At 39.1% G+C, this 70,773-nt stretch overlaps 5 protein-coding genes across 9 annotated transcripts in view; 1 reads left to right on the top strand and 4 right to left on the bottom strand.

The window, feature by feature from the left end:
* Nucleotides 1-350: 350 nt before the first annotated feature.
* Nucleotides 351-6,995, bottom strand: dmc1 (DNA meiotic recombinase 1). The gene is made up of 13 exons (XM_042508321.1): nt 6,880-6,995; nt 6,190-6,234; nt 5,933-6,079; nt 5,395-5,477; nt 4,172-4,224; nt 4,020-4,061; nt 3,860-3,932; nt 3,215-3,306; nt 2,997-3,070; nt 2,678-2,792; nt 1,157-1,217; nt 919-1,035; nt 351-657 (listed from the first exon to the last, which is right to left on the bottom strand). Exons 1-13 carry the CDS (start codon nt 6,934-6,936, stop codon nt 588-590), a joined length of 1,029 nt encoding a protein of 342 aa, XP_042364255.1. The 5' UTR covers nt 6,937-6,995; the 3' UTR covers nt 351-587.
* A 1,395-nt stretch (nt 6,996-8,390) lies between these two features.
* Nucleotides 8,391-28,095, bottom strand: tomm22 (translocase of outer mitochondrial membrane 22 homolog (yeast)). Of its 2 annotated transcripts, none has more exons than XM_042507468.1 (5): nt 28,073-28,095; nt 11,844-11,962; nt 11,122-11,240; nt 10,753-10,870; nt 8,391-9,431 (listed from the first exon to the last, which is right to left on the bottom strand). In XM_042507468.1, exons 2-5 carry the CDS (start codon nt 11,931-11,933, stop codon nt 9,357-9,359), a joined length of 402 nt encoding a protein of 133 aa, XP_042363402.1. In that variant the 5' UTR covers nt 11,934-11,962; nt 28,073-28,095; the 3' UTR covers nt 8,391-9,356. The 2 variants fall into 2 exon arrangements, with proteins under 2 accessions (XP_042363402.1, XP_042363401.1); XM_042507467.1 differs by lacking the exon at nt 28,073-28,095 and adding an exon at nt 12,068-12,119.
* maff (v-maf avian musculoaponeurotic fibrosarcoma oncogene homolog F) lies at nt 25,126-32,475 on the top strand. Its single transcript, XM_042507466.1, has 3 exons — nt 25,126-25,214; nt 29,212-29,293; nt 30,201-32,475. The coding sequence occupies exons 1-3, from the start codon at nt 25,126-25,128 to the stop codon at nt 30,642-30,644; spliced, it is 615 nt and encodes a 204-aa protein (XP_042363400.1). The 3' UTR covers nt 30,645-32,475.
* Nucleotides 32,476-39,780: 7,305 nt separating this feature from the next.
* Nucleotides 39,781-56,907, bottom strand: tmem184ba (transmembrane protein 184ba). Of its 3 annotated transcripts, XM_042507828.1 has the most exons (10): nt 56,837-56,885; nt 56,582-56,749; nt 56,461-56,526; nt 50,170-50,403; nt 49,325-49,490; nt 43,506-43,596; nt 43,138-43,305; nt 42,738-42,907; nt 42,449-42,643; nt 39,781-40,352 (listed from the first exon to the last, which is right to left on the bottom strand). In XM_042507828.1, exons 2-10 carry the CDS (start codon nt 56,705-56,707, stop codon nt 40,123-40,125), a joined length of 1,446 nt encoding a protein of 481 aa, XP_042363762.1. In that variant the 5' UTR covers nt 56,708-56,749; nt 56,837-56,885; the 3' UTR covers nt 39,781-40,122. The 3 variants fall into 3 exon arrangements, with proteins under 3 accessions (XP_042363762.1, XP_042363761.1, XP_042363763.1); XM_042507827.1 differs by having other exon boundaries at nt 56,582-56,907; XM_042507829.1 differs by lacking the exon at nt 56,837-56,885 and having other exon boundaries at nt 56,461-56,506; nt 56,582-56,669.
* Nucleotides 56,908-58,112: 1,205 nt separating this feature from the next.
* Nucleotides 58,113-70,773, bottom strand: part of csnk1e (casein kinase 1, epsilon) — a 16,252-nt gene continuing 3,591 nt past the window's right edge. The window contains exons 4-11 of one of the 2 annotated variants that reach the window (XM_042507648.1): nt 68,258-68,406; nt 66,401-66,629; nt 65,618-65,788; nt 63,593-63,741; nt 62,825-63,023; nt 62,579-62,724; nt 60,334-60,390; nt 58,113-59,404 (exon numbers count right to left, since the gene is read on the bottom strand). In XM_042507648.1, the coding sequence (XP_042363582.1) occupies nt 60,358-60,390; nt 62,579-62,724; nt 62,825-63,023; nt 63,593-63,741; nt 65,618-65,788; nt 66,401-66,629; nt 68,258-68,406 (1,076 nt within the window). In that variant the 3' untranslated portion in view covers nt 58,113-59,404; nt 60,334-60,357. Of the gene's footprint in view, nt 59,405-60,322; nt 60,391-62,578; nt 62,725-62,824; nt 63,024-63,592; nt 63,742-65,617; nt 65,789-66,400; nt 66,630-68,257; nt 68,407-70,773 lie in introns of both variants that reach the window. The other variant, XM_042507647.1, reaches the window with a different exon arrangement.

Raw genomic sequence — 70,773 nt, forward strand, 5'->3', positions numbered from 1 at the left:
CAATAAATAAGTCAATGAAAAACATCTTTACCTGGACCCTATTTTCCAATTATTTTTGTGTCTCAGTGAGTGATGGGGATAATAGCTCTCAAAACTGGTCCAGTATGAGAGAAAAAGCTGCAGCTGGCAACCACGAATACGGCTGTAAGATCTTAAAGTTCCGAATGCCAAATTCAAGGACATCAATCACCTTGTAGAAACCCTGTTTCTATAAATTTAGTTTATATAAATTGGTTAAACAAATGAGATCTTACTCTTCAACAAAAAGGTGAATCTCTATACGGATCCTTTCCATAATGTTGTTATACACTTGGAATAACAATCTGAGCCTGTCAGTGACAAAAACAAACACCTCAGTGAACATAAATTGACGGCGCACAAATGCCCCAAGTGGTTACCTTGAAGCCATGAAGTGCCGGCTGCAGCGCCCTCGCTCAGTACTGGATCAGTTTCAGAAACTGTCATACTTAGATATGAATCATGGGAACGTAGAGTCTAGGCTGAAAAACACGAAAGTTACCCTTTAAATAATTTCAAATTGACACGAACAAACATGCGAACATGCGTGTCTCTCTTCATTTTATCCGTCACTCTTTGGCGTCAGTAATTCCTCCAGCAGAGATGGCAAAAGTGGCCTCATTCTCAGGCATATCGGGACTACAGGAAATGAAGGTGGAGAGATAAATGGTGAGTTCAAAATGTTTAAATTGTTCAAATAAAGTTGTTATTACTGAAGTCATGTCTGAAGTCCTTGCTTAAGGACTCTAAGCAACCACTGTTAATTTACTCAAACACCCATGAGGCCGCCTATCACTGGTCTCATGTCATTATTTTAGGCAGTAAATTGTGTACTATGATTTACTGAATAAAAAAAAAAACCCTGACATATAAATATTATAAACAAAAACAGCCAACTACCTGTCAAATATTTTGGCAATCCTCATCTCCCCACGGCCCTTCCTCAAACTGATCCGTGTGGTGGAGGCGTGTGCCAGGATGTGCCCACCAATAGGCTTCTTGGGATCAGCTTGAAACCTTAAACAAGGGCAGACAAGAATTTAAAAAAAGCAACTCATCAACACTTCAAAAAAAAAACAACAAACAGAATTTCAAGCACAAAACTTCATTTAGAATAAAGGAATTTATCATCTCTTACGTCATTCCTGCACCGGGATCGGCTGTCATTTGGTTGGTAACAAACACCGCTACGTTGTACTCTGAGAAAAAACAGAAATTAAAGTAGTTTTGTCACAACAGTGAAATTTATAACTTATTTAAATTCCTTGAAAAGCATCAATATACAATACTAGTCATTAAACAATTAAACTGAGGGCATGTATTTTAATTTTTTTATCAAAAGACAAATAAACAACCTGACAATGAAGACTTTTCTGTAGTTCATTGGTAAAAAATAACAGCAGAATGATCACAGCAAACATTAGAAAAAAGAAAGAGCAAGAAAGCCCAGCTGGCACCAACGTATCAGTACTGCAGAAAATGAGAGTTGAAACAGTTTTAAATATTTAGAATCAATATGTGTAGATAAATCAATATTTTTGACATCACCATATACAAATCAATAAAATACACAGCCAAAACCTTTAAATAATTGTTATTATTTGGAACATAATTCCTTTACATATGTATAGTTGGAGCCATCATGTGAGAGACACAAAAACTGAATTAGTGGACAGACAACAACATTCATATCTGTAGACATTTCCAGGGTTCGTACAGATAGGAGGAGGTCAAATTCAAGGACTCTCAAGTACTTTTTCAAGCCCTTGTATTTATTTTTAAGGATAAAAATGTTTCCACTGCAATCATCTGTTGCAAGAGAAACACACAAATATAAAAAGAGTGCTCATAAATGGAGCAAACACATGCTAAAATGAATGACATGTATTGTATTGTATATTATTATTCAGGCATGTAATTGGTGAAGGACGAAAAAAGCAGTAAAATATACAAACTAGAGTACGGTGCATCGATCTAGCCACTATTTGTTTCAACCCTGTCTCAAATCTTCTCAAAAGCTCTCCAGGTGTTCGTGAATCCCCTTTGTTCATATAATTTGTGCATTTCATTTGACATTTTTTTGGTACAACTACAAATATTTTCTATTCATTTACAATGTCGCATTTCTCCAGCAGAGTTTTTGTCCAGTTTAAAGGATGATTTACAAGCACACACTCACTGATCATCATTTGAAAAGCTCAAAATCTCAAACTCTGAATCCATAAATAAGTAATTTTAGAGAACAAGACGAGTCTGGTGGGTGTGTTTGCCAGCAAATCCTCCCGGTGCTGACTATTTACTGGCATTTACAAGACTAATGATGCTCCCATTTCATTTTGCTCATATGGCATTACAAAATAATTGCAAGCGTGGACGTTCTCAGCTCCCTAGTTTGAACATTTTTCCTGATATATTTCTTTTTTAGAAAATAATTAATAATTCCGTTCTCCTCTCAAGCACTTTTCAAAGACCAAGTATAAGAAATGTCTTTTTCAAACTTTTACAGTTTTTTTTTAATTCTAAACACCAAATTCAAGGACTTCAAGCACCTTAAGCATCTTGTATGAACCCTGCTTTCCCTGTATATCCCAGAAAATAAGTATTGGCCGATGTTTTTGGCTTTTACATATTTTCACACAAACACAGTCCTGGTTCAGACCTTCAGAGATCTTCTGCAGCCTGGAGAGCATCTGGGCCAGTTTCTGCTGCCGCTCAGCCAGCTCGCCTCGACCAGAGAAGTCGACTCTGAACAGAGCCATGATGGAGTCGATGATCTGTCAACAGCGAAGAGAAGACAAGAAAGAGAAAGCTGAGAAATCTTGACAGGAATCACTACTTCTAGAATATATGCCTGTTGTTTTTAATACACAGAAAAATCACAAGCTCCAAACCGCGTGACTGAAACAGACAGGGGAGGTAAAACCACAAACATGATTAATGCCTGAAAACATGTTTTTAAAGTTCATTTATCTGCTCACTAATAGTTTGAACACTCCTCCTTCTTCATGGAATTTGGCTGCTACAAAGTCCAACAGCTCCATCTGATGTTCACCTGAGGAACATGCAAGACAACAGTTAAATACACCATAAATGTTAAAAGCTCACCCAGAGGTGGTGTTTCAGAACAAACTGCTCTATGTTTGTACACCACAAACATGTCAAAGTGTTTTGTTCTCAATGCAGAGTGTGTTCGCACTGGTGTAGGCCCGGGCGTAAAGCACGTTGTCCAGCACAGCAGCATGGTCCACATTAAACCTGTCAGCGATGTCTCTCAGTCTGTCCGGACGACTGGAATCACACAGGTACAGGTCAAGGATAACCAAAATAAGAGAGAAAAAAAGGCATGAACCGACATCACGTACATACAGTAAGAAACAATTTCATCCAAATGTTGTGTGGCAAAGATGAGGGAGGAACAGAACTGGGAAATACCTGGTATTTGTTGGTGGGTTTTTTAAGTCAATTTTGTGTTTCTAACTTGCCTGCATCTGGGATTCATCTGCTTTGATTCCCAAAATTTAAAAAACTTTTTGCGTAAACTACACAAGCCTTGTATGCATTGTCTTGTCTTGTGCTATTGCCAGTTTCAGTTAAATTTGCACTTCTCCATGTTGTCCAGGCTACAGGGACAGCCAAGGATGTCGGTTTCATTTCAACGTTGGGAGGGACACATACAAAAACGAAGGAGTTTTGAGGTACTCCGACAAAAACACGTTCTAATTATTCACAGATCTGTCAGTTGTTAATGCCAGACGCATTGGGTAAATTTCATGTGGACTTTCAGCATTAACCAAACTGCATGTTAAACTGTGTACGGTTTATCCCGTCATTGTGAGGATACAAGGTGTTTTCTGTGTCAATGAAGACGACTTTCCCTCCTGAGTAGCCGTCTTCGCCTGGCAGCTGAGCGGTGACTGGACAAAAACAACACAGAACCCGTTTTATTTGACTTGTACAATGTTATTTTATCAGCAACCACTTTCAAAAGTTTCTCTACTCACCGCAGAATGTGTGAGACAGCTGGGTTTTCCCTGTGCGGAACTCTGTGGGATGAAATAATGTTGGCAGTTTTGAGCCAATGCTGCAAACTGCGTGATATTTAAACACAATCATTAAACACAGTATATTTAACTACAGGACGACGTCTCCTCACCTCCAAAGGCCTCCGTGATAGCCATGCTCTCAATACCTCCACCCAAAAGTTTACTGCAGAGATGAAAGATTGAGTTTTAACACAAATACAAAGAATGAGCAATCAACAAAACTAACTTCTTATTTTGATGCACCTAGCCACAGCATCTGCTCCTTAATCCCAGTGTTTGAGATACTTAATAATTCCACCAGCCAAATATATTTTACAGTAAAACTAAACTTCTAAACATAAAGTTTAAGTGCCAGTGTTTCTGGTAAAACTGAATAATTTATTCCATGATATCAATAGTGTGATGTTATTTTGGTCATGACCATTGATAGGCTGGTGAGATCATCCTAATGACATGAGCTCAACATCCTGCATCAGCCACCCCAAACACTTTCAGGGGGTTAGAGTACTCGCTTTGACAGCCAAACTCCTCCTGACATTAGCAGTAGCCTCTACTACACAAATATGTTGCTATGTTAGACAGTAACAGTAGGTCTATGAAATAAATTTGACGTGTACTTCGTTTGACAACAATCCCCATGAGGTCTCTCATTTAGCCACCAGGCGTCTGGACTGCCGAATACCAGCTGGCAGCATCCTTGTTGTATGTCTGAGGCATTATAAACACCGATCTGCCAGCTGTGATCCCCAGCTTTGCAGCGTCTCGTATCTGACCGTCCATTAACGCAATCAGTGTCCAAACAACAATGAACGTTGGATTTGTACCAGAGAACAACTTCTTCATCACCAGCAAAGCCAGCTGATAAATCAAACTTCTGCCAAATCCAGTTGGAAGAAAGTGGAAACATATTTTCCTAATAGAGGCTCTGCAAGTGCATGCCCTTGTTCTTGTCTAATTGTTGTTATTGACTCTACTACTGCAGTAACTTCACTTATTGCTCGAACTAACGTAAGGATAGCGTTTGTTGCTTCGAAAGCCGTCTGCTTTGCAAGCAGCGGCCTGTATGTTACATCATCAACTACAGTGCAGATCCCTGATTGGATTTTAATCTCTGGTGTTTGAAGCAGCAGCGAGTCCAGACTGATACAGAGACCCAAATACAATGTTGAGCTCACGTCACCAAGATGGTCTTACCAGGCTAGATAAAGGCTACTGAAAATTCACTTAATATATGTGTGTGTGTGTGTGTGTGTGTGTGTGTGTGTAATATATATAAAGAAATGTTCTGTTGTGTAAATCCTATGATCTATCAACTTTAAGAGTAAATCTTAACTCAAACTCCTGGCTCCCGGTTGTGATGTGGAACACTTGTTTCCTCTTGGCGCTGTACTCAAAGGCAGTCTGGAAACCAACATTCTACAATGTGAAGAAAATCATCCAATACATAAAATGTTCTCTACTGTTTTTAACTAATTCTGTCTTAAGCCACTGAACTCAAGCCGTATAGGTTAACCCTTTAACAAATATTAAAACCTTTGAAACTTGAGAAAATGTTTTTTTTGTTCTGCAAATTGCAAAGAAAAATGTAGACAGTAAAAGAAAAACATATTTATTAAATCTATAATTCAATATTTAAAATTATATATAACAAAAAAACATAGAAAATAACTTTTCTTTACTTTTCTTTGTTTTTGCTTATGTTTTTCACGTAGTTTTCTTGTAACATTTTTCTTGCTATTCATTTTTAACCATTTCATGTCTAGTTTCTCATTGCCTTCTTTCCATGCTTTTGAAAGACATCAAGCCCATTAGCTCAAGTTTTAGAAGGTTTAAGAATGATATGAAATATATAGTAGAATTTTTTTTTTTACCAGCATTTTTCCAGCAGCCTCCTTGATTTTCTCCACTTTCGCCTCAGACAGGCCCTTGATGTTGCTCAAAGCCTTGCGAGTTGTCATCTGGATCCCCTTCACCGTGCAGATACCCACTAACTTCAGCTTTTTGATGTCGGCCATATTCTGTGGTCACGAGAGAGAAGGGACAGATAAATGCTCACATAGACAGCTGACATTTGATCTGATGGGAAAACTCTGTTTGTTTGTTTGTTTTAGCGCTGCTGTTTACTCACAATCCCATGTTTCTGTAGGAGGTCAATGTCTTGGAAGAAGGACTCCTGATAGATTCAAAGAGAATATGTACTGTATATCTCATGATGGTATTTCACTATTCTGAGATGTTTTAAAACTACTGTAATGGTAAATATCTAGAATACAAACATGGGAATAACATAAGTAATACTACTAATTCCACCATAATAAATTTATATACAGTATGTTGGTGCACTAACATAATAAAAGCACTGCAATACTATATTGTAACAATATATGACTATACTGATGTTTTTCTTTCTGTTTTACAAATACCATGAAGGAACAGCTCTACCATTTGGTCGAGGCCTACTATATTTAAATAAACTATGGGGTCTGTTGAAAAATGAAAATATAAAAATACACAATAATTTTTTTTTATTATTGCCTCAAGGACATAAAATGCAAAGACACTTTTTTCGCTTTTTCGTCATGAGGGCATGAGAGGGTTAAAATTATTAGGTTGTCTATTGCCATACAAGGTAGTGTTTGTAAGAAACCGATAAAATATAAAACAGTATAAATTTGCGTCTGGACAGGTTGGTCATTTCAACTGCTGGACAGACTCTTAATTGGCACTAATGACATTTGCATCATAGCTTTGGGGGATTTTCTAGTCAGAAAAATCAATTAACAAAGATGAATTAAAAAGCTAAACTATGATATCTCACCTCATCATCCTGGTAACCATTAACCTCTTCGACAACCTGATCCTCGGCACATTTCATTTTTGACGCAGTTCGCGTTAAAAGCTGAAGATAAAAAGGATTTTGCCTGGCAAAGAGCTAAGTTAGCTAGCTAGCCTCTCTCAGTAAACAGCTAACTTTGCTAGCTAACTTTATACCCCTTTCTTCAACTGCTAAAAATAAGACTGTCAGTAAAACTATCAAAACTGGGAGACTCGTTTTGTTCAGTTAACTAGATAACGAAACGAAACCCACAATACTGGCGAAAATTATACAATTTTAAGTAAAAAGACAAGGTTTAAGTGCTCTTTGCTTCTAAAGCAGCTTGCGCGAGACAAGGCGACTGGCGGGAGGTCTGACTTTTGTCGCATTAAAGTGCTGTCGGAATTTATAAGTGTATTAATTGAACGTACATGAACCATGAATGATTAATTAAATTCTGAACAAATATTGCTTTTAAGTGCTGAACATGGAGAACTCCATTGTGAGTATAAAAAATATTAAAATGCTAACACTGCTCTGAGCCGCACAGAGCATGCTCGTATTACTACTCTCAGTTCTGTTTATAAATACATCCTGAGCTGAAAAAAGGACAGTGAATGTAACATGGACATGGCATTGAAAAATGTGTCAATAAATATTCATTTTATGGACTCTGTTGCATGACATTGATACATAAGTGATTTTTAAATAATGTTTTGCTTTAAAGTAAAAGTAAGAGACTGTTTTTATATATCAACTGTCAAATGTGACTTCGTTTTTGATTTTTAATTTTGACCCTCAACTACAAATAATCATTTTATATATAATCAGTAGCTAGTTAGTGCAAAGCATTCATTTTTGGCTAAATATTTCATGACAAATACAGAATTAAGTGATGCAAGGACTGCCAAAGTGTGTGTTTTTACGGTTTCTGGCTATAACGTAAAACGGTGTCATTTCCGTGATTAAATAAATGTTACTAAATTTAAACTAAAATAAAACTTAGACAGGTGTCTGCACACATTTCAGTATCACAAAATGCTTAACCTTTTGAGACCTGAGAAAATTGGTGTTTTTTAAAAACAGAGGTAGGAGGCAATGAGCAAACAAAAAAGCAAAAGAAACAAAGAAATAAAATGAAAAGAATTGGCCATAACAAGGTGTTTAAAAAAAGGTGTAAATAATAATTCTATAAAACGATTTTTAATATATAGTTGTAAATAAAATTTTTGGACAATTCCCCTAGCTTCTTTAAAAAAAAAAAAAGGCAAAATCTACTAATTTCTTAGTATGCGTAACATATCTTGTCAAGAGGCTCATTACCTTTTTTTAAATTTAGATTTAAACACTTGTGAAGGTGTCTGAACGCAGCACAAGAAAAGTGATGTCAATCCAGATTTCAAAAGATTAAAAATGATACTGCTTGTTAATTCATTCATAATTTCTTACACAATGCTCTATGACGGCTTATTTTAGCAAATACACAACTGACGTACTGAAAGTAAACACTTGGCTTTCCATTAGATTTGGTGTTTTAATTACCGCAGTCATGTTGAACACAAAACAGAGACGTGAAGTTTGCTTACTGAACAGAGGTAAGAGATTGTAGATTCACATCGGTGATAACAGATAATAGAAAATAACATTCTAATGTAAGATTGGGATATTTAGCATCAAATCTTCATCGACCATCACAAACCACATTTGTCCTAAACCGTATAATTTCTCCTGCCTTATGCGACAAAATAATTTGACTTATCACATAATGTGCTATGAATGGATAAAGACACAATCATTGAACAGCGTGGAATCTGGTGTTGTTGCATTATACAATCCACTGCTTAAAACCAAAAACTGTGAAATGAGGCATTGCACTCTGACATACACACACAGTACAACTCTGAACCGTGACGGACGTACAGACAGAAACTCAGCACATAGAAAAGACTCATTTTGCTCTAAGAGGCCGTTCTGTTGACCAACATTAATATCAGCAACATTCTGCTCCACAGGGTCCATGCAGTGTGCGGCGGACCTGCCTGTCAGATATTCTGTAGCGTAATTCTCCACACAAAAGTGGAGCCGGCGAACTCATGATCAAACTGCAAACATACTGTAAGTTTAGTGACGTTCTTCTAACTGCAAACACCGTGACATACACTAACAATTTTTTCTTTCAATTTATCCACTTGTACCTGCTTACCTCCTAAAGAAAACATTATTTATGTTTGTATTTATTAAAAAAAAAGAAAATTGAAGCAGTGCTCCTGGAAATAAGTCTCTGCATGATGTTGGAGTAAGGAGAGACAGTGAGAGAGAAACACATCCTCCATCTTCAATATGCTGGAGTGATCCTCATGCATTTGACACACAGATTCTTTTTTTTTTTTTGTCGCTCTTCTCGGTGGTCTCTCTGTCTCTCCTCGCGGCCGGACTCGCTGTATCGCTAGCAGTAGATCTCAGGTTGCCCTTTCAGTGTCTCACATCTTGCCAGGTGCAGGAGGCATCATGCCCGGCATCCCACCAGACATTCCAGTGTTGGGCCCCAACAGGATCTGGAGGAAAAAAGAGTTGATCACTCAGGTAACTCACTGATGGACTCGTCACATGTAACACTTTAACTATGAAGCAAGGAATCTGTCTGTTGTTCTGTTTGTCTTTAGTTTATCTGGAGAAGCCTTCATCCAATCTACTTTACACTGTGTGAGTGTATTGCTGGGGACCAAAAGATGTGCCTTTTCAAATTTTGGGCAATATGGATTAGCTATATGTTTAATATGAATAAATTTAAATGAAGAAGCAAACAGTCTTTGTGCTGGGGGCGGGGCTTCAGGGTTCTGCAGACAGCGCTTCTTATTCTTACTAGGATACGGCTGCTTGCCTCCAGCTTATCCAGGAATATGCGGGGATTGTCAGAAAAGCATGCTGGCTTGCAAACTGCCAAATCTGACCGGATGTAGAAGAACGTTCTGGTATTTTTGGCAAGCTGCCTCACTTTGTATATCTCCTTATGTTTCTGACAACAAGAAGCCGTGATCTTTGTTGTTGTTTTTTTGCCATATTAACCCATAACCAGCTGTGAAACGAGGCCGTTATAGTCCAATAATTATACCAATGAAAGATTCAGTACCAGGAAGAGGGGACAGCAGATGCCTGACTAAATGAAGATGTAAACATACTGACAGATTCAAACTTCCAAGATCACTAACACTAAAGCGAAACATTGCTGAAACAGAAACGACGGCAGCAATGGTAAAACAGACATAGAGCTATGTTTCATGAAAACGAGCCCTCAGTGTGCAGCCTGCTGTGAGACGAGTGCGCAGGGACCGTCTACAAAATGCAACACTGAAAAGAGATTCCACAAAATATTCAATAATTCTGCACATTACATATCAGTGGTCTCCTGCGGGTTATAATACAATATTTAGTTTGGAAAGAAAAAAAAACAGCATTATCAAAATTTTGATTATTTTTTAGCAAAGAAAAAAAAATCAGTAAATTCACTCTCATACAATGTAGTTTCTCCAAATATTTAATTCTCTCTTAAAAAATCATTTTTTATTTATGTGCCCAATGTTCTGAAAATTCATGGACAAATAATTACTTTCATTATTTTGCAACATTTAAGAGCAACACTAAGAGTAGAGTAGTTTGTATGAGCAGTTCTGGGAAAAAACTGCAAGCAGCTATATCACAAGCCAAGCAATCACCCCGTTTTTAACTGGCACTGCACTTGTCCATTTTTAATTTGCCATTTCTGCTCATACAGCATTCACTCCTTAACCCGTGTTGTTTCCCCACAACTGTAAAACTTTTGGTTTTTAGTGGCTGTCTCTCGGCTGTAAGTCGCCTTTCATGCACGTGAACACTCACCTGTCTCTGCTGTTGTAGCTGCTGCTGCTCCAGCTGTAGTCTCTCTGTCTCAAACACAACAGGCAGCACCAGGATCATGAAGGAGGTAGTACCGACCCAGAGTGCAGAGCGGGAAAAACTGAAACAAGTTAACAACCTGATTAGCTTCTTCTTTGTAAGATGTGCCAGTCCAAAGAAATGTATTTCAATAGCTTCCAATTATTTATGATGTAAAATCAGTTGGAAGAAAAGACTGGACCAACGGCTGCTGCTGGAATTAAGATTTACAAATTAACAGGTAATCTCTTAATCCACTGGGCTACCATCACGCTAACCCTAACCCACTATAAAAAATAATCTTGCATTTCTGAGGTGAGACAGGGGACAGACCTGTAAAACTTCTTAGCCAGTGAGACGGAGCACTGTGCAGACATCTCAGCAGCATTGCGAACTGTGTCAGGGAACATCTCTGTCAGGCCCCACAACCTCTCCATCAGTGTCTCATCCAGCTGTAGGAGATAAATACAAAACATCAGACATGACACCTCTGTGAAAAAAGGCTGACTGAATCTCACATGATTAAAAGCATTTAGTGTGAACTAATTAGCATTCATTTATGAATTTGGCAAATACATTTTGTGCATCCTGGAGTCTGAAACAGGTTTGGATTAGCTGTTAATGTTCAAGCAGTGATTAATTATTTACGGTATAGTCATAACACAGGAGTGAAATGAACTGCTAGATGAAATAAACCTTTTAGGGGACTGGTCATTATTCATCAGAGGAGAGGTGGCTGAACTGTGACTTTGGCTTTTTTTTATCCTCCACAAAACTACATATTTTACTTAACCCTTCCAGGGTGATTGAAAACATTATTTGACATAGCTCCCCCTTTTTACACCAACCACTGCCCGCATATAAATAACGAACAGTCCCCAACTAGGATACTTAACTGAGCATGATAGCCACAGCAGGTAGTTAGCGGGGTAGCATTAGCACAGCCGTGTTTAGCCAATAAAAAGGACAAATTTAAAACAAGACAGTGCGACTCTACGTTCATTATTTTGTTCACACTGACATTTTATGGTAGAACTCAGTGACTGGCCACTTACATCTTCATCTTCATCATCGTCTATCTCGTCCTCGGGGGGCCGGGTGGACACCGGGCCCGCTGAGGGGGAAAGCTCCTCGATTCCGGCCATGTCTGCTGCCGTCTCCCGCTGCTCTCTGTCTGAAAGAGTCGCGAAAAACTCGGTGAAGCCGACAGTTAGTTTAGAGTGTTTCTGATTATTTCATCAAAGCTAAATGCTAGAAGGCGTGCATATGTTTCACCGACAGGCTGAGGTCACGGTGGGAAAACGTGAGGCTCGTCGGGACAGATGACGACAGCAGGGCAGAGGTCAGTTTATGCAACTCACAAAAATAAACTGCGCCACCTGTCGGAGTGGCTGTGTAATAGTAGCCTGTGGTGTCAGTAAATTGATAAAACTGGATAAAAAATAATAATGTAATGTTTGGTCGTTTTGACCAGAATTAAGCTCAGGGCCTCTAGAGTAATCATTGAAAATAAATTAATAAATTATCAGAGGTTAGATTTGAACAATTTATGTAAACTGTAACTGCATTTTCTCAAAACTGTGACTTGAAAAGAGCACAAGGGACTGTTCTTTATTTATCATTATGATATAACTATAGCCAGTCACAGCAAAAATCAGCAATACTTGAAAAAAAATCAGTTGTAGCTAAATATAAAAAGGACAGCTCGGGTTCTTTATGGTAAGACATGGATCACTGTATTTACTCTTTGTTACAAATATGCACTGCCAAACAAATTCAGATAGTTGCTTTCAAAAAATATACACAGACACTACCCAGTAAATTTTGTATTTTGTAGAAAAAACAAAAAAAAGGTGGTGGAAAAAAATTAGATGGTGAAAAAAACATTCTCTCAACAAAGGCTGATTCTTCTGCGAAAGTTTCTCATTCTCCTGGGGAAATTTCTCCCTAAAAATTTGGGAGAACAAAAACCTTTCACAGGATATTTTTTCCCCTGATCAATTTCTCTCTACCATCATTTTTTTTCGACCATATTTTTTTCCACCATCATTTTTTTCACCTGCAATTTTTTCCACAATCTTTTTTTTTGAATTATTAAAAAAATGAATCCATCTTCTATTTTTTTCTCCCCCATGTCTCCTTTAGGGGCTCCACAGACAACTGCTTATTGGTGCGAATGGATTTGTGATGATGGAGGAAAGCAACTTCTGCAACAGATGTTATATATATGTTTTTTTTAAAAAAATATTTTTACATTTTATTCTGACCAGTGCATCTCTTAAATGTATCCAACATGTGGACAACATTGAGTGTAGCAATATTTGCCTTTGTTTTTATTTCTTCTTAAAATATTTATGGTAGCCTATGTTTAATGTATGCACAGAAAACTAAAGCAAAATATTTGTATGTGACAGCCTACTCAGGAATAAATGTTATTCTGATTCTGGTTAATATTTTACGATATGACTGACTATATTATTCAGGACTTGGGAAGCTTGCACTTGTCATATGAAATAATGTCTTGTGATATTGCCATCAGTAGTCTCTCCTTTAACTACTGGTCTGGTCTGGTGTTATTCTCAAATAGATGTGGATGGCAAGACCTAGAAATTTAATTTACAGAAATGAGCAGTAAGTGAACGATGTTACTCACTGGTAGGTAAATATGCCTTTCTTTAATTTGACATGTTATAGTTTTGATAGCCTATGTTATAATGTTTTCAGTGTGGTCGAAGACAAAAGCCTTCAGCAGGATGTGGAGGAGATGGAGAAAGAAGACTACTGTCCATTTTCAGAAATGCTTTTGGTGCCATGTGTCCTCAAGCATTAGATGGCATGTTAGATATGTATGGTACCTTAAATTGCACTTAGCTCTTGCACTGCACTGTTTTGGTTTTATTTTCAGAGATTAAAAAAAAGACATACACATCCCGTAGTGGGTGACTTGTTCCAAGATAAACCAAAATGTGAAAAAATAGTTCCCTGGTGTGCGGACCTACGACGGAGGATTAGGGCCACATTAAGGGATTTTTTTTAAAAAATATTTACGAGATTAAAGTCATTATTAACGAGATTAAACTCATTATTAACGAGATTAAATTCATTATTAACGAGAAAAAAGTCATTATTAACCAGATTAAACTCATTATTAACGAGAAAAAAGTCATTATTAACGAGAAAAAAGTCATTATTAACGAGATTAAACTCATTATTAACGAGAAAAAAGTCATTATTAACGAGATTAAACCCATTATTAACGAGATTAAACCCATTATTAACGAGAAAAAAGTCATTATTAACGAGAAGAAAGTCATTATTAACGAGAATAAAGTAATTATTTATGAGAATAAAGTCATAATATTCAAACATGCTGCTTTTGGAGACCATTGTCAAAATGAGGGCTACGGAGGATTTGTTTCTTGAGACACAACGAAACCCCTCTGAATAGCCCGTAGATGCATCCAACGATAACCCTGCAGTTGATCAGTTCAGCCATTTCCCCCTCCAGAAAAGCAGCAACATCCTCCAAGTCCGACTGGTTCTTTCGCCGGAAAAGATGCAATTTCTTGCATATTCTTTTTAAAGTCCTGATACTTATGATAATGTGATGCTGATGTGCCAAAAGATTAAGTATCTCCTTGTTTGTGAAACCTATCCTAAAATACAACTCAACCAAATCCTCCGTAGCCCTCATGTTAACAAGTGTCTCCAAAAGCAGCAGGTTTGAATATTATGACTTTATTCTCATAAATAATGACTTTTTTCTCGTTAATAATGAGTTTTTTTCTCGTTAATAATGACTTTTTTCTCGTTAATAATGAGTTTAATCTCGTAAATAATGACTTTTTTCTCATTAATATTGACTTTTTTCTCGTTAATAATGAGTTTAATCTCGTAAATAATGACTTTTTTCTCATTAATAATGACTTTTTTCTCGTTAATAATGAGTTTTTTTCTCGTAACTAATGACTTTAATCTCGTAAATAATATTTTTTTTCCTTAATGTGGCCCTAATCCCCCGTCGTATTATATGTAAAATATTTTGTGTGTGTTTTGTGATTTTAAGTGTACAGCACTTTGGAATGATGGTTTTGATAAATGCTATATAAATAAACTTTATTCTGATCATCTATTATTACTAATATATTTGTCGGTGGTCTACCATTATAAGTGATCAGCATGGGTAGAGAGGAGTGTACTACCCATCCCTGAGTGCACCCATTTCATTGTGAACTATGAAAGTGATATGATATGATATGATATGATATGATATGATATGATAGTAAATTATTGACTGCTTTTGGATGAAGAGGTGTTGAAAACATTATTATGAACAATAACATAACAACAGCATCAACCTAACCTGACCCCGACCTAACGCAGTGACGTCGACATAGGCCTAAAGTGCCGTCGACATCCCAATTTATGATCCATGTTCGATCAGAACGTGAATGACGTAAGAATTTATACTATGTCCAAGCAAATCCAGCTTTTTGCTCATTTCTACTGTCGACTTTAGTGTGAGAGCCATTCATTTTCTCGAGGGAAGACTGAAATAATCCGCATTACCAAGACAAAGAATATTGTTTACTACCGAGCGCATAAAGTAAGTACTCAAACAGTTAACTTATAACCCAGCTAAAAGCAAATATGGTGCTTTTAAAACACAGAAACATTTCATTCTGTTATTATGCAGATTGGGATGCTGGTGGCTCTCTAAGCAAACAGATAACATTTTTAAAAACATATTTTTCTTATGGTCTGCTAGTCCTTAACAGTGTTCGGAAGTAACGAGCGAGCCTGCATGTAATTATATAAAAAAATAAGTAATCAGTTTCTTCTTCTGGGGGGAAAAGTGTAACGAAATTACAGTTACAAGTCTAAATTGTACTAACACGAAGGGCCTGCCTCCGGATATATTATTTTCAGTGAAAAATGTTTAGTTGAAAATAAGTGATCCTGTGGCTCTGCATCTTTTTGCAGTGTAGCAATGCCTTATTGTTGCATTGCCCGTTTTAGGGCATCTTCAGCTTTATTGTCCAGTTTAAAACATTTTTTAGAAAAGAAATCAAATGTAAGATATTGTGTTATTTTGATGAAGTCATAAAAAATACCTATTACTCATTAGTGTTTGAACAGGGTAGCCTAATAATCTGTAACCAATTACATTTCAAAAGTAACCCTCCAACACTTGTTCCAAATTTAAAAGTAAAAATCTGAATCAAAATCATATTTTATATTATTTTCTTAGTATAAATAATGATACATAAAGATATAAGGTGCATTTAAATGGTGGAAGCTGTCAAGGTAAAAGCAATTCTCAAATTGATTTTATTTGGTGGTTCAGTCTTTGAAAATGCATCATATTTTATAAACATTTTAAATAAGCTGCAGAATCTAGTTTGCACCTTTATTCCTGATCTGCTCCCAAAACAAGTGTCTCTGAATCAGTCTCTTATTAATGTGTTTCACAGGAGCTCACTGAACTTCAGACAGAATCTGACACCAGTCAGTCATTCTTCTGGATAAGTTCACTGACACAGCACGCAAAATGCCTGCCAGACAGTCACCACCAACCCAATGTCCATCAGGACCAACTCTGTCTCCATCTGGACCAGTTCCATCTACACCTCCATCTCCAGCCTCATCTCAATCCCGATTGGCTGTTATGCCAACAGGGGAATTGATTGACTTCTTCCCTCATCTGGTGGAAAGTCCAGTTGATGCTGGAAATGGCAGGTGCAGCCCCCTGGATGCAACTGCAAAAATGGACGCTATAATGCGCACAGGGGAGGACTTTGACTTCCTCCTTCAGTTACTGGATAATCCAGTTGATGCTGAAAATGGTAGGTGCAGCCCCCTGGATGCAACTGCAAAAATGGACGCTATAATGCGCACAGGGGAAGACTTTGACGCCCTCCTTCAGTTTCTGGAAAATCCGGATGATGTTGGAATTGATGGATGCAGCCCCCTGGATACAACTGCAAAAATGGACGCTATAATGCGCACAGGGGAAGACTTTGACGCCCTCCTTCAGTTTCTGGAAAATACAGATGATGTTGGAATTGATGGGTGCAGCCCCCTGGATGCGACTGCAAAAATGGACGCTATAATGCGCGCAGGGGAGGACTTTGACTACCTCCTTCAGTCACTGGAAAATCTTGATGATGGTGGAATTGATGGGTGCAGCCCCCTTGGAGCATCTCCATCTCATTCTGCATCTCCATCGCCACCTTCACCTTCCAGTGCACCCGCAGAGCACGACTCTAACATCCACCCTCAGCCAGTGCAAAGTCCGGCTGATAGTGGATATGGTGAATGGAGCCCCTTTGGAGCATCTTCATCTCCGCCTCCACCTCCTGTTGTCCCTGCAGGGCAAGAATCTGACATCCACCCTCAGCCAGTGAACAGTCAGGTTACTGGAGGATATGACGGGTGCAACCCGCTGGGAGAAGCTCCACTTATAGCTGCTGCAGGAGTGAACACTGTACATGCTGCTCCTATCCAGCAAACACAAGCTGTGATGCAGCCAGGTCACCTGCACAGCCAGGGACAGGTAAGATACCAAGTATAGGTTAGGGATAGATATGAGAAGAGCTTTATCAATACCTGCATCACAAATGATCTGCATCATTGGAAGTAAAAGGATATGCACACTAATCAGTTAGTTGAATGACAGACAATTCATTGACCACCCTTTTAACAATTGATAAATGACATTTTAAAGCAAATATTGTCATAATTCACTGGTTCCAGCTTTTCAAATGTGAATATTAACAGGTTTGGTAATATTTTGAGATCTCACAGCCAAAATTGAAATTTAAAGATGTTTATTACAGGTGATGGAAAGCTGTGACTATTTTTTAAAATGTTACAGACCAAACGCTTAACAGAGAAAATATTTTGCAGATTAATAATAAAAATTGTTGTCAAGTTGAATGCTTTAGGCCAACAGAAGGACTGCAAAGGGTTAACTGTAATCTAAGCCCGCTCTGTTAATCAATGTGTTGCTGAATGTAACAAACTGTACAACAGCCCTGTAAGGCTATGCTCATCAATAATCTTAATAATTGCCTATTAGTTATTTTACAGAAGTAATAATTAAACCCTTTAGAACCTGGATCAGCATCAGTTCAGCCCTCTTTCAAAAGCTTTTAAACCTCTGGAAACTGAGGAAACTGGTTTGATTTCTTTTAAAAACATGAGATAAAGGCAATGAGCAACTTGGCAAGAAATTTATGAAAAATACTTTACAATTATTTAAAATTATTTTACAGAAAAATAATATTTTATTTTATTTCTAGCAGTTTCTTAAGGTAATTGTCTTCTTTTTTTTTTTTTTTTTTAACTTTTTTGCTTATTTTGAGGTAATTTTCTTGTAACTTTTTAGGGTTAAGTGGGCAGCAGATGGAAGCTGTTAAGTGACTGTTTTGAAAATAGAATGAGGTTTTATTTGCTTAAAGCGCGTGGTAGAATACAAACTTTTCTGTGATCAGTTATATTTTTTATTTAATTAAATTTGAGGGGAAAATGAAAATGTTCCCTAAATAATTCATTAGATGACATCTTTTCTGTATAAATGTCAAACTTTCATAATTTATTTTATTTTATTTTTTTCCGGCATATAATGGCAATAATTCAAAGTCTAAAAGCTAAAGTTTACAAGTGAATGTTATTACACCAAAGTTACTTAAAGTAAAATGGGGGGGGGGGGGGGGGGGGGGCTGCTGCGTGTGCATAATGACACCCCTGCAGCTCATCTAACCATCTGCTCTGCATATGTTTGTGTCTCCAGTATGACAATGTACCAGTAGTGACACTACCACAAGACCTGACCCAGAACCTGTGTCCTGTTGGAGTATTGTAAGTACACATGAATACAAAGAAACACACACAAGTGTACACAGATATTGAACTTCTCGGGCGTGTGTTTCAGAAAGAGGGTTTAACAAACCTTGAACTCTGATTTTTCAGGTTCAGAGCAGCTGATCAGAGTTTGTTCAATCGATTCTGAGTATGTTCACACTAAGTTAAGCTCGAGTGCTGAATGAAAGTAGCCTTCATCGAGCTCTGATAATACGATTCACCATGGCAACGGATAAATAAAAAGCCGAGCCTCTGTTTTAATCCAGCGGGTGTAGAAATATGAATAACTGAGATGGCGAATGCCACCATCAGAGCTTGGCAGGGTTATGATAGATTTGTCAAGTATTTGTAGACTGCAAACAATAATCTTTAAAAGAGTCTGACTCACAGCAGAGAAAAGTGTCAATTAGTTCATATAGAGATAATTTAAATAGTTAGGTATGAAATAAAATAAAAAATACAACCAATCATGTACATCCATTTATATATATCAGTCAGTAGATCACCTGTAAAGGTAGGTTAAAAGGCGATATATAAGTACGCGCTAAAGACATCATAAGAAGGAATTAAAAGGTAAAAACCCCCACTCTGCAAAACTAGAGTTTCACTCATTTCTACGTCACTTACTCATAGTTTTCACAGTACCCGCTTTCTGAAACAGGGCCCTGTTGCATCTTTAAGCACAATATTTCAATGATCTAAAGTATGTCTGTCTCTTTTTGTGTATAGTAATGGAGAGATGGTCTATGGGATTCCAGCAGGCTCTTCAAACTCTGCTTCTCCTCTACCGCCACTAAACACCTCCATTTCAAAGTAAGCCAACAGTGGCCTATTTCACTCAGAATGTCCTTTTTTTGTGTGTGACTGGCTCATAATTTATGGCCATGGTCACAAACCCTCAACAAACTAAATCATCACTTTCACATTTAATTTTTTGTACTTGTTACTTGATTGCAGGTGTTATTTATCTATAAAGATGTCAGCATGAATATGATTTAAAAATCAGTGCAACAGAGCACACGGAGGGATGCACTTTGTCCATGTCTTGTATTTTTCTGCTTACTTTACTGCGTATTTCTGAAATTCTTCTGTTTGCCCGTAGCAAGAGAAAGCGTGACGACTCACAGGACGACCGTCCATATATCAAGAAGCCACTGAACGCCTTCATGTTGTACATGAAGGAGCAGAGCCTGAAAGTATTCGGCTGAAATGCACAGGAGTGGAACTGCGACAGTGAATGCTTTCCTTGGAGAGAAGGTATGTGCGTTAGCTCTGTGTGACACGCAATGTTACACAACCTTCATGACTGTTTGGTCAAATTTTCTGCAGGCGTGCTCGTTCATTATTTCTGTAATTCTATATCTTCACATCTTGACAGTAATTTTTGAATATTTTTATTCTAATGTCACATTACCAAAAACACACCTACATTTAAACTGAAGATTTTCAGAATTTTACAACACATATCCACTGTAGTTGTGTGTTGGTATGGATGTGCTGACAGTGTGTTGTCGTCTGTCCACAGTGGAACGCACTGTCCACAGAGGAGAAGGAAAAATACTTTGAAGAGGCTCACAGAGAGAAGAAGCTCCATGAGGAGAGATACCCAGAATGGTCAAGCCTTGATAACTACGTATGTACACTCTGCTGACAAACAATACATTCATATGAACGTCTCTACACTAGAGCTTATAAAACAAACACACTGAAAAGATTCTTTTTTATGCCTCCATGCTGGCGACGGCAGTAGGCGGAAGCATTATGTTTTTGGGTTGTCCCAAAAATGTCTGTCTGGTCCATTCTTTGTAAACACAAAATCTCAAGAACTCCTTGAAGGAATTACTTCAGATTTGGCAAAAACATTAACTTGGACTAAAATGATGACCTGATTTAAAATTTGATGTTTAAAGGTCAAAGTCACTTTTGACCTGTATTCCACAAATGCAATATTTGAAAATGGCTTTGATGGAGTTTCCTCAAATTTGGCACCAGTGTCCACTTGGACTCAAGAATGAACTGATTAGAATCTGCTGGTCAAAGGTCAAAGTCACAGTGACCCCATGCAACATGTTTTTGGCTATAACTCAAGAACCACCTTGAAACTGTGCTGATTATATAGATCTTCTGAGTGTAAAGCATACATGTTGTCACAGAAATGGATGTAAGTTGTCAGTGCAACTTGACCGAGTGTGGAGGCATACAACCGAGTGGCAGTATATGTAATTTATAAGCTGATGTCAGACAGGAAATCTAAAGTGTTTGTTTTTGTGTATAGGGGAAAAAAAGAAGGAATAACAGGAGAAAGGCAGCCAAAACTGAAGTGCCTGCACCTTTCATGCAGCATGTCTCACCTGCCACAGGTAAATGAGTTGTACTGGCTGAACACACCAGCAACAGCCGGGTCCAATTCACTGCCAGCAGGGACCCTTCCCCTCGGGCCACAGCCACAGTACTGGACTCAGACGCAGCCACAGCACTGGACTCAGCCAGAGACACAGCAATGGTCTCAGCCACAGCAATGGGCTCAGCCACAGCAATGGGCTCAGCCACAGACCCCACAATGGTCTCAGCCACAGCAGTGGGCTCAGCCACAGCAATGGGCTCAGCCACAGACCCCACAATGGTCTCAGCCACAGCAGTGGGCTCAGCCACAGACCCCACAATGGTCTCAGCCACAGCAGTGGGCTCAGCCACAGACCCCACAATGGTCTCAGCCACAGCAGTGGGCTCAGCCACAGCCACAGCAGTGGGCTCAGCCACAGACACAGCAATGGCCTCAGCCTCAGCCACAGCCTCAGCCACAGCCACAGCAGCAGCCTCAGCCTCAGCCTCAGCCTCAGCCTCAGCCTCAGCCTCAGCCTCTACCTCTACCTCAACCTCATCCTCAGCCACAGCCTCATCTGTAGCAGCAGTCTCAGCCTCAGCCAAAACCTCAGCCTCAGCCAAAACCACAGCCTCAGCCAAAACCACAACCTCAGCCACAGCAATGGTCTCAGACACAGACAAATCCATGGTCTCAGCCTCAGCCACAGCAGCAGCCTTAGCCTCAACTTCAGCCCCAGCCTCAGCCAAAACCACAGCCTCAGCCACAGCCTCTACCTCAACCTCATCCTCAGCCACAGCCACGGCCCCATCCTCATCCGTAGCCTCAGCCTGAGCCGCAGCCTCAGCCTCAGCCTCAGCCTCAGCCAAAACCACAGCCTCAGCTTTAGCCATAGCAATGATCTCAGACACAGACAAATCCATGGTCTCAGCCGCAGCCACAGCACCAGTCTCAGCCTCAGCCTCAGCCTCAGCCAAAACCACAGCCTCAGCCACAGGCTCTGCCTCAACCTCATCCACAGCCACAGCCACGGCCCCATCCTCATCCGTAGCCTCAACCTCAGCCTCAGCCAAAACCACAGCCTCAGCCACAGGCTCTGCTTCAACCTCATCCACAGCCACAGCCACAGCCCCATCCTCATCCGTAGCCTCAGCCTGAGCCGCAGCCTCAGCCAAAACCACAGCCTCAGCTTTAGCCATAGCAATGATGGTCTCAGCCTCAGCCACAGCAGCAGCCACCACCCAGGACAGTAACAACAAGAGTCTAACCACTTTGCTGACTTCCACGGGTCCAATCCCCTGCTTGCAGAGCTGCTTGAGCCCCTTTCCCCCACAACACAGCCTCAGCCACAACCTCAGCTCAGCCGGAGCCGTGGCCTCAGCCAAAGCCACGACAATGGCAGAGCTAAGGCTTTTGCTCCTATTACTTATGTATACTGCTATTGTTAAATTGTGATATATTGAACAAAAATAAATTGCAAAAAATAATGTTATTAGTGTTTTTTTCTTGTTAATATTTTATTTAACTTAATTTCTTCACTTAAACAAGGTCACCCATCGTTTATCAAATGGCTCATGCATATATATATATATATATATATATATATATATATATATATATATATATATATATATATATATATATAACGATAAATAACTAAATAATACTGATTGTTATTCAAAACGAAACAAGACACAAAATATACAAACAAAAAAATCCATATTCCGATCAGAATCTGCTCTGATCTACAAGCAGCTGATTAGCTCTCAGACACACAAAGTGTGTAAGTGAGTATTAGTCTCAGTAACTGTCCATGTCAGCAATGTATTCCAAGAGGTCTCTCCACTTTGCCCCACATTTCTCAGTCCTGTCCATACAGATAAGAAGAGATTTTTTCATATGATGCAACTTTTGCCAACTCTGATGAGTTCCTTAAAAGAGGGCTCACCTGGTTTTCCTACAATTTTACATTACGATTCACTTTCCCACCATAATGCTGGTCTGAATAAAGTCCTTGGCTGTATAAAATATTTTAAGTTATTTATTTTATACTATCTCACGTTATTTATTAAATTTTACTTTCATTTTTTTAAATTAGCATTTTAGCATGTTAACAGTGACTAATTAGTAGAGCTGAAGCTGATAGGGATGTCATTACTTTTAAATGTGTTTGGTCATAAATCACATTTTTGGAAAAAGAAAATTATGTTTAAACCAGTGGTGGTGCCAGATGAAAAGTCAGGAGATCAACATTAATATAATCTATCCTCTGGATACTATCATCATCATTCATTATCGACAACAGTTCACCCTGGGACATGGTCGATGGGAGAATACATTGAATGGGAACCATGAAGGTCTGTACTGACCTTTGGGCCAGTCCATTCAGTAGTTAGGTAAAAACATTGATGTGTTGGAAACACTAAAAAAAGCAGTCATCTGATGGTCAAATATCATCAGCATGTATCCACTGGGGATCTTGAATATCAGCCATAAATTTTAATGCAATCCTTGTCATCCTTGTCATCATCATGATGGTGGCACAAGAGGAAAAGTCTGTCCAATCCATCTAGTAGAAGACATCTGATGCAAAACCACTCCAACCACTTCACTACCTTTGATATAGTCTAATACGTTGTTTTGTTTCTTTTGAATTCCACTGTTTAGAAAGTGGTGGAAATTAATTTCATTTATTCAAGTACAGCTTTGAGGTACTTTTACTTTACTTGAGAATTTAATTTTTATACTATTTTATACCACCAATAAATTTAGAGGAAAATATTGTATATAAATATTATATGTTTCCAGATAACTTAAAAGGGCTAAATTCTAGAGCAGGATCTTGGTTAACTTCTACAGAGGAGCAATAGAAAACATCCTGACTGGAAACATCACAATCTGGCAAGGTTTGTGCACAGCCCAGGATAGGAAGGCTTGACAGCAGGTGATTAAAACTGCCCAGAACACACACTATATATATAAATATGTAGACTACAGTCTTAAAAGTGGAACCTTTGCTCCTGATATCACTGTTGCAACTGTAAGGAGCCTCCATTGAACATGCATTTTGGCCCTGTACAGATATACTGCATTCTGTCAGGGACAGTGACAATAAAGTTCAATATTGGGCATATTTTGAAGTAGTCCATTTGTGAAATGTATTATTATTATTATTTAATGAAATTTAATGAAACATTTCTGGTGCACAATATAAAACCTTCAACACCAGGCTCTTCATGTACAACAAACAATTACATTAAAACTGTAGTTCACTCTGCAAATAAAAAATAACAAAAAAACTTTAACTTTAAAAATATTGCAGTAAACAAATATAAAAGGTATGATGCCATCTTTTTAAATGAAATGTTTGAGAATTTCATTATTGGTCTTTTTTGTCTCTGTTGTTGACTCTCATAGTTTTTTTTGTTTTAATATATTTTGTTTAAAGTAGTAAATGAGTTGACGGGAATGTGCTAAATAAAAGGGGTTCTAGGTATAATAAGCTTAAGCTTCAGCCTACACATTTTCAGTCTATACTTTTTATTTTCCTTTTGTTTTTCCTTTTAATTCAATGCCTTGACTTTATCTATTTTTCATTTAGTATATTCCTCTTGGAAATAAGTACTAAAGAACAAATCACCACAAGCAGACCATGCAATGAAACAATACCACAATAAACATGTTTGAGGAAGCAATACTTGCACAAATAATCCCAAACCAGTTTCAAAATTAAGAAAGTATCTTCAGTAGATCAGAATTTATCTAATCTATTGTCTATTATGCAGCAGTAAAATAGCCACAAATGTATTTTTTTACTTGTTTCGTAAACCATGAGTATGTGTGTTTATGTGGTGCGTGAGTTTTCGCTTGTAGTATTTGTTTTGACTCTTGGATCATGCTGGGTTTTGAGCCTCATCGTCACGTGTGTTCTCAGTAAACTGTAACTGTAAAGCCTCTCCCAGTGTATTCATCTGTTTCTAGTGAAGTTGTTGTTGCTGGAAGAAGAGGAAGGAGGGGGGCTGGTCATGGAAAAGTTTTGGGAAGCAGGGATTCCTTGTTTACATCCTCCCGGAGTACGCCACGGGGGCGGGGTTGGCTCCGCCCTCATTCTTTAGCCCTGACGTCATTGTCGCTTGTGTTTTTTGTGAATGAAAGAATCCAACCTCAGAGAGCAGCGGAGTAATTCCGGGAAAAGGCGGACTGACATTTTGTCGCCAGAGTCGCTTCGACCCAGCAGGTAAACGATCTTATTTCACTAAATATTGAACGTTAACATATTTATCTGTTATTCGGAGCTAACAGCGGGACATTGGGGTGCTTGTATCCGTCGGGAGGACAAGAGAACAGGCAGCTGTTTGCTGTAATCTCCTTCAGGTTAGCTCGAGACCGTTGATGCTAGCTGCTAACAGTTAGCATGTTTAAGATGATGGTTTGACCCCGCTTTTTAAAACGCATTCCCTTTGTACCCGATACATCTAACCAGATTAGGTTTTACTTTGTTATTTACCTGTGTGATTTAAAACAATTCAAATGGATTATTTGCTAACATTAATGTCGAGGTCACTGGTGATGGCTGTTTACTACAGCGGCAGCTCCTCTCCCTATAAGGATATGGGTGGATTCTGGATGATTAAATACATCTTCCAGAGGTTGTTTGTGCTCGGTATTTATTATTAAGTTGAATAATGTTAAAAAATAAGAGCACATAATATGTTTCAAACGCCATAAAACCCGTTTATTAGTCGCGTTTTGCTGCGTTCACTTGTTGCGTTACTTAAAAACGTCCTCTAAAGCTCAAGATATTTATAGTAAAGTCCAAATGTCCAGTGCTTTTTGGACAGACACAAAGACACATGAGGTCACAGATGTTTTTGGGGGGGGTTTGGGCTGACCGTAAGTCCCGGTGGATCTCAGCAATCCGTTTATTGCTGAATCACCATGACTTTACGAAACGGCGGTCTCATCGGTTTACAGCCGGAGTCCGAGACACTGCTGCTGCAACCTCTACTTCCCACGCATGCTGGGAAATGCAGTTTATTGTCAGCAAACTACAGACCACTAGACCAGGGGTTGAATTTAACTCATGTGGATCAACTCCTACTGTGAACAAGTCGTAGGCATAGATAATGTGGGGCATCAGGTAAAATGGGACAGGTAAGGTGTAAGGGTCTTTAAATATTCACAGCCAGCCATTGAACATGTTATTGGAGCTTAAATACACATGTGCTTTACATAAAACACTTTTATTGGTCTGAGATAAGTAGGGTGAAAAGAACACTGGTCCCAGACCTTGCAAGGAAAGCAATGTTGCATGTTGACCTTCTCTTTTTGGTAATGAGAGTCCTGCAGCTAAAATAATAAGTGTTCAACACCCAAAATGGTTGTAGGCTGTTGCATGTGATTAAATGTTTGATTCATACTCAAAATATTTTCACATTTCACTTTGCTTTTTATGGGAAAGGGTTTTGAGAGAGTACTTTATGTATTTAGGTCAACTGGGACATTTCTCTGAAAGAAAACCAAAAGGTTTTTAGGCTACCAGGTACCATAAAATCTGAACTTATGCTTTTGTGTGCTGTCCTGTAATCTTAGAGAACATATTTTTTTGCATTTTTGTCTCTAAAAGAGTGAGTCAACATTAGCCACAGTAGTCCAGAATTACCCATAACTGTTAGACACACTCACAAAAGCACATACGTGTTCATTGTAGACAATATGGCACCAAAGCAGAAGGCAGCAACAAAACAGTTTAAGCATGGCTGAAAAGTTCGAAAGAAGCCACACGTTACATTCATTATTTAATGAAGTCGCGACTGAACCGATGAAATTGATTTAACTATTTAAAAAACAAACATTGTCCAATTTGACCTGAATGCGTAATCAGATTGAGATTGAGGTCCTCAATGTGTTTAAAAGGTCCAAAGTTTCTAAAATATTTCACTCAGCAACATATCATCGTTATAGAAACATAGTGATAGAAATCTTTAACAAGTTCAAAAAGTAACTATTGATGTATTTTCAGGGGTTTTTTGTAATCTACCAAAAAGTGTCACAAAGTACTTGACTTTGCCCCACATGCAACTGTAATAACAATTTTACTATTATGACATTGAGTATTAACCAAAATTAGGGTTTTTCAACTGAATTCCCAAATATGAAACAGATAAAATGTGACTGTAACTTAAATGGCTTCTTTTGCCTTAATAGTTATTAGTTAATAGTCAAACTGAGAAAAAAAACAACCCAATTTACATAAGTGCAACATCCTTTTATAACAAGTGGGCGTAGATGTAATGAAAGTCAGAATGTCACATTCCAAAGCAAACAGAAAACCAGCTTACTTCAATTTAAACGAAATTTGTTAAACTGAAATATTTCTAAGAGTCACTTCAGGTTTCCCTGAAGGCTCTGTCACCAACTGCCACCAAAGATGCTGTTGTTGATAGGTTTAGAAGAGGAAAAGAGACAAAAAAAGGTGCCAGATCTTGTCACACCATGGTACCCAGTGAAGACTATAATCAAGAAGTGGAGAAATTCAGCTGCGTCACGTTCTCGTCTAGATAATGATTACAATAACTTAATTAATGTAGCACCTTCCAAAAAAGCCGTTGTGGGCTTCACACACACAAGGATGTATAAAAGAAAGCAGCATGCAGTATGATGCAGCCACGCTTCTTAACATTTTTCATGTTTTTTGACACTCGGAGAGACTAAACAAAAGCCCACTCACTCTAAAAAAGAAAATCCAATGTTGCAGCAATGTAAAAGTTCACACTTTCACTCTCCAGAAGCCGTGTGGGAAAACCCCCCGTGGTTTTATGATGTCAAAGTGTTTGTCTTAATTAAATGTTAAGATGTTTTTGCTACAAAATCAACACAGCGTGGCCTCTCATCAGCATGCCGTGTGGCTGTCCTGTGTGTCGGGGTCGGGGGGGTGGGGGGTTAAACTGATAAAGCTAAAATAGTTGAAGTGCAGTCATTTTTTTTATCAGCATGACTGATCTAAAGCCAAATCAGCCAAGAAGTGACTTAAGGGGAAAAAGAAGTTCAAGTGAAAGGTTGGACTTAAAACTCACACAACATTTGTGTACTGACCTTAGTAGGAGTGTAGGAAGTCCCCAAACAGTCTGTGAACTCTAAGAAAGAAGAATGAGAGAAAATTTCCTAAAACAATAGCATTAAGGCGGTACAGACTTAAACAAACACTCTTAATGCTGTTATTACAGCTTGTTACTGGAAGCAGCAATTTAAGGGCGTGCAAACATACCCGAACTCACTGTTCTAGTCTGCTATTTTTTAATAATTAACCCATTGAAACCTGGAATCTTTTTTTTTCTTGTGCTGTGCTCAGATGCATTTTACATGCCTTAAAACCTCTGAAACTGCAGCAAATTCTTGCTGCAGCATGTTCTTTTGAAAACATGGCCAAAACAGCTACGAGCAGCTTGGCAACAAATGTCCGACAGGTTGCAAAAAATTTAGGAAAGGGGTGAAAATGACCTGATTTTTTTTTAAATAGAGAAAGAGAGAGAAAATAATAGTTCATAATAATGTTTTTTTTTTAAAAGTAGGAAAATGTTCAAAATAGTTTATATTATTATTATATTATTATTATTATTATTATTATTATTTTTCTAATTTTGAACTTTTTTAAAAAAAAACTTTTTTTCTTTTTGTTTTGTTTTGCTAAATTTCAGGTTTATTTAACTTATTCCCACATTTTTTAAAAAAGAAACCAGGCCAGTTTTGCTCTTGTTTAAAAGGGTTAAGTATGTTTTCATTTTTGGTTTCGACGCAGAAATTATGAGCATCACAAAAATGAGATTCTTGTGATGCTTGGTTCCTTTTTATTTAAATACAGTTGTTTCCTTTTCTTTCTCACAATGAACGTTTTGAACCGTTGGTGTTGACAAGAGGAAGTGTCGAGGGAATTGGTTAGGACACCTGCTTTGAGCAACCAATGGGCAGACACATGATAACTTCCCCCTCACTCTTCCAGCGAAGAGAGAAAGGCTCGCCGCTTTCAAAACCTCCCCTTCCTTTAACATCAAACCGCAGGGTTTAATGAGAGAGCGCGTTTGGAGAAGCATGAAAGATCCGCGGGTTCTCCTTTTGCTTTAACGCGCCTGACTGGCTGTCTTGTGAGCGGATGCTAAATGTCAGGATGGATCTGGACCAAAAACAGCATGATGTCCACAGTCACATGATAACACACCTTTTTTTCCTGCTTCCAGAGTGTCTGTATCTGTGTTGACTGGTGCTCGAGGGGAACAACCGAAGATCATGACATCAGAAAGAAACAGCAAAGCCCTGAAGGTAACACACAGAAATAAAATGTTATGTTATAGAGAATGACTCATGTTTATAGACAGACTGTTTTTACAAAAGTAAAAATGTCATCAAAAGAAGCTCAGCTCTCTCGGTTGTTCTTCGGTGACATTGGTTATGTGGTCATGCCTCTGCGCCGGCGCTAACCGAGGCTGGAGGCATTGTGCTTTCCGGTTGTCCGTACATCCGTCTAAGTGGGTTATCTCAAACAAGCCATGAGAGATTTTCTTCAAATTCAGCATAAACATCCACTTGGACTCAAGGGTAAACTGATTAGATTGTGGTAGTCAAAAGTAAAAGGTCAAGGTCACTTGACCCCATCTGTCTCATTCTATGAACGTGATGATCATCTTGGGGAAATTTCTTTAGATTTGGCACAAATGTTTGAGTGAACTCAAAGAATGACTGATTAAATTTTGGTCAAAGGTCAAGGGTCACGGGTCACAATGACCATATGTCTCATGCACGTGAAAGGGATATCTCAAGAACCTTCATCGATTTTTTTTCTTCAGATTTGGCACAAACATTCACCTGGACTCACCGATAAGCTGGTTAGATTTTGGTGGCCAAAGGTCAAGGTCACCGTGACCTTGCATCTGTGTCATTGTCATGAACACAATATCTTAGAATGGTCTTGAGGGAATTTCCTCAAATTTGGCACAAATGTCCACTTGGACTCAATAATAAACCAAATAGAATCAGGTGGTCAAAGGTCAAGGTCATTAATCTTGAAACTGTGCTGGTTTGTAGAGATCCTGTGTGCTGCAGGGGGGGGAAGATGTGTGTAAAGCGTCCATGTTTTCACAGACATGGATGTAAACTGTAATTGCGACTTGACTGGTACGCTGAGGCACACAACCGCTAATGCCAGTGTCTTCTCTTCTGTCCTCTTCAGGTGAAGCAGGAATGTGGCGAGAACGTGCCCTTCCTGTCGGACAGCGAGCTCATGTCCCTCACAGTCCGAGAGCTGAACCTCCACCTGCGCGGCATGTCCCGCGATGAGATCCAGAAGCTGAAGCAGCGCCGCCGCACCTTGAAAAACCGGGGCTACGCCGCCAGCTGCCGAGTCAAACGGGTGTCCCAGCGTGAAGCTCTGGAGCAGCAGAAGATGGAGCTCCAGAGGGAGGTGGAGAGGCTCGGGGCCGAGAACGCCGGCATGAGGAAAGAGCTGGAGGGGCTCGGCGCCCGCCTGGCTGCGCTCCAGAGGTTCGCCAGGGGCCTGGAGGCAGGAGGAGGCAACCTGCTGGCTACCGCCCCACGTCTCAACACCGCCTCCGTCATCACCATCGTGAAGAGTCCGCAGCAGCCTCAGCCGCAGCGGGATCATGAGCCGTCCTAGAAGGAGGAACCAGACTGGGGGGGGAGGCACAACCTGCAATGCAAACACACACACACCTGTAGGCATAAACACACACACACACACACACACACACACACACACACACACATACACCGGAGAACATTGTAGTAGGAAAATACTAAGCACTTGTCTGCGTCACGCCTCGTTCACATTTTAAAATTCTGTATGACACAATGTTGACGGAGTGGCGTGTGACGTCACCCATCAGACAACAGCTAGTTTTCCAAAGCAAGAGTTTAAAAATCACCCAGGACCGCTGGAGGTGGCCTCCACTCTGTAACGCTGCAGCTTAGCTGACTGAAATTTACTTGAGGGGACAGTTGTGATATTCTGAAGTGGGGCTGTATGAAGTATTTATCCACAGTCAGTGTATCACATACAGCAGATGGCAGTCGGCACGCCCCCACAGTCCAACACAGAAGCTAAGCAACGTACTGCTGTGGATTGGTCAGCAACAAAACTTAGTTTAGCCACTTAAAAAAGAAATATCAGTTTAACTTAAGGCTATACTGAGAATATTTTCACTGCTTTGCCTTTCTGTTAAACAGTGATTTTCAAGTAAATGAAAGTGTTATGTCACAGCCAAACTCCATTGAGAAAAATACAGATTTAACATTACTGAACACAGGATCTGCCGGTCCACAGGTGCCTTGATCAGTAAGTTAGTTAGTGTTATTGCGTGACTTTGGCGTTTAAAAGGGTTGCTTCAGATTCGCCGAAGTCATACAATAACACTAACTAACTACCTGATTGAAGCAGCGGTACACCAGCAGCTCCTGTGTTCTGTGAGGTAAAATGACTGTTTTTGTCAATGGAGTCTGGTGGCTTTGACGAGAGCAGAGATTTAGGACCTTGGCTGTTTACAGCCTCCCTGCCGTAATGGGCTGTCTCACTTAAAGTTAAGCAGTGAAAATTCTCTCAGTATAGCGTACACTTCAACTGATAAAAGATTTTTTTTTAGGTGGCTATTATGTATGTAATAAACTGACTATGAATAAGTACCCAATACAACCCCACTTCAAAAACTTGCCCTTTGAGTGTTTGGGATTATTTTAAGAACAGGTCTAATGTGAACGAGGCGTCGAGCACTGATGCACTCACACGCGCACAAAACCCTCACACTCAGTCCTCAATCCACACGGGAGGCGAAGACGAACCGGACTTTGAGTGCAGCCAGACCGACACAACCAGAGTTACTGTACACGTTCAAAGCTGGGGCCTCTCTGTGCTTCAGCGAAAACGCACGGGCGGAGCGGACGTTCACGCAGCTTCTTGCGGCTCTACAGCGTCTGCATTCCTGGAACAGTTTGTCGTCTGGAGTTATTCGGGGGAAAAAAAGTGTCCCAAAGTATGATTCATCCACTTTTGTTAGTCATTAATACAGAGTTTCTCAACCTTGGTGTCACTTGATATGCAGGCGGGGTCACGGGAGAAGACTGAAATAACTGCTCGGGTCACAGAGAGCAAAAAAAAAAGTCCATACAAAGGTTGACAAATGCTGTGACATTACTTCATTTGTGGATTCACCTGCCACTACCTGTTCCACTCCTCCACTCAAGGAGAAAGTCGTTTTGTACTGCTTGTGTTCACATTTCTCACATTAATGCAGTGCCTTCAGAGTCTGTAGGAGTCAGAAGAATGCAAACCTAAGAGGGTGAAAAAAAGACTGTAATCGCTCACTGTTCATGACCGCACATTTCTTTCTTTTCTGACCTTTTTATCCCTCATTTCCACAATCCCTCCTGCAGGGTTCGTACGGTCATTAAAAACTTTTTAAATTTGCAAATAGCAATTTACAGACCAGGAAAAGTTTGGAAAAGTCATGGAACTGATTTTTTTCACAAATCTGTATAATAATGCATGATGTGTTCAAAGATTGCCGGAAATTTGAACATAATTTGATAATAATAATTTCTGTTGTCACAGATTGTGGCTGTGAAAAATGGTGGAATTTTGGTAATTTTTGAAGAAAACAAGGATTGGAAAACTGACTGCAAAAAGTGGGTTTTCAGAGAAAACAAGCCTTCCAAATACACAGATTTAGTATGCATGTTTTCTTTGAAAAATCACCGAAAAATTTCTAAAGAAAAAAAAACCCCACACATTTTCTTTCTTTAAAAATTTGCAAAAAAATTAAAGAAATAAAAAACGGCATTTTTTTTCTTTAAAAACCACCAGATTTTTAGAGAAAGGAAATGGCCAAAACGTTTTCTTTTACAAAAGGCCAATTTCTTTTTTTCAGAGGGCATGTTTTCTTAAAAAAAAGTGGCAGCAAAATAAATACAAAATACTTAAAGTGCATAAGAATATTTGACAAAGAATGAAAAGTCCCTGTCTTTAAATATTCAGTTCTAATCCTGTTCTGAATTCATTTTTTAAATACTATATATTTAAAAAAGCTATTACAGTAATGAATCAGAACTGAGAAGTATTGATGGTCATTGAAAAGTCATGGAAATTGATTGTTGAAAATGTGTATGAACCCTGCTCCTGTGCAGTAACTGCTACAGTCTGCTGTGGCTTCCCGTTCTTTTACATATCCATCATATCTTGACTCCCCAACAAACAGATGTTGGTCGTTTTTGCTAAAGCGGAGTCGCATCTGATAGGAATTACGATGCAAATCCTCTGCACACATTCCTGGTTTGTTTTTTTTCGTTGTGTGTTTGTAATGTTTTGCCGTTGAGAGACGAAAATGTTGAGTGACATTTATCAGAGATATATATTCTATATTTTATTTGTATTTAAAGGTAGATGTTATGAAAAGACAAGCTAATGAGTGCTGTGATGTTCTACGTGTTTTCAGAAGTACTTACTTATTACGAGTAGTCCGGGGATATGTCTAATTATTGTGTTGTGTGGCGACGATGATTACAAAATGTTAATTATTAGCTGTGTAGAAATATGCTCAAAGCCAATGGCCATATTGCTGTATGATGATTTTTTTGTTTGTTTTTTTGTGAGTGTTTTTTGCCATGTTTGTACCGGCTGGTCGTAGTGGATTCTTGGAGGGACATTATTTTTCTATGATGATTGGTATGTTATTTGTGAGGAAAAATTAAGGTCATTTCTAAAATCGGCTGGGTGGGCGGATCCACGGGAAGTTAAAGGAGAGAAAGATGGAGAAGAGGAGGAGACAAAGAGGGTTGAGGAGTTGTTGTATGATGGAGAAAGAAAGTAGGAAAGGCGGATTGGCAGAGAAGGTGGGGAGGGGCTGTATTCACTTGAAAACCTCCATCAGTCCCGGGTCTGCTCCAGACTCGGGTTTGATGGAGTCCTGGCCACTGAATAGTGCGAGCAATATCATTTATAAGCAGGCGTTGTAACACATTAGGCTGTGTTGACAAATAACTCCCTAAGATTATATTTAGCTATATGAATATCAGTGTGGCAAAGCATTTATTCTCGATATTTTAACGTCTCACATTCTGTCAAACTGTGCTGGATGTTTTGTAATAACCTGCAAAACAAAAATGGTTTTTGTATTTATTACCTGTATTTTTTCTATTGTGAAAATTTAAGTACATTGTCTATTTTATATATTAATTATAATAAATGTTGTACATATTGTACATAACATTGTGTGTTAGTGGTTGTGGGCCAATCCGGAACAGCAGATGCACTCGCTGTGGTTCAGAAAGGAAGTGGATCTACAGGAAGTCTTGCACCAGTTATCTTAGTCTCCAGATCAGCAGATTAACTCGAGTTTTAAGTAGAAATAGAGTTTAAGTGCTTAAATGTTACTTTTTAAAATGTGAGAATCATCATTGCAAATTCACTAAATTAGTCATAAAACTCTAATTACTGCCTTGTTGTGGTAAGCCTCAGCGTAACACTCAAATTACACTTCACATCCAGTAAAACACAGATGCTTCACACAGAAATTCAATATTTGACCAAATGTCTCCCCTTCTGTCACTGGGTATTGACGTTGGGAAATGGTCTGAAAAGCGCTTTTTTGCAAAACATTATTATGTCACAGATGTTAACCTTTGACCTTTTTTTGATTAAAACTGTATCCTATTAGACATTTGTGCTAAATGTTGTCATAATTAGCATATGAATTCTTGAGTTATGGCGAAAAACAAATTCTGTGAGCTCACAGTGACCTTTGACAGCTATATTCTAATCAGTTCATCCTTGAGTCCAAGCAGAAGTTTGTGCCAAATTTAAAGAAATTCCCTTGAGGTGTCCTCGAGATATTTATGAGAATGAGTCCACTGTTGAGTCAAATTTGAGAAAATTTCCTTTCATGATTAATCTATTTACATTTTAGTCTTTAAAGTGTCCAAAAATTGTAAAAAAACAAAAAAAACAAAACAAAACTAATCACAGTTTCCTTGAGCCCAAAGTAACGTCTTCAAATTGCTTTCATTGTCCAACCAACAGTTCAAAACCCAAAGATTCTTCATTTTCTGTCATAAGTGACAAAGAAGATTTTTACATGTAAGCTGATTACAGCAAATGCATGACATTTTTAATTGGAAAAAATGACTGAAACAGTTAATCAATTATCAAAATAGTGGGCGTTTTTATTTTTTATCGACTAATCATTGCAGCTCTAGCATGAACCATAGACAGCTACCATGTTACTTATTGTTTTGTTTCTGATGGTTGTGTCTTTTTGTCCGATAACTTAATGTGTGCTCACCTTTTGATCCGGACGTGCAGGTTTTCTTCTTCCTCTCCAAATCAAATGGACCAAGTGATTAAAACTAGTAAAAACACAGATAAACCAGAGACATGTTAAACTATCATGCTTTTGCTGATGCTGCATGTTGCAGAAAGCTGTTAACTACAGTAACCGATGCAAAAACACAAGAGGCCCAATCCAGAGCCAGTGGTCATTTTAGCTCTGCCTGTTCCACTCAGCATCTGAGGTAACAACAGCGTTAATGATTATGGGCTGCAGGACTCTACACACTGGACCTTTAAATCTATATCACAAAAAAAAAACGATGACAGTTAACTTACATATCAGACTAAATATCTTTTATTATAGCATCAGATATTTTTCCATTTTGACATAAAATAAGCAGCTTTATCAGATACAAAGAAACCCTAAAAAGTCATTGAAATAAAAAACACAGTTATGAAATAAAAATACAAAACTAGGTCTTTTTTTTGTATCCCGTGCCCCGTCTTTACAGCATATATGACTATTTCAACATACACCACTACAGCTCCCATGGACAGCACTTACATCTGTATTTACAACATCAGTCTGCAGCTGGATTCATTTACACCAGGACGTCTCACACATCGCAGAGAAAGAGGATGAAGCTTGAGAGTGACTTATGGCAGCCATAGTGCGGTGCGCCTGACATATATCATTGTTTTCACCCTGATAAGACTTTTTTCTTTTAGGTTTGAAGCATGAAAATGTCTACATTTACAGAAGCACACCAACCGATGCACAAAAAGTTCAAACCAAAAATAACTGCAGTTTACCCACATTTATAAAAAGTACCTACAAGGTCATTTTTGCTGAATGAAGCTCAGTCATGGAGCGACCCAGTTACACAGACAACACTCAGCAACGTCTAAAAATAGGCCCCTGTGCACAGACGTGGCTTCTGTCCTATTTAAAACCAACATGATGTCAGGCAGGAGCAGAAATAAAAAGACCTATGACCAGTCTGAGGCTGACTTCATCTCTCTGACAGATAAAAACCTGCAGCTCAGACAAAGCCGGCACATGGGCAGCGAGCTTTAAATGTGTGATAACTGCCTGACTGTGTGGAGATAAGTGTGTGTGCGGCTCCTCCACGCGGCCCCCTGGTGTTCACATGGGGCCACAGCAGAGCAGTGACAGCAGTTACAGTAAACACGTCGGCATGACTCATTCGGATGACTCAATTATATTTAAAAAAAAAAAAAGAGAGAGAGAAAACCAGCTCTGGCTGTGGTCAAGTTAAATCGGACAAAAAAAGACTGACTGGAAGAAGAGAAGAGCATCCAAGTCATACAAAGTTTACAAGTTATTCACAGAATATTATAAAAAACATATTGTAAATGCACAAGATTGAAGTGTGAATATATTTTCCATAGTATTCTGCTAATATGCTGTTTGTTTTTCGCTTTCAAAGAACTGTATAATGTGCAAAAAATGTAGTTAAGCTGAAGATTTTATGAGCAGAGCACTTACAATACTGACACCTGACAAACACAAGAAAACGCACGTCCTCTCGGATGGATTTTAGTCTTTCTTTAAATATCCAAAGCCACTCCAGAACACCATACTGACAGACGGATTGGATTATTTGAAAACCTTGAAAGTGACCCTTTAAAACCTGGAGTGACATCATTTTCAGACACCTTTCACAAGTATTTAAAACTTTGAACCCTGAGCAAATGAGTGCAAATTCTTTTGAAAACATGGGGAAAAAGGTAACAAAAAACTTTGTAAGAAATTAGTAGATTTAAGTCAAGGGAAAACAAAAAAGCTAGGGAAAAAATATAATTTGAATGATTATAATTGCATATTTAAAATTAAAGTTACAGAATTAGAATTTTTTTTGTCAGGGTAGGGTTAGGGAACTAATTTTCTTGTACTGTTTACTAGCCTGTTTTTTTTTTTTGCTCAGGTTTCAAGGGATTAAACTCCTGAAACAAATTTAAAGGTATACTCTGCAGGATTGTCGGTTACTGTTTTTGAACACGTTTGTAAGCAGAAGTGAAACTAAAAGTCAACCCCAGTTTCACTCGTTGAATGCTATGATCTGGCTTTTTATAAAGGGGGGTGCACGCCCACAAATGTCCCAAATGCAGAAAATACCAAAAATACAGGCAGAATCTCTGAAGAAAATACATCGCTACACACTTGACCCTTTTCCACCAGCATTGTACTGGTTCTGTCCCAGTTCCAGAATCTAATTCTGTACTGTTCAGAACATTTCCACCCAAAAATAAATTGCTTTGAAACCCAAAGAGTTAGTTCCCTAGCTAGAACCAAAAAATAACAGATTTTCTTTGACCTGAGGTCCCAACCATGACGACATTAGTGTCATAATCTACAGGTTGGAAAGACCCAACAATGGAGATGTGAAGTGAGAAATCTTTGGGAAAAAGCGTGCGGTGGTCTCATTAATAATTGGTCCATGCTTGTTTTTGGATTAAAAAGAAGTAGATCATCATTACAACACACAATTTTTGCCTCCACTGAGCAGAACCAGTTCAAGCAGCAGTACTAATCTGGTGGAAAAGGGGAAACTGAGAGCGGGTCATAAGACATCAGTATATCCATAAACTCTTTGCATTTTAAATGTATTTAAACAAACTTGTAATTATTAAAAAAACGGCACTGGAAACATCAGAAAACTAAAAATTGTATAAAGTATTTATGCACACTTACATTTTTGCAGTGTTTCAATTGGTTTGAGCTTTCAGTCTGTCAGACCTTCATCAGAGCGCACATGAATCAACACTGAACAGGCAGCTGGGAGGAACCAACCCCAGTCTCATCAATGACAAGATGCAGACACCTGTGCACAACCCTGGTGGTAGAAGCTCCACCCTCTGGGAATTGTAGTTTTTAGCGCTGAGCAGATCTCTGATTTACAATGGATTATGCCAGATCCATCTCAAAGCCCCATTTTTGATTAAATAGTTTGGCACTAATATAAGTGCTCCACCTGTTTTTGTAACAAGTATGGCTTCCATTTGTATGCCTCACGAGATGCCAGACAGTACTTAAGAACTACAATTCCCAAGAGGTGAAGCCTTTACCACCAGGGTTGTGCACAGGTGTGTTGCATACTGCCAGTGATTAGACCGGGGTTGGTCACTCTAACCTGCTTGTCCAGTGTTGACTCATGTGCACTGTGATGAAGGTCTGATGGACCAAAAGCTCAAAACAAAAAGTCAGACACTGCAGAGGTTTAAGTGTGCTGAAATCTTTTCTACAAATTATCAAATAGAAAAAGTGCAAGTTTGTATTTATCTTTTCCTCTTTGAAACCTAAATTTCAGCTTGACTTTAAATGTCTGCGTTTCACATTTTTAATTTATAATAATATTAATTCAAGTGGACGTTTGTGCCAAACTTGAGGAAATTCCCTCAAAGCATTCTTGAGATATTGTGGTCATGAGAATGAGCCGGATGCAAGGTCAAAGTGACCTTGACCTTTGATCACTAAATTCCATTCAGTTCGTCATTGAGTCCAAGTGGACGTTTGTGCCAAATTTGAGAAAAATCCCCTGAGGCGCTCTTGAGATATTGCGTTCACAAGAATGAGCCCTACAAGGTCACAGCGACTTTTGACTACTAAATTCTGATCAGTTCATCCTTAAGCCCCGGTGGATGTTTGTGCCAAGTTTAAAGAAATTCCCTAGAGACGTTCTTGAGATATCACATTCGTGAGAGTGGGATTTAAAAGGTATGCGACCCTGGCCTTTGACCACCAAAATCTCATCAGTTCATCATCAAATCCAGGTGTAATTCTGTGCCAAAACTGAAGAAATTCCCTTGAGGCGTTCTTGAAATATCACTTTTTTTGAATGTGCCCCTTAAACATTTGGAATCCTGTATACAGAGGACACATACAGCTCCTATACTGAGAAAAAGCATCTACAGTTAGCTTTAACCTATATTGCTCTTGTTTTTCCCTCAGTCTTGTTAACCTACATTGAGGCCTGCAGACTAGCTGAGTGAACCAGCTCCAGCTTTAATCCCGCCCATTCATATAACGCCCCAATTACACCAGTATAATCCCAACCAGCTCTGCTCCACTCCTGGACCAGATGACTCGTAATCTGCTCTCATGTGTTCCTCTAAATATCAGTAACACAGTGATCCATAAAACTGACATAAACTCTTGTTTATGAATTGGTTTCCCTTTAAATCCATCGCCACACTGCAGTGAAGGCTGTCCCTTAAAATCCCACATTGCACCAGGGGCTCCCCAGTTTACGTATAATTCATCTGTCTGTGTGTTTTCCGCCTAACTTCACATCACATTTTCATGAGTGCTGCAATAGTGACAACAGCCTCTGTTTAATTGAAGCAGAAAAATATATCTGCAGAAGAACTATTTGTTGCAAATTAATATATTAATATAAGTAAAAGTTCAAAACATTTATAAAATTCTGACATTTTCTATTTCCAGTCCTGGAAATTCAGCTTTTAAAAAAGATTTTAATGGCAGAAATGACTATCTGAAAACAACAGGGAGTTCAAAATGCAAACAAAAACAAAAAAAACACATCCATTAGGAAAATTACACCGCCACATGACTGAGCTGAAATTAGGCCTCTGTCCGAGCCAGAAAACTTCCAAAAGTGAAGTATGATTCAATGTGCAAGAGTTTGACACACAAATCCTTTGTGATCAAAAAACAGGAAAATGAAACGTCTCAGTGATCATTCACACACTGAAGAGGGACGGCTGCACAGGAGGATCAATAACCATCCGCCATTAAAACAGTCTGAAACAGATTCAGCTGTGAACGTGTCCTGCTCTAGAACTCGTCGTCGGAGCTGAGCAAGAGGGTCTTCTCTGTGTCGCCACGGCTGCTGACGGCGCTGTGGGTGCGAGTGACGGGCGGCGGCGCCCCCTGCTCCAGTGTGGACTGCTGGGTGTACTGCTGGTAGGCCGGAGAGAAATTGTGGATGGCGTCCTGGACCATGTCGCCCGGGTTCATGGTCTCCTTCAGGCTGCTGGAGATGCTCTTCATTGGGGCACGACGGCCTGCGGGAGGCAAATGAGATGAGAGAGTTAGAGGTGAGGAGAAGAAGTGAAAGAAAGAAAACGGGGTTAACAGGGGGAAAAGTGTAAAAAGGACATTGGGGAGAGGAAATAAAGGGTGTTTAAAGGCATAGGGGTGATTTAGAGAAGAGAAATGGAGAGGAAGGAAAGAAAAAATAAAAAAGAGAAAACATTAAAGAAAAGTGGATTTATGGGGATTTAGGTGGGAATGTGGGAATAAATCAAATAGAAAGCGATAAGAGGAAAGAAATGTGAATAGAGGAGAGGATGAAGAGAAGTGATTTAATGGAAGGAGAGAAGAGTGGAAGAGAAAACTAGAATTATTATCTAATCAGTTCATCTTTGTGTCCAAGTGGACGTTTGTGCCAAATTTGAGGAAGTTCCTTCAAAGCGTTCTTGAGATATCACCCTCACGAGAATAAACCGGGCACAGTGACCTTGACCTTTGAACTGCTAAATTCTAATCAGTTTTTCACTGAGTCCAAGCAGATGTGTATTTGAGGTAATTCCCTAAAGCTGTACATGAGATACTGTGTTCATGAGAATGGGACGTATGAGGTCACAGCGATCTTTCACCTATGACCACCAAATTCGTATCAGTATCGTTGAGCTCTAGTGGACGTTTGTGCCAAATTTAAAAAAAAATATCTCTTCAGGCGTTCTTGAGATACCATGTTCACCACAGGAATGAAACAGACATAGTCACAGTGACCCTTGATCACCAAAATCTATTCAGTTCATTATTGAGTCTTATTATTATTGAGAAATGGACGTTTGTGCCAAATTTAAGGAAATTTCCCCAAAGCTTCCTTGAGATGTTACAGTCACAAGAATGGGATGTACGTACGGGCAGCCCTAAAACTTATTGCCTACGGCCACAGGCCTGAGAGGAGGCATAATAAAAAGGGAGGAAAACATTAAGGAATGTGGATTTATCGTGATTCAGGCAGGGATGTGGAAACAAATGAAGTGAAAAGCGAGGAAAAAGAGAAGAGATAATAAAGAAAACTGGGAGGAAGAGTGATTTAGTGGAAGGAAAGAAGGGTGGGAGAGGAAAAGAGAGGACAAAAATAGAGAGGAGAGGAACATCAGTGATTTAGAGGGCATTGAACAGCGAGACAAAACCAGGGAATGGGTCAAAGAGAATTTGGGGAAAAGGAGGAGTTGTAAAGGGACAGTGGATGTGATTTAGAGAGAGGGCATGGAGAGGGACATAAGATTAACTACATAGTGATGTAAAGACACAAGGCAGGAAGCAGCAGTATAAAAAGGAAAAGTAAAATAGGATGGGGATGAAATTAATAGCAACACCTACAGGCAAACAGAACCAAATCACATTGGACGAAAACAAAACTTACAGAAACTTCATACCTCTCTGAATGATACAACTAACTAAAAACAACATGAAAGAAAAAGAGGGGGCTGAATGTGGAGTGAAAACGTCATCCCTGTTTAACCTACCAAACTCTCCGTGTGTAGGAACAGGTCCTTTACCACGCAGCAGAGAAAGAAAGAGACAAATAAAGATGGGTGTGGAGACACAGGAAAGCAAACCCAAACAAAAGAATCAGTGACGGGCAGAAAAAACCCCAAAAAAACCAAAGAATCAGTGGGGGAAGAAGTAAATCGAGTTGTGGTTGAAAGAATAGAGACAGGTAAATCATGCCGTAAGACAGACAGGAAGAGATAAAGAGAATATTTTAGGTTTTCCCTTTTGTAAGACATGCAGTAAACTCTGGTGTGGTTTACCTGCACAACTTCATGTTTGTTTACTTCCTGTCAGCTCTATAGTAATGTTACGTCTGCCTCTGACCTTATCCATCAAAGTGATTTCTCACCCTTAAATTAAGCTGGCTACTAAAATGAAGAGCAGCACCGTCAAGTTTATTAGGCGGGCATTCAGCTCCTCAGAGCTTTACTGCTCACTTTCACATGATAATGTCATCATCAGTCACTTTAATTTTTTTGATGGTTCTTTAAAGCACCAAGAGCCATAGCGACCTCATGTTATTTTATCTCTGAAAATCAGATTACATTCAAAACGTTGTGTACTTGTTTCTCTCTCTCCTCTGTCTCACCTTGTGAATCGAGACTCTTGTCCATGTAGACTCTGTATGTGAAAGCGTGGCGAAGAGCCAGTGCCGCGAAAAACATCTCGATGCAAATGATGAAGTTCTGATAACCAGCAGCGACTGTCCCCTCGCCGACGGACACCTCCACTGAGTTGATCTGAGGGATGGCCCCGCACTTCTCCAGGATGGCGAGCAACATGCCTGACCACAAACGATAAGATAGTACACAGTGAAGATAAAACAAAAACGTTATATGAATAAAAAGCACGATGTGTATGGTGCAGTTTAACCCTACCCTGCCAGAAGGAGAGGAAGATGACGGATTTGACCATCAGGAACTTGAGCATGGGACTGTACGGGCTGAGCAGCTCCCTGGTGGAGAAGTAGAAGAGGAAGAGGGCGTACAGGGACAAGCTGACGGAGATGTTGTTGATGATGGTCACGTACAGGTAACCGCTGGCAACGCTGTTGAGAGAGAAGAAGTCGGCCAAAACAACGTCAGTGGTGCTGCTGTTGATTTTATTATTGTAGGTCATGCTGAAAGCCAAAATCTCCCATTAGAGATTAACGCCCCAAACTGAAACGATTAACTCAGGAGCCGATCAGTCTGGGACATTCAATTAACCTGAAAATTAAAAGTCAGGCCAGGCTCGGCTTAAAGACCTCTCATCTACCTCCCTGTCTGCAGCACTTACTTAAAGTCTCCGTCCTTGTATTTGCCGTAGGCCTGCAGGATGACCGTGATGACGGCCATGAGCGGTTTGACCACGCAGAACTGCAGAGTGGCCTGCTTACAGAACCGAAGGAAGCCGATGGAGTAGGCCTTTCCCCTCAGACAGCAGGTACCGTACATACAGCTCGACCTGATGAGACAAAACGACCGCTTTAACGCTGTTTCTGATATTTGTGTGGAATGACGTGTGCAGGAAAACGGAAAATGTTCACAATAATTGCTTTGAAAAAAACAACAACACATGATCAAACACCCCTGTTTCATGCTAGGTTGGAAAACTAATACTGTTTTAGAATCTAATTCTCCCAACTGGAGAAATGTGAGACTCACTCGATAGGTTTCCCTCTGATCTCAGCCATGATGGCGCTCTCTCCTCCCAGGTATTCGTAGCACAGACTCAGGAAGTTGTAAATCACAAACGCTGTGGAGAAACAAGGAGAGAAAGGGTTGGTTGTTATTGTTGGCTTGTTTTTGGGTGCTTAGCTTGATCTTGGAATTGTGTGGTTACTTGCACCAAAAAGTGCAAGGACCCTACAGAAACATTAGGAATTATATTTTTGTACAATATTCCCATTTTTGAGGGGCTAAAGGTGCTTTGAAACTCACTTAACTTTGCACACTCATCAGAGCTGGTGAAAAACTTGATATTTTAGGGGATTTCATGCTCAGGTGTCAAAAACAGATCTTTAGCTCCCCCTACATTTTTTTTAAAAAGTAGCCACCGTGGTATGTTCCACTAAGATGTACGAACATTTGTATGCACATGTAACATCCCATGTATCCCTCCTTGGAAGTCGACCAGATCCACCTCAAATCTGTTTTAAAAATCTTTTGACGATGATGATGCTTCCTGGTGAAAATTAGGAGTTTTCTTCTGACTGCGTTGCTGTGGTGCACATTTTGCACATTTCGCAGTAAAATAGGAAGTTGTCGCGACAAAATGTCATTTCCAGCAGCACTACTTCCTGCAGTATATACGATTTCAATACTTCTCGCAAACTCTGACAAAAACTGCACCAACTGGTGTACCAACAGCGCCCTTGACATGCGCAAAGATGCAAGGGCGTGGTCTTCATCTCTTGCATCTTTGGTTTGTATTGTTGTTTTCTATTTATTGGTCTTAAAAAGACAACATAAACACCACCAGGACTCTGAAAATGAGGCCACTAAATGGAATTTAGCTATCACACTTTTCCTATTGTGATGTGTCAGAATTTCTTCCTCCATGACTAAATGGAGCCTTCTTATCTTATTGCCTTCTTATTGTATTGCTTTAAGACATAATCTCAAAATGATCATGCGAATAATTACTGTAGCAAATACATTTTTACTGTGTCTGGAAACAGATTTAAAGCATGAGGAAATTTTGCGCAACAGTAACTTCAAATGGCAAATGTGAGAAAACTGTTAAAACTGTAATACCACAGACTAAAGAACAAATAAGAGTGAATCATTCAGTCGCCCACGGACCCCCGAGCTGCCACGCAGAAACACACATCACTTCCTGTCACACTTGCTTGGACAACATGTTGCACAGCTATTTACATGTAGTGTTCAACAGACTGATTCCTGTTCAAAAGCAGCAGCTGATAACACTTGACACCAATGGAAAATGTCAGATTTATACTATTTCAGCATGACAGTATGACAAGGTGTCACTTCTTAAAAAACGTTTCAGAAACTGTACAAAGGCCTGACCTCAAAGTTTAAAGAGGATTAGACACCACACTCACTCTTATTGATTATAGCCTGGCACGTCCTGTGTTTGTTGTTCAGCCTGGTGTCTGTGTCCAGGACGCCTGGTGCAGAACACCAGAGGTCATACTGCATATTCCATTAATTGAGGCCATCGATATGTGGGCTCCGGGCCTGGTAGTTGCAGAATTGGCTATTGAGTACCCGCTGTATTCCAAGAGATGGACTAGAATGTGCTGAGTTTCATAGAGACTCAGGGTCAGCCAGCAGACTATCTGCTCAACAGTGGAAATGGTACACGGATAGAAGAACAGCCATCCAGAGCCGTTTTCTTATAAGAGAAGTGTCTTAATGACCTTGCCTGAATGATGAAGATGAAATACGGACACCAGAGAGCAGCATCTATCTGGTGAAGAAGATGCTGCAGCTAGATACAGAGCAGGTTCTTCAGCATCCATTCTTACTTGCAGCCTGCCACCCTGACATCACTCTGCAGGACCAGTGAGCATTTATAGCAACTTGAGTGGATTCCTCTTGTTGAGGAAGATGGAGTCAAATAAAATGACACTGCAGAAAACCCGCAAGCACACCCTATCCAGATCAATCTTCGTCCTACTCCCTTTTTTCACAAAAATTAATGCATGTACAAAGTTTTTTTAAAAAAATGGAAAAACCTGTTAAAAATAGCTGATAGACTCCTTTTCTTTGGCCAGTAAACCGAAGCTGTGTGCACAGCTCTGCAGCAGACAAGTATGTCTCGGAGTTTGTGGGTTTTTTTGTTTTGTTTTTTTAAACTGGTGTGTCACGTTCAGCGTCACAGATTTGAGTTGGAAACAGTTTAATAAACAGAGGAAAGCAACGTGGAGACCAGTGAAAATGTTACTTTGGCCATTTCTTGCTTGCCATCTCTTGTTTATTCAGCCTCTCTTTCAAAATTGATGGACTTATTTGGAGTGATGATCGAGCGCTGCTTGGGCTGAGATGGAGGGTATTTTCTGGCAGCCTGTCAATCCATTCATCAAAACTAGGTACTTCCTTTTTCAGCCATTTCTTGGTTAGGGATTCCTTACAGGCAACCAATAGATTTATAACAATTATTTATCCTTTTTCTCTCCATTCAAGTTTTCCAGACTAATCAGGTACATGAGCTCAAAATTAAGTGATTTTGGCTGAACAAACACTTACCAGGATGTCGTGGATTTTAGCCCAAAAAAGGGGCTAAAGGGAGACACCTCTATGAAATATTGAAATAATTAACATCTTTGTCCTTGAAAGATTACCAGCAGTCAGCCTGATTTGAATAAGATTTCTTCTGGGCAGGAATACAGAAAAAAAGAGTGACAATCTTCCAAGTAAATCTCTCCCAGATTGAGGGCTTGTTGTTTTCCATTGTTTTCTAAATATCAGATTAACCTCAGTTTCACATTTAAGTTTGTTGATTAAAATTGTTTGGGGGTGAAACTTTAATACAGAATGGATTGAGATGAAATAAAACGCTATTAAACATGTATCAAATAAAGAGAACAAAGCACAGATAACCGAGTTGTGTTTCCATCTGTACTTTACTGGCTTACACAAGCTTAAAATTAAATCTTCCCTTTCCAATGAACACTAAATTATAAGAGGAATTTATTTCTGACTCAAGCTGCAGAAACATCTTCACTTCCTGAGCGAGAAACTCATCTCAGATGGATAGAAGATCAAAACAAACAAACACACACACACACACACACAAACACACACACGCACACACACACACACACACACACACACATGCACACACACATCTCCCAGAGTGACAGATCTCCACCTGACGGTCTCTTGTGACCAGTGGATTATCTCTGCGTTGTGCTGCTTCAGTGAGACGGTGATGACGACCAAAGGGCTCATAAAAACACAGCCAAGCTAATCCTGTTAGCACATACTCTCTTGGGGGAGGGGATGTGTTTGTGTGACTGTGCGGTAAAATGAGGTGAGTGTGAGAGGGGTGTGTATACATGTGAAAATGTGATATATCCTGTGTGTGGGTGAGACGTTCAGGAGGACGTTTGTGTGTCTCAAAGCAGCTGTGGTGCTGGCAGTGATTCTTGTTACATCAGCTGTTATTATTATATTCTCCTCCCCTAGCTGACTTTAGCTCTACTCCACCCACACACACACACTCACGTCACTGACATCATGCCTGTCAGACAATACTCAGGTGATAAGATGCCTTACATGCCAGTTCCCTGTCTGACTAAGACACAAAGCGAGCGCACGTAGCTGAGTAATGACAGCTGAGCCATTGGACTGGCTCACTGTGTTTACCATCTTTCACTTCTCTCCAAGGATCCCGACCGCAGCACTAGTTGCCACAGTGACACAGTAGGCCGACATACAATGAGAACTTTGCGGCAAGTTTGGTTGGGAGAATCTCATTATCTGATTCTGGTTGATGAGGAAGATTTGCGAGCGCGGTTGCCATGCAACAGGTTGGCCATCCTCGCTCAGGAAAAACTCTGGGCTCAGCTGTATTGTGGGAAGGCAACGATGAGGCGATAACAAGAGGAGAGGGTGGAAAAGTACTGAAAAAGATTGAAGGTGTGGGAAACACAGTAAGGAGAAAGGAGATTACGTCAAAGAGAGGAGGAGGAGGATGAGAGCCATCTGTCTGAGGGAGTGATATGATGACCACGACTGACAACGCTTCCTGCCAAAACCACAGCCTCTACTCCACATTCATGTGACATCATCGACTCGCCATCACAGGAAGTGACGCCCGAGCTCAGTGTTACAGTGAGCGGCCTATTTCAATCCTGAACATCACAAGTGAGTCTGGAGAAAAAGGAGCGGAGGCAGACAGAGGCGTCAGAGATTTAAAGCGTCAACAGTGTTTGTTTTGTTTGCGTCAACTGTTTGCTCAGCAAAGCTGCCACGTCAACATCAACTTTTATGACCTGAGACAAATATTCCTGATTCTGCAGTGAGCAGTGAGCCCGTCATCCATGTTTACATCATTTCCACTAGATTCCAGTCTCACCAAGTCAAAATGATATTAAAACTGCATATCTGAGATCTACATCCATGGAGATGTGCACATTACAAAAACTCTGAAGCTGTAAAACACACTTGAAATTGGGAATTATATCATATGGACACTTTACAATCAGTGCAGATATTTAAAAAATTCTGAACAAGCAGAACAAGAATCAGCAAGACTGTGGTGTTTGAAGACAAGGAATTACAAACTAGAATGTGGGACCGTTACAATTTAAAAAAAAAGTCCCAGTCACCAAGACACTATATATTATGTATAGACTCTATAAAATGTTTGAGTAAATTAAGGCCCCAAAACTTCAGCTTAAGGACTAATGATACTTATAAAATTGAATTTGAGGCATTTTAAGGACCTACAAGCACTCTGCAAAATCAAACTTTTTTTTTTATTCTATCAAGATGGAGAGTTGCAAACACGCTCTCCAGTGAATGTGAAAGGAAAAGCCAACACCAGATTGACTCGCCTCCCTGTATTTGTTGTTTTCAGCACTGCATCTCTAATGTACCTGCTGACTACAGTCTGGCACCTGGTTGCTACCTCACCTGAGTGCTTGGGGGTATAAGCTCATGAGCATCACAACCACAGAAAATATGAAGAAAATCAAGGCAGAGAGCAGAGTTTCTGCCGAAAAATACACCACCACGCACCGAGAGCGGGTCAGAAGTGATGATTAAGAGGGATTACATCTGTGTGTCTATCTAGATAATGTTTATTTTATTTTTTCTTTCTTATTTAATCCTGCATTGTATATCATTAAAATCCCATATTTGTACTTTGAAACACCTACATTTTTAACACCTGAGGTGTCTAAGTAAGTAAATGTAGCTATTTTTTTCTTTTGTTGTCTTTAAGTTTATCCTAGTTATTGATCATATTTAATTAATAATTTAAATGTTCACCAAGTTCACCCCCCTTACAAGCAGGTGAACTAGAGGAAAGATAGGAATCTAATAAGGGCGAGAGGGTACTTTGCTAAATAAACATTGACAGAGCGGCTGGAATTAACTGTTAAGGATGGACAGACTGTTCTGCTCCGATCACAGTGTGTTTCAACAACTCAACTGGAAAAGATGCTCACAGTGAGCTGGTAAGGATTTTAATCAGTAACTTTTATCTGCTGATGGTTTCAAAGTAAAATACATTTTTATTCAAGACAACTTTAAGTGTCTCAGGACAGAGTAGGATAGCTACCAAACACGACAATGTTAATGCCATTTTTTTACCTAATGTGGGGTGTCTATGGCTATTTTTTGGTGCAACCATAAGAGCCTTCCAACAAGCATGCTTAGAGCTGCTCTTGTGTACTGCACAGTCACAGCAGTTCATCGATTTCCCCCGCCCTCTGCTGAGCCAAACAAAACTGCATCATCCCTGCGAGTCTCAAACTGAGCTCCACAGAATGAAAGCATGTCCTTACCCTCATAGCAGTCCCTGACGGTGTCGAAGTACACATAGTACTGGTCGTTGGTGAAGAAGAGGAGGCTGAGCCAAGAGTCAAAGGCGTAGATAGGAACGATGAACAGGATCCGCACGATGTGGCGCTGCTCCCTCGGTGAGCTGTAGAAACGCAGATGCATGTAGATCTGGGACAGACAGAAGAGACACTTTAAACACTGAAATTGAGACTTATTTAGGCAAAATAGACTTTTTACACAAACAACTGAAATTGATACATTAGATAGATAAATTACATTAGAATAGGGTTGCATGATTATGGCCAAAATGATTTTCAATGATTGACGTTTTTTCCACTCAGTATTGAAATAACAATTATTTATCACAAGACAGCAAGTCTACAAGTCAGGCAGGAAAAAGAGTTTTTATGATATTTAAAACAACTGGAAACTGAAATATAAACTTTACAGTTATTATGAAAATGCTTAGGTTTTTGTCCTGTGAGTCATTAATGTCTCTTTGCAGTCTTGTCAGTTTGTCAATGTCACTGACCTCAACAATCAATACGTGACATTACCTCACCGACATCATCTCACAGAAATGTGCGAACCGAAAAAACTGACTCTATTCTGCTTGTTGTTTTTTTTCCACACAGGCTTTTCATCCTCCTGGATCAAGTTTCACCTTTGTGTGTGTGTGCACATTCATGCTCTGTATCACAAACACCTGCGGAGAGATGTTGCCAGGCAACCCCTGCCCTTCTCTGGGCCTGAGCAGATGTGTTTGCAGAATCACATCACACGCACGCATCCTTGCATGAATATTCGCACACATATGCACGCACACGCACACACACAAAACAGTTACCTGGTGACAGGTGAGGATGAGTGCGGTCCAGACGAAGAAGCCAGACACAGCCTGTGCTGCAGGAGTCATGAGGAAGATCGGCTGGTCCTGGCTCAGCAGTGGGGCTTCGGGGAGCCATGAAATGTTGGGGCCCGTTGGGGCTGCGGTCGGCGGGGGGACGGCCGCTGCGGCCAGAGGAGAGTCCTCCCCCAGCCTCTCTGAGAGCGGTACATCTCGCCTCCACAGCTTGAACATCTGGGGGTGATACAGATAATAAGGTGTCATGTGGAAAATCTTTTTCGTGACTTAATGCTGTGACACAATTCGACAAGTATGAGCATTATGTTTCAGGAGTAATCATCAACCTGGAGTATAGATCACACACTCTGTCAGAGATGTAATGCCTAATCTGAGACAGCAGAAGATAAACACAGATACACTGCAGGCCACAATGAGTCAAGGATGTGTGTCATTAGAACGGTATCTGTGTTGGACTGTATGGAGAGAAAATACGTTTTTGTGAGTTCCTACATCGCCCAGAATGCCATGTGACCACTTCCAGATAACATGCCCAAACATTCAATTGTCAGCTGTGGTTTTAGGTGAAGCGTGTGTGTTTTTAGTTTTTAGTTTACAGACAGCACTGTGTCATTTAGTTGCACAGCATTCTGGTGTTTTTTTGCACTGTTTAGTCTTTTATGGCTGATATTTAAAGCAGGACTGACACAAGGATTGTACAGACTGGGGCAAGTCAAATTCAAGCACTTTTAAGCACAAATTTTTCATTTTTTTTCCAAAACCATTTGTTAAGTGAGCATGTGCAAATTCATAAATGGTTCAAAGATGCTACAAGGGCCTTAAATTAACTTATTATTAATCATCTGGTTGTTATTATTCAGGTATATGATTTGCAAAGGACAAAATAAAGGACAATAATTAGAGCGCAGAGCACAGTGCCGCAACTAACAAAAAAAAAAACGATTTAACAGCTTCACCATCAACAGACACACACACACACACACACACACACACACACACACACACAGCTGCTTATTTACAGCTCAAAACTCGTGTTAATGGCTAATTCTGCTCTGGTGTAAGTGTGTTGTAGTCTGGCCAAATATCCTGGCGCTGACTATTTACTGGCATTTGCCAAGTAATTGGCGTTCTGAGCTCATAGCGCTCATGCAGCATTGGAGAATAATTACAAGCACAGCCGTTCTTGGCTTCCTAAAATATTTTCCTAATACGTTTCATAAAAAAAGTTATTATTCTGTTCTCCTCTCAATTATCTCATGTACTTTTTTTGTAACATTTTTTATTTGGTCAAGGACCAAATAAAAAAAATGCCTAATTTCTGAGTTATTCTAGAATTTAAAAATCTGAGTGACAACTTCAGGCACCTTGTACGAACCCTGCCAACAAAACCTGACATTTAAAGGTGAAGTTTTTAAAAATCAAATTACATTGCACATGGACTCCCAAAACACACTAAAACAACAGTATTGACCTAAAATGTTGATGTTAAATGTTGATTTACAGCATACAAAACATGTTTTCCTACCTCATATGCACACACATCTTTCCATATTTTAATAAAATGACTTAAAACTGTACAGAATTCAGCTGCTATGGTTTTTAACCTGAACAAAGACATCACATCACTTCATTTTTAGTCTCTATAGAAAATGTTAGATTTGAGATTTTTAGAATAAATTTTAAGATTTCACTGTTAGTAAGATGGTCTTTTAATAAAACTGGTCTGTCTCTGCAAAAGAAAGACACAAATACTTTTAAAGTTGGTGCTATATGACCAGAGAAAACAGAGAATAAGACTGTGGCATTCACTTTTGCTAAAGTGATAGAAAACCTACAACTACCAGAATGCACTGCACTGTATTGGACCATTTGTTACAAGCCAGCTGCAGTTGTGTCAAACTGATGACTTTGCATTATGTCACCCACCGGTTCCAGCATTTATTGCTCTGCTGTGGAGCTGTGCATTCTGGTAGTTGTAGGTTTTTTTGTACCTCTTGAGCAAAAGCTTCAAATTTCAAAGGTGAATCTTTCTACAGTAGGGCAAGATCAGCTTTATGTGAGGACCCTGTCTCGTTTTTTTTCCATTTCCTTTTTAAAACTTTTATGACATTTCATTATTTTGTTGCCTTGTCGAGCTCTTTCTTACTCTGTTTTGAAAAGGTCGTTATAAATATATTATTATTATTATTATTATTATTCTTGTTGTCGAACAAGGATCAAAAGCCTACAGCCTAATTTAGGTTGGAAAAAAAATCGTCCTGCCACTTCAAGCTCCTGAAGATGACTGGACTTGAAGTGGCCAGGGGACATATTATGTAAGCAATAGCAGCTTGTCACCGTCCCCAAGGTGACACAGTCATGGTTTCGGGGTAGATTTGTTCTTGTACACAGACAGGCAGCTGTCATATGGGACTGAGCTTGAAGACGGAGACCTTGGTGTTGTGGAGGTGGAATAGGGGCTGATGCTCATAAATCACACACAAATAGAGGGAACAAATGGGTTCCTAGCCTTAAGAAATTTAGATTTAAGACTTAAATGTCACTTAGAAGGAAATTTAAGACTAGTTTTATAATTACCCAAATTGAAGAATAAAACAGAATTAATGCCTTGTGGTTATAGGCCTCTGCGCACCAGTAAAGCTGCATATACAGCTTCACTCTATAGCTGTGAAAACACGAATGCTTCACACACATCTTCCCCCCGCAGCACATTAGATCTATACAATCAACTGAGATTAGTGTCACAAATTCAGCATCTGACCTAATATCTCCCCTTCTGCTCCTGAGATATGACATTGAATAATGGCGAGAAAAGCGTTTTTGCAGGACATTATAATGTCACAGTAAAGCTGACCGTTGACCTTTTGGATATAAAATGTAATCACTTCATCATTTTATCCTATTAGAAATTTGTGTGATATGTTGTCATAATTAGCATACAAAATTTTGAGTTATCACAGTGACCTTGATCTTTAATCACCAAATTGCAATCACTTCATTCTTGAGTGAAAGTGGACATTTGTGCCAAACTTGAGGAAACTACCTCAGGGCATTGTTGAGATATTGCATTCACAAGAATGAGGTGGCTGCAAGGTCACAGTGACCTTGACCTTTTACCACCAAAATTTAATCAGTTCATCATTGAGCCAAAGAGAACTTTTGTGCCAAAGTTGAAAAAAAGCCCTAACGGTGTTCTTGATGTCCACAAGAATAAGACAGATAAGGTCATAATGACCTTGACTTTTGACCACCAAAATCTAATGAGTACACTGTTGTGTCCAGGTGAATGTTTGTGCCATTTTTTAAAAAATCCTTCAAGGTGTTCTTAAGATATCAAGTTCGTGAGTATAAGATGGATGCAAGTTCACAGTGACCTTGATCTTTAACATATGACCACCAAAATTGAACCAGTTAGTCCTTGATTCCAAATGGACATTTGTGTCAAATTTGATGATATTTTCTCAAAGCGTTCATAAAGGCATCAAAATTTATATTACCTATTATTTTAAAGTTTTATGATGCAACATCAGAAAAAAGTGTTTCCAATTATCCTACTTCAAATATTGATTTAAGACATTTTACTTCCAATTACAGCCTTATTAATAGATTAATTAACTGAATGCTTTTTAAGATTTTTAAGGATCTGTGGGAACCCTGGAATAATAAAAAGAGTGGGTGTATGTGCTAAAAATGGTCACTGAATGAGAAACGGGGGAGAGGCTATGCTTCATGCTGACCTATGATGCCTCGCCTGACACACATAAGTCACTCAGCACACTAAACAAACGGCAGGAACCTTTATTCCTTTACAACACTAATTGCATTAAAATCAAGTGATTTAATTTGGTGGTTGAATAAAATGAATTAAGCTGCTCTTATATATGAGACTGAGAGGAGTTTTGCTGTTTGTGTGTGTATCAGACAGCAGGTCATTTGTATTGGTTTGCCAGGGATCAGCAGATCCACATGTCAACAAGGAGAAGTGAAGGCATCAGCAACCACACGCACACAAACACACACAATGCCAGTGACAGTGAAATGATGCTGAAGCAAAGGGACATCTGTGTGTTTCATTTGAAAGGCAAAAAAGGTCATGGAGTCTCACACACACAGAGGAATAATATATCAGAGAGGCAGGCGGGGGGTTAGGAATAAAGCAAAGCAACAGATGGAAAGGGGTGATGGGGGGGCAGACCAGTTGTGTTTATAATTCATAATAAGTAATGATATGGGTGACAGCCAGACTGGATTATCATACTGGTTGGAAGAACAACAACTGGGATTTATCCAGCACAAAGGCTCTAAATCAGTTTCAGTCTTTACTTCCATAACAGTGGTTTTATTGTACAGCTGTGAATGAGCGCTGCGGGCATATTTGACTGACTGATATGGAGATAGATCTGTCTCAATAACATTTGTGTGAACAGATCAACTATCTTCCATAAATACAGAAAAAAGATTTGTAAACTCAAAAAATTGCAAGGAAAAGTGGGAAAGGTGACAGGAAAATTCCCTGTAAATTAGTTAAAAATTAAAAAGAAAGTTGGCATAATTATTAAATGGGAAAAATGACAAGAAAACTATCATTTTTAACTGATAATTATTAAAATTATTTTATTTGTTGTTTTTCTATTTGGCATTTTTTCAAGTAATTTCCTTGTTTTGTTTTTGTTTGTTTTGTTTTTTATACCAATTTTTAGCCTTTTTTTGTACCTTTTTAAAAAGTTATTGTTAATTTTCCTGTTAAATTGCTCTTTGTGTTATTTCTTTTTAAGTTTTAGGCAAAAGCCAATTTGCTCAGGTTTGAAAGGGTAAATTGGTTAACAAATAAATAAAAAGCAGATATTTGCAAATTTAAATTTTACACTTGTGGGTTTACATTTTAAATTTATGTGTGTATTTCAAGATCTGTTTTATGTTTGTCAAATATTTTTGTGAGTTTACAAATATTTTTTCAGGATTCGTGGAAAGTCTTTTATATTTACAGATGACACATTAACACATGGGTTGTTGATCTGTTCACACATAATATTAAGAAAAATCTGTTGCCGTATTTGTGTATTAGCAGATCTGACAGTACTTAGACACATGATGTGGGACGAACATGTCTGTCACAAATAAAACATAACCAAATTGAGCCTTAAATAGTGATATTTCATCAAAATCACTTTATTCTACATCTCATTTAAAATTTGGCCAAAAAAGAAGGGAAAACATAAAAAACAGCCCTATTGTGGTGGAAGGTGTTTATAGATAACACATTAATGCATGAATTGTCAATCTGTCCATACACATAATATTGAGACAAATCTATCTCCGTAGACAGATACGGGCACTAAAATGCAAACAAATGAACCACAATTACAGACTGTTCTGTCTGTTATCAGAGGTGGGGCGTGACTAGGGTGTGACTTTATTTTTGCTTTTTTTTTATCTTGACCCTTCCTGAGCACAAATATTTTTCCTTGAGCCTCTCTGGGTGACTCTGGGAAAATGCATGACCCTCCCCATCACCTTAACTTAGTTGTTAGATTTTAAAACTTTGCTGGCTGTGGCTAATTCTATTTTTTTTTCTAATTCCTGTTTTTATAGTTTCTGGATACGACAGATGGTGTAATTTGGGGGATATTTAACTAAAACATGCCGGTGGTAAAACACAGCCATTAAAAATTGTATGTCCCTTCCCTGAGACTCATTAAAAACATAAGTCCCTCCCCAATCCGGAAAAAAAAAAATGATTTGACATGTGCCCCCCTCCCCTTTTTTTTTTTGCACCACCCCTTCAGTCCCCTAAATAACAAACAGTCCCTAATATCACACAAATATGGACAAAGATTTGTGTTAACAGATTGACAACACATGCATTATTGTGTAGTCTATAAATATAAAACACCTTCCAAAAATACCCACACATTTAATCTAAAAAATATCTTGCAAATATAAAAATAAAAAATAAAAAGCACAAACAAATGGATAACAGATATAAAAACAAGAAAGACTGCAAAAAATGTGTAGAAATTGAATTCACAAAACAAACAAACAAAACACTGGGTTCACAGAAACCTGGCTGGTAAAATAAGTACAAAATATGTTCATTTATGTCTCTCCCCTCAGTCAAAAATAATAAAAAGACAACTCCCCTGTGCTTAAACAATTGCCCCTCCCTTTTAGCACCAACAGCCTCCCTCTCATAAATAACTAACAGTCCCTAAACTTGACTGGTATGGACGCTAACATGCAAGAAAGAGTAAAAAGTTATGAACCACCATTTACCTTATTTAACAGCCACCACAACAGTTCACAGACTTGAATTTTAAACCTGGAATGTGAAAAGAGACACTTTTAGCAGGGTAAACACAGTGTTGCGTAAAGCTAAAGTGTTTTAGAGGCTCACCTGGTAACTAGGCTGCTGCTTTAAAATCCGCCTCAGCTCCGTCAGCCAAACTCCCGACCAGAAATAACCCAGAAACGGCCTTAATTCCTTCTCAGAGTCGCCGTTGCACCGTTGCTCCCCGGACATCCATGTTTAACGTTCGGCGGACCGCTCCGTCAACCTCTGCGTCTGCCGCAAAAACTTACCACTTAAGTTTGTCTAACATGCTAAACTACTTCTCTAAAATCACTTTAGCCCTTCTGCCTGTGTTAATACCGTCAACAGTCGGTGTTTGTAGAGTTTGACTCCGTCATTCCTGTCCGCTCCTCTCCCTCCACTCCGCTGACTTCAATCCCTTTCGGATTAACAAATCACAACGGCTCCACCCACTCTGCGAGGACGAGCCCGTTCAGCCAATCACACAATGACTACCATTAATGACCCGGAAGAGGGCGGGGCTTTCTTATTGGACACTGAGCATGCGCGGGTCTATTCTGGGTCCAGCACGACCTCACTATAATACATCTATGGTCCAGCAGCAGTGGAGACGTGGGTGATAATGTACAAAAGACTCCCACACACTCAGTGATGAATTATCTGTTTACTTCCTGTCCTAACTCTGCACTCACTGTGTGGGCAACAAATACTCAACATCATAATAATTGGTATTATATTCAGCTTTCATGCACATTTTAACCAATTAATTTCCATAAGTTTTCCATGTTTTTAATGCAAATATATTGTCATTTTTTCCCCAACTTTTTTTTATTAGCAAAGAAAGAAAAAACATGAAGTGTAAAGTAGTGAATTTACAACTACAACTACGGTATGAACTCTTTCTGGAGTGATATGCAATGCTGGCTTTATATCCCAGGGAGATTGAGGTGTCCCCTGTGACAAGCAGACTGTAAAATTTGGTATTTGGGCTGAAGACAATGATGCTTTGTTTTCAGTATTGTCTTGTTACTAAACTCAAACTGAACCATTGGAATCATGAGTTAAAACTCTATGTAAGTCACCGAAACTTCTTACAGACTAGAAAGCTCTTAAGTTGTTTTCATTACTAGATATGTTCAAGTTCATTTGCGATAGCCCTGTTTTCGTTTTATAAGTACACATTTTTTAAAAAAAAGTTTTTTGTTCTATTTATATCATTTTGTTTCTGTTTTTTATATTTGTTTGCTTAACCTGAGGCAGAAGCAATTCGATAAACAGGACTTAAAAATGTGACTTGTTTGTTTTTAAATATACATATATGTAATAAAGAATTATATTATAAAGAATTAAATAACAATGACAAAAAAAATATAAAAAATGGCATGAACGAGGAGGAATCATCAAAGATATATGAAGAAAAACAAGGTGGCCTACCAAATTTAACATGACATGTATTGAACATAACAGAAGATACAGAAGAAAATACTTCAGAAACAACATGGAAATATTTTTAAAAATGAAATATATTCAGTATCAAATAATAAATATGAATGGTTAAATATTTTGTGATCAATCGAAACATACTATAAGAAGTCTGCATAAGCTGTGTATATTTTTTATTGATTCAGAAAATATACACAAATATCATAGTAATAAAGTCGAAGCATGGTAAAGAAATGTACAGGACATCAGACAGCTCGTTCCCACCGGTGACATCCGTCCATCCTGACAGGCCTGTCTCAAAAACACTCCTCCAAATATCAACAAGGACCTCTCCGTCATTGTCTGCCACAGCGGAAACCAAAACACACACTTCTGGCGGACTCTAAAGGTTGTTTTACACTCCTCCCAAACAGGGCTGTCAGGATGTAAACTTCTCTCCAGCTCCATCTTTAAACAATCTGTCACATTCTGGCAAAAGTTATCTACACATTTTACATTATAAAACAAAAAAAGCAAAAGTAAAAAAAAAAACCAAAAACACCAGACTTGCTTACCACCAAGATCTTATAACTTTCTCAAGTCTTTTCATACCTGGAGTAACAAGCTGGACTAAGGCTTTGTCATATCGTACAATCCCCACTGCTCTCCCGTTTATCCTGTCCTCTCCTTTAAGCGGTATTCCACCTCTTTTTTTAACTGTTGTGCGCTGAAGAAGAGGGACAATACTTCTGTTATAATCTCCCACCTGTCCCTCCTCTGTCCCTCTAAAACAAATCTAAAGCAAAACATACACTTGAGACAGTAACACAGACAGACACGGACACTTATCGACAAAAAGCAGCCTCTCTCCCATCCACCAGCTCACAGCAGACTCTCTCACATTCACTCTCTACCTCCGATCCTCTCTTGATCCGTCTCCAAACATCTGTTATTGGCCTGAATTTGTTTTGTGTTCATCTCTGTAGTTGTTTACATATTCACTTATAATCAAGAACACCATAAAGCAGCGAATGTAGCTTTTAAACATTAGCAGGATTTTTTAAAATGTTTTATCACAGGTGTAAACCACAGAATAACTTTAAATTTAGTCCATTTTGTGCACTCTTTTTTTGTTTTGTTTTTTTTTTGCAAGTTGAGCCTCTGAGTCGATGGACAGGTGAATATGAGTGAAGAAGGGGCGGGACCTGTGTGTTGTTTTACCCCCTCGTGGCCACATCCTGAAAAGCAGCCCAGAGTTTGTTTGTTTGTTTGTTTGTTTGTCCCGCTGGTTGTATCGCCTCAGTGTTCCCCTCGGCTCTTCCGGGTCACCACTGTTCACACAGCATACTGACACACACACGGATGGCCTCGATCCCCCCATTAAGGGCCTGCAGCGCCTCCTCCTGCTCCTCTTGTTCTCCTCCACTCATTCATGTTTTCATTCATCCATTTGTAAAGTAAGGGGTATTTGATACCCTGCAGCTGCTGGGCCACGAGACACAAAACACAAGGAGAGAAATGTCACTTTTTGGATAAAACTGGAAATATTCAATAATTCTTTGTGAGCACAAATCCAGCAAAATAATCAAAACATTCAGCATTCATCTGTCCCCCTATAGTGCTCACATTGATTCCAATACAGCAAAAAACAACGATTTTCTATTTAAAGACAAAGAGGAGTAATGGTATCCTGAGCAGAGAATGAAGTCAAGCTACCTTTGTGTTATAGTTAATGATATCAAATGTTAACCAGAAAAAGCCAACAGAATTTGGAAAATAGTAAATTGTAGAGCACAGAATTTAGAAAAATTACACTGTGTGACTCAAACACAGAATAAAATAAAAAATAAAAATGGAAAACACAGAATTATGAAAAAAAGAAAGAGAGTTTAGAAAAATTAAAATGGAAAACAGAATTTAGAACAAATTGTAAAACCCATAATATAGAAAAATCAGATCGTTACACACAAAATTTAAAGAAAATTTACTCTTACAGGATATGGGGAAAAAAATCTGGAAACTAAATCTGGAAAAAAAAAAACTGATTTCATAGGGCCCTATATATCTCCTTTCCTCCTTATCTTTGACTTAGTCAAAGTAACACCTCATCCTTGGCTATTTTATCATATATTTTCTTAATAACTGGAGTTTTTAATTACTTATTAGTGCTTTAAACACTACTGCTGAGTAACAGTTTTAGCAGAGCATCAACAGTTTCTTTCTCTCCTTGGACATGAAGGGTCAGGGGGATCAGGGGTTATCAAGGACAAAAGAACCAGACAGCTGTTCAAGCATGCTGTGTGTGTGTATGTGTGTGTGTGTGTGTGTGTGTGTGTGTGTGTGTGTGTGTGTGTGTGTGTGTGTGTGTGTGTGTGTGTGTTGGTGTGTGTGACAAGTCCATACCTGCCACTGACCTGCAGACCAGCCAGGAGAGGAACTCACTTTGCCAGATGTTCAAATGGCACACTGACCTAAATGAGGAGGGAAAGATGAGACGTTTGAAGCAGATCAAAGGGAGACGACAGAAACCTGAGGAACACACCGTATTTAAAAATCCTGTTAGCCTCCTTAGTTCCTGATTTATCTCCTAAGTTTGGATTTGGATCAGGAAAAGGAGGCTTTGTATCACAACAGTGACCAAATTAGAAAACCACCACAAAGTCATCTTGTAGAGGGCGACTGAAATAAACGGAATAATTTTGTCATGTTACAGGATAATCAGCAAACATCCAGCAAACATACTCTGTCTACGTCCTAGTTAATTTATGTAAATTCAGACTGCATGCTTGAAACTGTATCTATTTGAATTTGATCTCTGCTCCATCAGATTGTTATAGAGCATGTAAGAGTTATTGATGTAAAGACGGTCTGGATATTAAAAATGGCTGCTGACATTACTGCAGGATGCTGAATAAATGCAGAAGCACTGGATGAAGAGACTCCGATTACAAATGGTAAAGAGGCTCTGAGGCACCAGGAGGAGCTTCGGTGGATTAGTCTATTCTGCGTTTGTATCATGTCATGACTTAAACTGCACAGTAACAAAAAATCTTTGCATCAGTATCGTAGTAGTGGTAATTATGAGCAGATTATGTTTGAATATTTTTTCAGCTCCAATATTTGCAATTTGGCATCATGAATTATTAATTTGCATCAACACGAGCGGCTAGCATGACAGAGAATCCAGAGATATCAGCAGCTCAGGGTAACATAAGGGCTACATCAGGCTACGTAAAAGAAAAGAGAAATGTCTGCTGCAGTTTATTCATGGCGAGTTTTTAAAAATTCTGATATAATAAGAGTCCGCAGACATACAGCAGCTCTGTGAGGCTGTACTGAGGCACAGTGGTGCTTTGAGTCAAACGCAAACATTAGCTTACTGACATGCTCACAATTACAACCAGTAGTATAATGTTTAACATGCTCACTGTTTTATCACACCACTACAGCTGAGGTTGGTTTTGCAGGTATTTGAAAATAAACCAAACCATTTTAAAAATGTACAAAAAAGTACAAAAATGACCCTCACTGTGGCTACAGAGGAAAGTGAGTGGATCACCAGTCGGGAGGGTATAGCATCAGGGGACCGTGAATTTTGTGCCAACCCAACCAGTGGATTGTAGTCAAGATATTTCACATATAAGTGAAAATGGTGACACACTGATGGCGCAACAGGAAAAGTAAGATGATCACCAAAATGAGTAGGATTAATGAACGAAATATCAAGACAATCAGCCAAACTGAGTATGAAGAATTTTAGGGTTCTTTCACACCTGGATTATATGGAACAGTTCTTCAGAAATAAGGAGTGTTTCCCCCCCTTGGCCCGGATTGTTTGGGCATATGTGAACACAGCAGATGCTCTCTGATGAGGAAAAAAACAAGCAAGCCGAGATCGCCTAAAAGGCGTGGTCTTGCCAAAAAAAAAGCTATGTTGGCATGACTGGGCATCAGTGTGGAATTAAAAATTCGATTCAGGCTGATAAATTGATCTCTAGTAACTGATATGGGAAAACTCAACTCTTTGACTCTTGAATGAGTACATTTAACATTGTTACTCATTGTGTATATATTATGTATATTCTTATTCTAATTGTTCTTACTTGTGTATATATCTGATGTAAATTGTAGCATCATACACATATTTCTAACCTCTAGTTTTATACATTGTATTGTACCATAGGGTACATAGATTTATATTTTACACACTCAGCACATCATACATATTTATCATTTTACTAGTGCTAATTGTTATTCTTATTTCTACTTTCGATAACTTCTATGCTTGGTATCAGAACAACTGGAACGAGTGACAATTTCCCCCCGGGGGGATCAATAAAGTTTATCTGATTCTGAAAATCGAATCCCCCCTCCCTAACAGAGATCAGCTGGAGTGGACACAATATCAGACTGAAGATGGACAGGGAGTGCAACGGTTCTGTTTCATATCTCTAAATATTGGGTGCACGCAGCATCAAATCTGAAAGCATGCAATTTGCATGTGCTGCATTAGATGATTCAGTCAGTTTCTCAGCACTGTGCTCTACGAACACCCTGATGAATAAGACGAGGACACTCTCAGCTGGAGACTGATGTGCAGAAAACATGCAGCAGCTCTCTTTACAAAAAAAAAAAAAATCAAAACCATAATCTTCTCACCTGTGATGCAGTGATGCGTGATTGGTCGAGGCGTGCAGTGAGGTCGGATGAGGAGATGTTGGCGGGGGCCCCGCGATGAAGCCTCATGGCCACCTTCCTCTCTCGCTCGGCTCGCTCTGCTCTCCCCGCCTGAGGAGAACGGTTACCTGAACACACATACACACACACACACACACACAGGCACAAATGATTAAACCAAAAACCTTCAGTCAGTTATTGTTGTATTTCCAAAAACCAAATCCCGACCTGACTGCTGGACCCCACGTGTGGCCGGATTCGAGGGAGTGGCATCCGCCTCGTTCCTCACTCTGTTGGCGGCTGAAGGGTTCGGACCAGGCGGCAGAGCTCGACCTCCAGCTCCTCTTTGGCCTCCTCCTGCTCGCTCCTCGCCCTCTTTCCCCTCCCTCCTCTCCCTTTCACTATCCTCTGTGGTCCTGCTGGCCCCCTGAAACACAGAGCGACAGACCTGAATGTACTCTGGAGGAGGAAAAAGGACAAAAACATTACTAGTATGCAAAAGCATGAAGCTCATTGTTTAGGGCTGTAAACAACTGGTTGGTCAGTCGATATGCTCTTGTCCCCCCAAATTCTCATTGATCGGACAATCGCTGGTGTTACTTTAACCCTTCGAAACCTGAGCAAATTGGCTTGATTTCTATTGAAAACATGGGAAAAAGGCAATGAGCAACCAAAGAAGAAATGACCCAAAAATCAGCAAGAAATTAGTAAAAAAGACAAAGAAAATTGCCTGAAAATGTGTTTTAAAAAGTAAAAAAAAAAAAAGAAAGAAAAAGAAATCGACCTGGGAAAAGTACCTAAAAATTATAATAAATTTGTAACATAATTTTAAATAAAAAAATGTTTTTAAATTAAAGTAGTTTTTTAAATCTATTAATTGAACTTCAGTCTATTGAGATTTTTTTTGGATGAATCCAGCCCTGTCACAGTGTTCTGCTGATTAATACTGTAATAGAGTGTGACAGGTCTGAGTTGTGGATAAGACGAGTCACTCACAAACTTCAGCATGTTCCAGTCGAACACGTAGTCGTAGGAGAAGCCCTGTCGGTGGAAAAGGTTCCTGAAAAGCTGCCTCAGATAGGAGTAGTCAGGCTTGTCGTCGAACCGCAGGGAGCGACACAGGTTCAGGTAGGTGGAGAACTCAGCTGGGAGACACAAGAGAGAAATTAGAAGCAGCTTTATCGGCCGTGTGCGCTCATACAGGAATCTGACTGAAGTGGATTCAGAGGTGGACTGCAGAAGAAGTGCGTTTTATGTATGTTCCAACCTCGGAAAAAGCAAATGAAGGATTTTTTTTGTTAATAACATTTTTGTGTCTTTGCAGCAGCTCTCACAACTATTCTCTCTTCCTGCACATCATGTTTTTACCTGCAAATCTGCAGTTTTGTTCACACTAAATATGCCCAGTTCCCTTACATGCCTGCTGACAGGCCTCTACATGCTCAGAACCCTGTGATAACAGGCAATTATTTACTATTAAATTAAAATCTCATCCTCAACCTCTCTGAAGGCTCTTCGGGAAGAAGATTTGAAGGACGAGGTTTCTGAGGAGCTTTGGGGGGATATTCTTGAACGTGTGCATACCTCATTTGTCTGGGCCAGAACTGGGCTGATTCACTGTGAAGCTGTTCATTGCACTCATTGGACCAAAATCTTTTCAAGATTTATCCATGTATTGATGTTTCTTGTGAAAAATGTCTTCAAACACCTGCATGTATGTGCACGTGTTTTGGTCATGTACATGGGACTGTGATTTTTAAGACTTTGTAAGAGGTAACCGGCACACTTATCGAGCCTAATGGCATAACGGCTCTGTTTGGTATCCCTCTGTTCCTTCTTTGACAGTGGATGAGAGCAGGCGGCCGCAGCAGGAGGTGGTGACAAAAAGCTCTGATCAAGTCGGACAGTTTTCTGACTTTTCCGGCAGCGTTCAGTCACAGAGGAACCCACATCCTGTTAGATTTGATTCCGATTCATTCAAATCTTATCAGATTCATATATCAGTTTGTTTACAACCTCCAATTATTGTGATTATGTCATCATATCAGTTTGCGGCTGAGCACACCTGTCACCCTCAGACTACACAACCTAAATCAAAAACATCAGTCTGATAGTCAAACACACAACAAGCTTTCAGTGCAGATCCATCAGACAGCCGACAGTCAGGACTTCACATCTGTACACATGTTGTTTTAACAATCCTCACATCCCACTTTGGCTACTGACCACAAGACTTTGTGCTGTTAAATAGTCCTACTTAAAATAAAACTTAAAACAGTCCAATGTTAATATAAAATAGACTCTGTATAGTTCATGATGAAAGTATTTAGTCTCTCTGACTGTAAAACATCACCATCAGTCACAACATGTATTCTGCTAACAGAAAAAAACCTTCAGACAAGACAAATAAATTAAAAAAATCTCTGAAATTCAACAAAAATGTAAAAAGCTTATCTGAAACATCACAATGATGAATCATTATCTGAGCCAATCAGCTGTTTGATGAGCTAAGAGCCAGGCATTTCCCATCATGCTCGGGGTCTTGCACCTGTGGCACCTGGCTCTAAAATATGTCAATGATAAAAAAGAAAAAAACATTTAGATTTTTTTTGTAAAGATTATCACTGTCCACTTTTGCAAACAAGCCTATTATTGGCCTTGCGTCTAATGCTCTGGAGATGGAAGTCACCTCTGCTGCCCTCCCACAGTTTGTGAAGATTCTCAGTAATTTAAAAAATAATCTGGCACACAAGGAAAGGCTCTTTGAGTAAATTAGGAAAGATGTCGGGGCAGTTCTTTGCATGTGTGGTGAAACTTTCTAAAATATTACCATTGTGTTTTCTTTGTTGATTTTTTTGTACTACTGTTAAATTACACTGTCATTCACCAGTGTTTTAACACTATATTCAATTGGTGTGCAAAAAGATCAATAAACAACCGAAAAAAAGAAACATTGCACAAATCTTCTGTAAATCTACTCTCGCCTACTGTTTCTACTGGTATGTATTTCTCTTTACTCACAGGGGTATCCCTTGCAGAGAACCTCGATGGGGGTGGACATTTTTTTCTCACTGATGCGTTCATACTTCTGCCTCTTGGTGGCGGCCTTAAGCCCCTGCCATGGCAGAGAGCCCAGGTTGAAGTACATGAGAACGTAGCCCAGAGACTCCAGGTCGTCTCGCCTCGACTGCTCTGTGGAGGAAAAGACAGAATGGAGAGAAGAAGAGGAGATGAGATGCAAAAGAAAATTCAAAGGAGAGAGGAAGAAAAGGGACAGGACGTCACATGAAAGGCGTAGAGCAGGGATACTCAGCTTGCTTTGCTGGGGGGGACATATTTTAAAAAAGGACAGGAGGCCAGGGGCCAGTCGCAGCAGCCCCAAACATGTTTCTAGGATTTTAGGACATTTCTCAGATTTTAGGATGCTTGTGGAATTTTAGAATGTTTCTAGGATCCACAGGCACCTTTTATTTAATAAACAAGCTCTATTTTGAAGCTGTTTAAGCACTCTAGCACCTTATGTGTAATAAAAGTACAAAAACAATTCCCAATATGAATCACCTTTTCTCTTATTGTGAATAAGAAAATAGCTGGGGGGCCTATGACCTACGACCTCGGAGGTTGAATTTCGCTGATGTAGAGAATGGAAGGAGGATGACGCTGGAGTTCTGAGCATTCAGTTTTGATCAGTAAACATGCATATTGCAACATACTCTACTGGCACTCTGCTGTGGAGTTCACACAACACACACACTCACACCTGCACAGATAAGCAGGCCAGCCTCTGCGTGCACGCCGTCTTACCGATGCCCAGATGGGTGTTGATGGAGGCATAGCGGGCGGTGCCGGTGAGGTTCTTATTCTCGCGGTATGGGATATGCTGGTGCGTTCGGGCGTCCCGGTATTTCTTGGCCAGGCCGAAGTCGATGATGTAGACCAGGTTGCCCTTCTTGCCGAGTCCCATCAGGAAGTTGTCGGGTTTCACGTCTCTGTGGATGAAGTTCTTGGAGTGGATGTATTCAATCCTGCTGATCTGGAACGGAAAGACAGGGAGCAGGTTTTAGTTGGGATCAAATGTTGAAGCCTATCACAAGAAATGCAGTTTATAAAGGTATAAATGGCATTTTAAGGTTTAGACATTACTGGATCCAGATCATTTCATGTCTGTATGCTAAGGCTAACCCTTAAAAGTTAGAGATCTTAGACCTGGCCCCCAGGATGTGTGCTGGGTGCGTACATGTTGCCTTGCAGCTTCGTTCCTGTGATTTAATTACTTGAACTTCAAGCATATTATGTACACAACTTCCCATGAGTTCCATCTGACAACAGAATTACACCCAACGTTTCTAATGCAGGCATAGTCTTTAAAATTAGAGTCTCGAGCCCAGTTTGAGCTAGTGTGATGACATCATCAGGGTTATTTTCTCAAACCTTAGAAAGCTCTCTTCAGAGCCACACAGGATGGTATACACTGGGATTTTTTTGTACTTTTAGTACACATAAGGTGCCAAAGTGCATAAAACTGCATCAAAATAGAGCTTGTTTATCCAAGCAGTGCCAGTGAAGGATACCCCATGAACCCCGACAGATGTCCTAGCTAAGCCGCTAATGTCCTAAAATCCTAGAAACGTCCTAAAATCCTGGAAACGTCCTACAATCCTAGAAATTTCCTAAAATCCTGTAAATGTCCTAAAAAGACTGGCCCCTGGCCTCCTGTCATTTTGCAAAAGTGGTCCCCAAGTAAAAACAAGTTGAGTATTCCTGCTTCGGCTGGTCAGTTGGTAGGGCTGTGACGTTTTATGTACGAGTCTTTATTTTACCATTTTTAGAGAGTTTGGTCTAAAACTAAAAGTGAGGCTCTTATTGACCAGTGAAATAATAGTTGAAACACTGGTGTTAATCAAAACCCCACCAGCCTGTCTGCTGATATATAGAGGTCATTTTATGTTATAGGACAGCTAAAATCTTTGTCGTTGCCCCGTTAGAGGAGATGAGAGGCGACAGCAGCAATTCAGCAAAGAGGTCAAAGTCGGCGAGAGAAAATGGGACAAAAAGAACAAATGTAGACTAAAGAACGACATACGAAGGATTAAAGAGGCTCATAAAAGACACCGCGGGCCGACCCCTGCGACAAGGATTAGGCCTTCTTCTCGCGGATCTTCCGTGTCCTAGATTGGAATTGACTTTTATGGAGGAGCTGAACGGTCGGAGATAGCGAGGGGATAAGCTTTGTCTGGAGCCAGGAAACAAGCTTCAGAGGTTTAGATGAGAATTATTCTCCGGTTTCAAATGATCCATTTAGTTACAGTCTAAAAATAGCCTTGTCCTTTTAGTGAAATCTGTGTAACTTCCCAGCCCGGGGTCGACTTCAGTGCATTGTGAGCAAGCAAAGGTGCAAGTTTAGATGACTGCAGGACTGGAATTGCATAATTTAATGTGTACCTTTCAATTATCTGTAACTATCACTGTTTATGTGCTGTTTTTTCTTCCGTAACAGCTCGATGAACCCTGATGGAGCCTTTGTAAAACATCACAATGTCCTTCAGTGGGCTCTTTCAGTAATTAGTCACTACAGAGGGACTGTGTGGTGATTACTGGCTCTGGATCTGAGGAAAAACCCTGATGAACTATAATGTTTTACAGTCAGAGAGTCTGTCTCACCATCTGGTCGGCCAGCAGCAGGACCGTTTTCAGGCTGAACTTGCGGGAGCAGAAGTTGAACAGGTCTTCCAGACTGGGGCCCAGCAGCTCCATCACCATAACGTTGTAGTCGCCCTCCGCTCCGCACCACTTGATAGACGGGATTCCCACTATGGTGGGGAGGGGAGGGGAATCAGAGGGTTACAAAACAGAACATTGCATGATGAGACAGGGTTGGTGTACATATCCTCAAATTTTCACTAACATATTTTTTTTCACATCTGCTTTATTTGACTGGAATTCCAGTTTGTATTTATACTACTGCTGCGATGCAGTTCTTCAAAAATGAATTCATCTTTTCTATTTCAGTTGTTTATCCAATTGTGCTGGCTTAGATCAATTTTTTTTGTTCAATATTTTATTGAAGAAAATGAGAAAGCGTGTTGCACATGAACTAACATGTATTACAGAATGCATTTTTTGTGTTTTCTGCACAGACAGACAGACCCAAGAAAATGACCTAAAAAATTAGTGAAGAAAAGGAAAAAAAGAAAAAAAAACAACACACCAGGACAATTACCTGGAAAAGTGCTCTAAAATTATAAAACAATTCTAACATAATTTTATTTATGTAATTATCAAAATTGTTCCTACCTTTTTTCTTTTTCCCCTGGACATTTTTCCCTAAAGCTTTTTGTAAATAAATTTCTAAATCTACTAATTTCTTGCAATTTGTTAAACATATCTTACCAAGTTGCTCATTGCTTTTTCCTCATGTTTTGGAAAGAAATTGTACTAATTTGCTCAAGGTTCAAAGTTTTAAATACTTGTGAAAGCATCTGAAAGCAGCACAAGAGAAGTGATTTCAGAGGATTAAATAGCGTTGGGTGTAAAAACGTCCTTATAGAGCGTTTGACACAACATGTTTAAGGTATGTGTTTAAAGGATATTATTTGACAAGTTACATTTGGGTTCATGACATTATATAAGCCTAAGTTATAATATAAGTTACATAAATGTACTAAATAATCAATTAAGATGTTTAAGATAATTTGACCTTTGAATTATCTGATTTAATTATATCTTATACAGACATCTTACACATTTTCTTGGACAAAATTTCATAACTTTACAATGACTTTTCAAGGACCCATAAACATGTTTAATGACCATTCACAACATACAATATGAACAGAACTGTGTGTTATACTTTGCTCCAAATGTTAATGATGGTAAGAAAACCAAACAGCAACATTTTTTCAATCTGTAACAGTTGGTTATGTTGCTTAAATTATGTGGAAGGTTACCCACAGAAGACTACACTTAAAAAAATCTTTTCCAAAACATTCACTGATTTTTGCCTGGAAAATAGGATTGTGAAATTCCATGACTATTCCTGTTTTTTTATGGCTGATGATAAATAATTTCTGAAATCATCACTTATGTATTTTGAATTGTTAGAAGAAAATAATTACCAAATACTGATAAAACAAAGAAATAATATAATCCAGCATGAAAATGTTATGGACTAGTATTTATATTTCACTTTTTTTGTAATGTTTTTTTAAGGTTATCAACCTGAATAAATTGAAGGCTGCGTGAACAGTCTTGAATAAAGACAAACAGATAAGAAAGAATCTGGGTTTTCCCATGTGTCCTCTGTTGCCCTGTAGTCTTTTGAGTCTGGGCAGACATTGAGAGAGAAAACCCCAAAACAACTTGATAATATGAGTTTTTTTCTTATTTTTTTAATCTTATATAGTACATTTTTAAATTTCTCCAGTGTAATAACTGACTCAATACGCTGACATTTTTTTCCAAATCAAATAGAAATTTTTATTTTTATCAAATCATATGAGCTCCTCGACAATATTTACACACAACTTCTAGCAACTGCAGAAGTGACCCATGGACCCAACTGCCTCCTGTTAGCAATTACTGCTCAATTTACATAATATAACAAGCAAATTACAACAATACATCTGCATCCTTATTATACATCACTATGGACCATGGAATTATTAGTGCAAGTAGTAGTAACATAGCTTTGTAGTACTTACATGATTACGTAATAATGCTATATTTCCGGTATATATTTTTTATTGTAGTGTTTAATTTCTGTATAGCATGCATAATATATATACTGCACATATATAATCTATAAGAAGTATATACTTAAATATCGTATTCATTATTCATACCTATACCTACTTATATTTTATTGCAATACTGGATTTCTTTGGCACAAATATTTGTACAGTTTTCTCATTTAGTTATATTCATTGTTTATTATATAGACGTTTATATTGTATTAGTATTAGTATTGTGTTGTGATGCATATATAATTTTTTATACAAAATTTCCCTAATTTCTTATTTTAATTTTCATTTATTTGTTTGAGTATTTTTCATCTGTTTTTTTAAAACCTCAGCTTGTCTCTGTGCTGCTGCGACATGTGAATGTTTTCCCCAGGATCGATTAAGTCTAATCATATCTTATATCAGTTAATTCCATCATTAACATGCAAAGCAACAGCC

Source organism: Plectropomus leopardus, chromosome 19 (genome assembly GCF_008729295.1).
Source record: "Plectropomus leopardus isolate mb chromosome 19, YSFRI_Pleo_2.0, whole genome shotgun sequence".
In the NCBI taxonomy this organism is placed as follows: domain Eukaryota; kingdom Metazoa; phylum Chordata; class Actinopteri; order Perciformes; family Serranidae; genus Plectropomus; species Plectropomus leopardus.

What these genes read in the sequence shown, in the direction of transcription:
- dmc1 (XM_042508321.1), bottom strand. Translation starts at nt 6,936, where the DNA reads ATGAAATGTGCCGAGGATCAGGTTGTCGAAGAGGTTAATGGTTACCAG. An exon ending in GAGGAGTGTTCAAACTATTA is followed by an intron (nt 2,793 to 2,996) that starts GTGAGCAGATAA and finishes CGCTGTTGACAG; the next exon opens with ATCATCGACTCCATCATGGC. An exon ending in ATTGCCAAAATATTTGACAG is followed by an intron (nt 658 to 918) that starts GTAGTTGGCTGT and finishes CATTTCCTGTAG; the next exon opens with TCCCGATATGCCTGAGAATG.
- tomm22 (XM_042507468.1), bottom strand. Translation starts at nt 11,933, where the DNA reads ATGGCCGGAATCGAGGAGCTTTCCCCCTCAGCGGGCCCGGTGTCCACC. An exon ending in CTGGCTAAGAAGTTTTACAG is followed by an intron (nt 10,871 to 11,121) that starts GTCTGTCCCCTG and finishes AACTTGTTTCAG; the next exon opens with TTTTTCCCGCTCTGCACTCT. An exon ending in AGCTACAACAGCAGAGACAG is followed by an intron (nt 9,432 to 10,752) that starts GTGAGTGTTCAC and finishes TTTTTCCTCCAG; the next exon opens with ATCCTGTTGGGGCCCAACAC.
- maff (XM_042507466.1), top strand. Translation starts at nt 25,126, where the DNA reads ATGAAAGAATCCAACCTCAGAGAGCAGCGGAGTAATTCCGGGAAAAGG. An exon ending in GAGTCGCTTCGACCCAGCAG is followed by an intron (nt 25,215 to 29,211) that starts GTAAACGATCTT and finishes TCCTGCTTCCAG; the next exon opens with AGTGTCTGTATCTGTGTTGA. An exon ending in GAAACAGCAAAGCCCTGAAG is followed by an intron (nt 29,294 to 30,200) that starts GTAACACACAGA and finishes TGTCCTCTTCAG; the next exon opens with GTGAAGCAGGAATGTGGCGA.
- tmem184ba (XM_042507827.1), bottom strand. Translation starts at nt 56,707, where the DNA reads ATGTCCGGGGAGCAACGGTGCAACGGCGACTCTGAGAAGGAATTAAGG. An exon ending in TCATCCTCACCTGTCACCAG is followed by an intron (nt 49,491 to 50,169) that starts GTAACTGTTTTG and finishes TGTCTGTCCCAG; the next exon opens with ATCTACATGCATCTGCGTTT. An exon ending in TACAAGGACGGAGACTTTAA is followed by an intron (nt 42,908 to 43,137) that starts GTAAGTGCTGCA and finishes CTCTCTCAACAG; the next exon opens with CGTTGCCAGCGGTTACCTGT.